The sequence below is a fragment of the Arachis ipaensis genome, chromosome B8 (genome assembly GCF_059453495.1).
Source record: "Arachis ipaensis isolate K30076 ecotype BB chromosome B8, ASM5945349v1, whole genome shotgun sequence".
Lineage (NCBI taxonomy): Eukaryota > Viridiplantae > Streptophyta > Magnoliopsida > Fabales > Fabaceae > Arachis > Arachis ipaensis.
The window spans coordinates 136508328-136580416 of NC_142443.1; the positions used below are offsets into that span (position 1 = coordinate 136508328).

At 32.2% G+C, this 72089-nt stretch overlaps 3 protein-coding genes and 1 pseudogene across 3 annotated transcripts; 1 reads left to right on the plus strand and 3 right to left on the minus strand.

Moving 5' to 3' along the window:
* Positions 1 to 3244: 3244 nt before the first annotated feature.
* Positions 3245 to 4527, minus strand: LOC107611686 (F-box/kelch-repeat protein At3g23880-like). The gene has a single exon (XM_016313588.2). It carries the CDS (start codon positions 4525 to 4527, stop codon positions 3253 to 3255), a length of 1275 nt encoding a protein of 424 aa, XP_016169074.2. The 3' UTR covers positions 3245 to 3252.
* Positions 4528 to 18988: 14461 nt separating this feature from the next.
* LOC107611687 (uncharacterized) lies at positions 18989 to 21079 on the minus strand. Its single transcript, XM_016313589.2, has one exon. It carries the CDS (start codon positions 21077 to 21079, stop codon positions 18989 to 18991), a length of 2091 nt encoding a protein of 696 aa, XP_016169075.1.
* A 6368-nt stretch (positions 21080 to 27447) lies between these two features.
* LOC110269692 (uncharacterized) lies at positions 27448 to 49532 on the plus strand (annotated as a pseudogene).
* A 15734-nt stretch (positions 49533 to 65266) lies between these two features.
* Positions 65267 to 66544, minus strand: LOC107611688 (F-box/kelch-repeat protein At3g23880-like). The gene has a single exon (XM_016313590.2). It carries the CDS (start codon positions 66542 to 66544, stop codon positions 65267 to 65269), a length of 1278 nt encoding a protein of 425 aa, XP_016169076.2.
* Between the last annotated feature and the right edge of the window lie 5545 nt (positions 66545 to 72089).

Consider the following 72089-nt stretch of genomic DNA (forward strand, 5'->3'; position numbering starts at 1 on the left):
CGCTGTAATTTCTGCGGTCGAAAGTTTCTAAATCGAGCCATTGTTTTCAGATCTATTTTCTCCTTCGAGTTGCCGCTGGTATTCTTCCTCTTCTCCATATTTCACTTGTCTCTATTTCTCTGCTTCTTTAAAGTTTCAATTGAGCAACCAGCTTAAGGTAATCATTCAAATGTATTTATAGGCTACATAAATTGATTCTAGATAATTCTAAATCTTAAATATTTTTAGATATTAACTTAATATATTTTTAGATACTCATCTTAAATATTTCTAGTACTTAATTTATTTATTTAACTTCTAGATTCCATCATAATATTTAACTATTTATTTTTATAAAATAAGATAATGAGAATTCTTGATAATTCTACAAATATATAGCATAATCAATAAAAATTAACAATAAAAAAATAAAAAAAAGTCTCACTTAAGCCATGATAGGAATGGACATGAAGAGTGAAAATGCCCTGTAAGAGAACATTCTGAGTTTGAGCTTCTAGCACCTCCTTTACAACTAAAATGGTGGTGCAAACCAGATACCTTTGGATTCTGAAATGCTTATAATTCCGAAAATAATAAAATTAATGAAAAAATGCTTATAATTAATACTAATTAAAAAATAATATTTTATCTAAGATCAACTAAATAAAACATAATAAACAAATAACTCTATATTTTGTCCTTGGGATATTTGTAGAAGACATTCCAATTACTCTTGGCTTTTCTTTTATACTTCTCTGCAACATGTATCAGCAATTCAAAATTATAAATCAAAATTGTAAAACCGTTCATAACCATAATAAACAAAATCTATATGCTTTTTTTTCAATACAAAGATAGCGCTAGTATATATCATATATAATTAATAAGCTAATGTGGCTAGTCAATAAATGCAAGTGCTTTATTTTATTGCTTGCTTAGTTTTATTGCTTACCAAACCAAAAACATGAAGAGGATATCAGAGAAGAATTAAAATTAATTGATAATAATAATTAACAAAAGCTAGCTAGTTAGTTAGTGTTTTAATTTTTTTGAATTTCCAACCAATACTACTAGATTTCTCATTACTACTACTTTTCAATAAAGTAACACTTTCCTCCTCTGTACTCCACAAATATATAAACCTATGTGTTGTTTGTTGTGTTGATGAATAGGCAAAGGCACTTTTATTATTACTTGAATCCCTGCATGCACAAAATAACACAAATAAAGTAAGACTAATTACATATTAAAAATAATTATAGAGATGCTATTTATTATTATTAACTATCTTGAACTTTTGTAGTTGTAAGGATGAGTAACAAAACCCTCTTTAAGTGGTTCACATTCAATTTTAGTTTAAATAGTGAGAATGATTTTGTTATAGTAAAATTTTTTAGAAGGTGAAAAAATTCACTTAATATATAAGTGGTTAAATATTATTAGGACTAAAATCATGAAAATTGATAATAAATTGTAAGTTATTAATATTGTAACAGTATTGAAGATATCTTATAAGATTAAATAAGAGGAGGAACTGAACAATTCCTGCCACTCTTTTTTTGTTGCAAACTTGCAATGTTCACCACACATGGCAATGATTAGATGTTTATGGCAACCAGATTGAGAGCGTTTTTCTTCATTCATCTTTTTTTTTTTCGATAATCTTCGGGGAGAAAAATAGAGACATAAGATGCATGTGTTTAAAGATTGGCAACTAAGCACTCCGAAACACAATAAGCACAAAACAGAATAACAAAATACAAAACAACTGAATAATTTAGATATGTTCTTCAACCCCCTAATTAACTCTAATAATGTAGACCAGATCTGAAAAAGCATAGGAAAATAAGTGAATAAATTGGATGAAGGAATAGCATAAAAATAAAAGCTGCTTTTCTACAACTTTAATGCAGTATCTGAACAGACCTCTGTATAATGCTTCGAAATCTCATGAGACATTCGCAACTTGAAGATTCCATATTTGCATGTCATTGTTTCCCATGAATGAATGGTCATTAATTATTCTGGCACACGGACCCTTCTCTAAAGTCTAAACAGCCTTGTCACCAATTTTGTATATGTTACTCATACTGAGTTTAATAAGCGAACTTAATAAATGTTGGCCGGACATGAATGGAAAAAAATAGACAAGTTTAAAAGGATGAAGACATAATACATTAATCTATTCCTTTCTTTTTATTCCAAACAACAATAATCTTGAATACAATCAGTCATAAACAATTTAACATAATGGAGTGTTTTTATTCTAAAGCCTAAGAATCTTGAATGCATGAGCATAACATTACTTAATCGATCACCACAAGTAGTACAGTGAAGATAGTCATCTAAATTCATATCAGGGAGGGAAAAATGACCATAAATCTCTCTACTCAAATCAAAATAAGCAACCACATGATAAACACTCCAATTAATAGTGCATACTCTGCTACTACCAAAAATTTCCCCTTCCCCTGTTAACAGGCAAGAGGAAACGGTGTTCCAACTTCCAAGACAGAGACAAAACACAAGATAATCTGGTTTAGCTTCGTTTTAGCAAGATAAGTTCATTGAACTAATAATAATATTTGTACCTAAAGAGAACCTAATATTAAATCATCATTATACCCGCATTATGATTTGATTTGCACTTAATCATCACTTAATTTTCGTGGATAAATAAATAACCGATTAAACCAAGTGAATAAGAACAACTGAACAACATTCAAGTATAGCGGTTGTTCCAAAAAGGCATTACACATTGCTTATATATTTACACATTGCCACAAACAAGAAAAACAGAATCACTAGTGATAGAGAACAGACCATATATCATTTTACTGCTTTGCTATTACCAACAAATATTTTCTGATAGTTTGGATTTGTTGTCAGAAATCACCAAGGTACTACTTTATACTAATTTTTACCTATGATACTTATGGAACTATTCTATTTCACCTTAAATTAACAATCTGAAGCCAGTAAATGATGGTCATTTCTTCAAATCCATCATGGGCATTCCTATTTCTCCACGAAACAGTGGTATATTAATTTAAAATTATTACGATCGATGATTTGTAAAGAGGAATAATGATACCAAGAGCAAGTACAATTTCTCATCAGTGCACAAAGTGTTGGAAGAATGATTTAACTAGAAAAGGAAAAAGATCAAACGAATTATCTTAAAGCAGTAAATTCCAATTGAAACATAAATATAGTACTGAGATAAATAAATTTGATAACATTAATAACAAAGTTGGTAGTGCGAGAAAGGCTTCACCGAGAGAAACTAAAACTGGGTTTGGCTATGTAGAAGTACAGCGGCATTTTGGATGAGTTGCGTTGAAGACCATTTGGTGAAACTAAGCTTTGATGATAGATAAAAGCCATCTTACAATCTACTTCTCCAGAAATATCATTCACAGTAAAATTTATGTTGCCATCGTTTAAGTTGCAGAGAACTATTGTGAAAAATGGAGAAATGGCCAAAAGCACATCACTTTCTGAGATGTAGAGAGGTTGTAAAGTAAGAGCTCTATTTAAATAACGCACTCGCGGATGAAAGGGAATCGTTACCAATTTATTCCAAGATTGTGCTTCTCCGTATTCCTTCATCTGCCACACAATCCAGCTTTGTGTTTTCATATGCTCATAACAAACGGAAAGACAGTTTCTCAAGACACATAAGTTGGCGCAGGTGGATAGTTCATCTAACTCCCTATCGGGTAGGGGAAAATGACCATAAGTCTCTATACCCATGTCAAAATAAACAATCACATTATAAGCATCCCAATTAATAGTGCATGCTTTGCTACTATTAAAAAATACCCCTATCTTATTATCCACCTTATTCCAAGGTTGTTGTTTTGGGGCACTGAGTAGGCTAGATGGGATATCATCAATTCTTCTCCAAGACGAAGTTGGTCCAAATGTATAAATTCTGGCACTAGATTCAACACCATATGGCATTTTCTTCCTTATTATCGTTGCATAAAATTTGTAGGTGTCACTGAGATGGTCGTAACCAAAGCCAGAAAAGCAGGCTTCACCGCTGATTTCCGGCGATTCAAATATGAATCCGGTACAGGGGTTCCACAAGATGGCGTGCATGTCGTGGTTAGCATAACTACCAAAGAAGCATAACAATCCATGGCAAGAACCAACGATTCTGTAGTAGCCTCCCTCACTGAAGCGAGCGGCTTTAGTAGGTTCAGAAGGATTGTCCAACATTGACTGCACGGAGAAAAATTTGATCTCTCTATTCCAACCATTGTGAGGGTAATGAGCAATCCGCAGCGGAGTCAAGCTTGGATCACATGAGCATGAACGATGAAGGTGGTTGCGGGTGAAGTCAGGGGAGGAAATTAGGTTTCTCCATGACCTGCACACCCTCCTTAGGTAAACAAGCCTCCTTGCCGGAAGCCTCAGCAAGATTTCCATTATCAACTCTTCCGAAAGGTCTGCCAGCTGCCGCGTTCTTGCCGCGGGGCAATTGACCAGTTCCAGCCCTCTCGACGCATTCCTCTTGGCATCATTATTCTCGATCTGCATGTCTTTGTCCATCTATTCCACGGTTCTGTTCTATTCTATTCTATTTATATTTAGGGTTTTCATGTTTCAATATCATCATTAACATCTCCATGGATCTTTGGCCCGCCTTCAATCCAATATCAAAATCACAAACGGCCGATCCAATTCAATCTAATCAAATCTAAACTAAAATAATTTGTTGATCAAAATCACAAGTTTTTATATTCATGCAATACTAAAGAATAAGATCAAATCATTTATGTTTATATATCGAATTTTATGATACCAATATACTTAATAGACAATAAATATATAATTACACAAAACATCAAAAGTGGACAAATTTATTGGAAGAATGGTAACATATTATGTATTGTTTATTTTTTCTTAATCTAGTATTAAATGTATTAACTCTAAAATAGTTATTAATTAATTTTAGTAATTTACTTTTTTCAATAAATCAAACATATATACTCAATGTGACCATAAATAATCTAGTAATACTTAGACTCACCAACAATTTTTTATATGTTATTTTACTGTCAATTAAGAATATATCAAAATAAGCTCAATAATAAATTATTAGAGAATTCTAATGCACAAAATTCTCTAATAAATAATAAATAATTTAAACCCACTAAAAAATAACTCAACACTTTTCTTTGATACCTGCAAAACATATACCTGAAATAATATTATATCAATGTTAGTATACAGTTTTACAATCATCGACCGTATTTACTATACGTGGCTCCTTCTTAAAAGTTATTCTACATACGTGTGCAGTCGAAAGATAAATTACTGGACTTTATTTTATTTTTCTGAATTACTATAATTATGCATTATTCATTAAATGCTACTTGTAATATAATTGTAATATTGTAATATAATTATAATAAAAATATTTTTCTAAAATAAATTTAGAAAAGAGAATAGTGCTTTCATTTTGGAGGGAAATTAAAATAAATTCATGAGGAATTGACACTTCACTTTTATTAGTTGATAATGTATTAAATATTAATTTTATATAATTATAATAAAGATATTTTCCTAAATTAGTATAATCATGCATTATTCGTTAAATGTTAATTGTAATATAATTATAATAAAGATATTTTTCTAAAATAAATTTAGAAGAGAAAATAGTGATTTCATTTTAGAGGAAAAATGAATTCATGAGAAATTGACACCTCACTTTTATTAGTTGGAGGAAAAATCCAGTTTTAGTATATTTCTCGTTATTATATATTTTTCTCTAATCATATATCCACTGTTTTCTTTCATTCGTTTAAGCATTTTGAATCTGGGTTTAACTTGTTGTAGTTCTCACTTCTCAGTCATTCTATTAGATGTAGTTAATAACTATTGAAATTCTTTGATTAACATAGGAGAAAAATATATTATTATATGATAGAATTAATATGAGTATATTTTGTTATTAAATACACAAAGTTAATGTAAAATAAAATTACACATAAAAAAAAAGTAAAGAAAATAAAATTAAAATAGCAAAAACGATAAAAAGATTATTTTTACAATTTTGTTTTGTCATTTTTATGTATAGAAGATTAGACAATAATAAACTTTTGACTAAATTAATTTTGTATTTGTTGTATTCAAATTAAATAAGTAATAAGTTATATTATTTTAATTCATTCCTTAAATTTATATATCATAAAAATCAAATTAATATACATAATTTTAAATTGTGTGATACTTAAATATCTAATCAAATCAATTAGTTGATATAATTAATGCATCATAATGAATTGTATTTAATGAGTTAAACAAAATAAATTAAGAAACACTCTCAGAAACATGCTACGCTGACTCTATCATTAAATTTAAAAAATTAATTTTTATATAATAGAATCGATAATATAATAGACGGCGAGAAAGAGAAAGATAAACATTTTAGATATTAGGTTGTTTCATTTGGATGTTGTAATGTGGGTATCACGTTATTTTACTTATTCTACCCTATGGACCTTTTTGCAACTTTATTTCAATATCAATAGAATTTCACTACCTTTTAGTAATAAATTAAAATCCAAAATAAAATTGAAAAAAAAAGTAAATAATATAAAATTAATGATTGAAATTTTATTTTATTTTTTGTTATTATAACAGGTATTTTTATTTAATATACCAATATCGTACAAAATTAATCGTAAAAAAAGTATAAAATATAAATAAATATACTGAATTAAGAGATAAAATTATATTTGTTATCTCATTTTACTACAACAATATAGATTTTTTTGAGGGTTATAATGTGTAAAAGAAAATTAAAATTTGTCAAAAAAATAAAATTTGACACTATTTTAACTATGAAAATATGTTAATAAAAATTTTGTCAAAAATAGTATTTTTAACATATAAGTGATTGTGAAAAAAAATTAAATGTTATTTTGATAAATATTGGCTGTCAAAAATAATTTGTTAGAAAATTTTGAGAACATATTTTCTGTGATACTTATTAATTGTCAAAAATACTATTTATTTTGACACTTATTGACTATAAAATATTTTCAACAAAAAATTTTAACAAAGAATGAAATGAGATCTTGAAACTAAAGAATAAATTGAGATTTTGAAGATAAAGAATGAGTAGTATAATCCTAAACTGAAAGCAGTGTGATGTCAAAATTAACAGAGCCCAAAGAAGAAGAAAAATAGTGGAGTAAATTAAAAACAAATAAGTATCAAAATTGAGGAGTAATTTTCTACGGTCAAATTATTCATCAAGAAAATATAGAAAATTTGACATTTGTGATATTTGTCAAAAATATATATTAATTTTGACATTTAATTATGGTGTTAAAAAATAAAATGTTAAAATAATTCTATTTTCTTGTAGTGTTTTTACTTTTAGCAGCACAATAGAATATCATGTACTCAACATAATTTAAGATGTAAATTATAATTAATTATACTTTTTATTTTAAAATATTTAAAATTAATCTTAATATAAATAAAAATAATTCAATATATTAAATAAATTAATAGAATAATATAAGTTAACTATTTTTTTATTAATTTTGTTGTTTTTTTCTGACTACCTTTAAAATTACGACTTTTTTTTTTTAAATTTGACCGTGAAATAAAATTAGAGTTGTTGGTCTACACCATTAAAAAAAAAATAACACTATGCAATTATATTTGTACATATAACATGTTCCTAAATTTTTATATGCTAAACTTAAGATTTTGTATTTTTTTGTTTATGCCATAAATAAGTATTATTTACAATAATTCGTATTAATTTAAAAGTTTAAAAATTTTTGTACGTATTAATTTTATATTTAATATTAAAACATGAAAATTTACTACGTTATTTTACTATTAATGTATGTAGTATTACATTATAAAATATAAAAATTAAAATGATTATTATATAGCTTAGATGGATTGAACTAAATATAAAAATATAAAACAGAATTGTATTATTAAATTTTAGTAATTTTAATTAGTTAATAATATAAAATAAGATAGAAGTGACTATTTATAATTGAATAGTTTTGGTTTATTAGACTAAAAAAATAAAAAAATACTCTAAATAAAAAGCCAAATTAATTTTAATATTAAATTCATTAATACAATTTTAATTTTATATAATAGTTAGATAATAAATTAGTAAAAGCAAATGGAAGGATGACTTTAATTAGTATTTGATAAAATATTCATTTAGAATAATTAAAAAAAGTAAAAGTATGATATTATTAAAAATAATACATTTTTATGTTTAAAATATATTTAAATAAAATATTTGTAAAATATAAAATTTAGAATTACATAGCTTCATGAATATTAATCATTAATCAATTATGAACTACCATAAAATTATAATACAATTTATTGACGAAAAATAATCAACAATTAATATTAATAAATATAAAAATCATCCAAATATGAGTGGTTAATTATCATTTATTATTAATAATATTTTGTTCATAACTAAAACTAAAAATATAATTATTCATATTTAGATTTTAGAAGAATAAACGTATAAGTAACAAATAATCTATTTTATCATGCATATTATAAATTAATGAATTAAACTAACTGATATAATGAATTATAATTAATTAAGTGGTATAAATTATAATAAATTATATGATATTTAAAAAAATAAAATGAATAAGAAAAAAATAAAAAGAAATAGAAGAGATAAAAGACTACAATAAAATAAATTAAGTGTGAGAGTTTTATTTTTTTTTTTTACAAATTTTATATCACACCCGTTTCAATAATAATAAACAAAAATACATCAACTTGATATTTAAGAGAAAATGATGAGATAAAATCATAACACAGTTCTAAAACAAAAGCTTAAATTAAACCATAATATCATTACACAACACAAATTGAAAGTAATTTCACACTATAATATACCACACAAACAGGTAAATGACTTAAGCTTAATTACAGAATTTTTTTTATTTATGCATACATGATAACACCATAGTCTATAAATGCTTCATGGATAACATATCATATATTGCTCTGAATGATGAGCACGGGAGTTGAAGAGTGTGTGGTGATTTGTGTCCACGATAGTTGACTTCTTGCAACGACGCCTCATAGAAATAAAATAAATTGTTGTAAAAGCTACCTAATAAAAGAGTAATTGGTAAATGAATGATATTTTCTTCTAGCATATATGGTCTTTTATAGTGGTAAAATAAAAATGGAAGGAATAAAATTTTATATTTTTATATTCGGAATAGAATTTGATATTTATCGTAATAAAATTAAATAACTAATCAGTTATAATTCATATATTTAAATAAATAAAATAAATTAAATAAAAATATTTTTAAGAATTAATCAAATAAGTTAGTTGATACAAATAATTAGTATAATTGATTTTATTTGATTTATTGAATTCAAAAAAATAAATTAGGAAATAATTGATTGAATTAATTAGTTGATATAATTAATTTATTATAATTGATTGGATTTAATAAATTAAAAAAATAATAGGAAAACATATGAGACAATAATTTTTTAACTAAATTAATCTGTATTTATTGCATTTAATTATTATAAGTAATAAATCATCTATGCTATTATGTACCTTATAAATTAATGAATTAAAATAATTGATACAATAAATTATATTTATTTGATTGATATGAATTATAATAAATTGTGTGATATTTAAATATCTAATCAAATCAATTAGTTTATATAATTAATTTACTGTAATAAATTGTATTAATGAATTATAAAAAATAAATTAAGAAACACGCTTAAAAGTAGTGATGGATCCAGAAATTTTAAATAGTGGAGGTAAACATATAGCATATAAAGTTAATAAAAAATATTTATAAATATATCAAAATATATAAAAAATAAATAATATAAAAATATTAAATATTAAATATTAAATAATTTTTATGTAATCATTATCAATATTAATATATTGATAAATAATAATATGCACTACAAGAAACCAGGCAGTTTGCGGCGGACATTTAGCAGCGGTTTCTAAAAATTGCTGCTAAATAAAATTTGGTAGCGGTTAGCACGACAGATGTGGATGTGGCTACTAAAAACGTAACATTTTGCAGCGGTTTTGCTTTAACCGCTGCTAAATGTTGCTGGTAAAATGTGTTTGATGAGCTTTTTGCAGCGGTTCTCTCTCAACCGCTGCAATATATTTTTAAGTTGAAATTGCTTCTTTAAACATTGCCTTCTTATGTCTATTCAAGTTTCCGCTAGTATTTATTTTTGATAAACATGTTTCAAACACTTTAACTTAAATCAGTAAAAAAATTTTCAATTTTGTGTTACATAAAAAATAATTGATTAATTAAAAAAATATTATAAATCAATAACAATAAACAAATTTACGAATCAGGTTTTGTCTTGTACTATCAGCGCATTTTGAGTTTGTATTCAATCATAAATGGTAACAAAGAAATCAAGTGAAAATCCGAATTCATAAATTCAAAACAAAGTTCAATAGTGTATAAAAATCAGAATTACTAAAGTAGACAAAGAAATATTGACTCAAAATTTCTCATCAACATCGTATTGACCTGGCCAGAAAAACTCTGTCAAAAATCCACTACAGTGACGTGATAAAGGATCTGATAAGTCATCTCCAAACCATGGCAACTTGTTCAGATCGAAACCCCTTTTTGCAGCATGTACGTCATCTCCTCTATGCTGGGTGTTTAAAGTTTGATTGTCTTTTTCTGTGACCTTATCAAGCTCAACATTACTGGAGATGTCATATCCACCGGAGGAGATAGCATCTAAATCGTCTTCTGAATCACTGTCTGCCCCATCTAGAGCGTCATCAACTATTTCGCCTGAATATTCAGCTGACATTGAAAATATGAACATGCAAACAACAAGATAAATCTACTTAAAAGACAATGATAACAGCAAGGTCATTAGCTAGTAATTAAGAAAATAAATACTTTAAAAGGGTTCGCACTCTTTAAACCTAAACAAAATCAAAATTCAGGATTACCATCTCCTTCGTTGGTAGTTTGGACGGATTTCTTGGAAAGAAGTTCTGTAATAGAACGTTCTATATACTTTAGTTCCTCTTTTGAAGCAATATCCAACTCAACAACATGCGTGTTTCGATAGCGCGTCTACATCATAATAAAATTAATCAGTTCATGGTCTTTTTTATAATCACATCGTGTCTCTGTGATTCACTTGCTATGCTAGAAAAACTTTGAATCTGAACACTTTTTTATTGTTTGCTGTTTAATGACCTTTTACTTTTTAATTTTCTAGTTTACAAAATTTTTTATTGTTTGTTGTTTAATGACTTGAGTTTTTAATTTTTAGTTTACAGACATTGATGTACTGAAGACAAATTTCTCTTATGATGTTTGTTTCATGTGTAAATATTTTTCAACTATTTTGTGTTTTTTAATTTCATTAGTTTTTTGTTGTTTTAATAAATTAAAGCAGGTTATGAAGTGGAAGAACGTAACAGGAATTAAAATAACAATTATATATGATAATTTGGATTTAAACAAAAAAAACCACAATAATACATTTAGTAGCGGTTAAAAGTCCGCTGTTATATTAGAACAACTGATTTTCAGAAAATGGAATTTTGCAGTGGTTAGTAACCGCTGCCATCTCCAAGTACCTTAGTTTACTGTTTAGTAGCGGTTATAACCGCCGCGAAAACATTTCGCGGCAAAATACCATCTTGTAGCGGTTATTCCAACGGTTACTATTAACCGCTGCTAACCGTTTAGCAGCACGCTATCGTCTAGCGAATTTACAACCGCTGCTATCTCTTCTGTAGCAGTTAAAAATCGCTGCTAACCGGCCAAATAACCGCTGCTATCTGCCGATTCTCTTGTAGTGATGGTTATTAATTTATCTTTCTGTAAATAATAATAATAATAATAATAATAAATGAAATTAATCAAAATATAAATAGGTTATCTTCAAATCAATAATAAAAGTGAAATATATTTTTTTATGAATTATATACAATAAATGATATTTTAAATAAATGATATTTTTTTATGTTATATTTTTTTCAATAAATGATATCACGGGTAATTATCATTAACATATAAACGAGATCTACATGTAAACGGTCTCTCTGTAGACATGATACATGACAGAGCACAATGGCGTCGTTTGATTCATGTAGCCGACCCCACTTAGTGGGACAAGGCTTTGTTGTTGTATTATTATTACTATTATTATTATTATTACTATTATTATTATTAAAATAATTAAAAATATTTTTAATTGATAATTGATAAGTAGTTTAATAATGCATTAATTAAATATTAATTTGATATAATTATAATAAAGATATGTTTCTAAATTAGTATAACTATGTATTATTCATTAAATATTAATTATAAAATAATTATAATAAAGATATTTTTTATAAAATAATTTAGAATAGAGAATAGGAAAGTTCATTTTGGAGGGAAAACGGAGTCACGAGAGATCGACATCTCACCTTCATTAGTTAGGGAAAAATCCAGTTTTAGTACATTAAATAGATATGTATAACTGTTACTAGCATAGTGATCATGACTATCATATTTGTATTATGATCAATTCTTTAATGTTTTTTATTTGATACTTAACTTTTGTAACTTATAAATTTTAAATATTTAAAAATTTATTAAATTTCTTTTTTTAACAGTTAGACACCAATTTCTATTAGATACCATAACATACATTTTCATTAAGAAAAGAAATTTTAATTTTAATTTTTTTAAAATTTAATTTGAATTATAATAATTTGATTAAAAAAAGTAACATGTTATGTATTATTTTTTTTTTTAAATTTAGTGTTAATTGGATTAACTCTAAAATAATTATTAATCGATTTGAATAATCTACTTTTTTCAATAAATCATACATATATACTCAATGTGATCATAAATAATATAGTAATAGTTAAATTCACCAATAAATATATTAGTTATTATCAAACTATAAAACAAATTAAATATAAAGGCTATTAGCACTTATAAATCTATAAAATCGCACTATCTTTGTTTGCGTGCAAGGGTTTACTTATCAAATAAACTTAAAATATGAACAAAAAATATTTATAAATTGGACCTAGCATCACTTGAAAGAATAATAAAAAATAATCAACTTACCTTATCATTCATGAGAACCATTTCTATGTAAGTCATCTTGTTCTTGTCAAATTTGGATGAGACTTTCCATAATCTTATATATTAATTTTGTTAAATAATTCTATATATATATATATATATATATTATGGTAGTTTTTCTTAATATATATACGTATACATAATAAATAAATAATTCTATACATATACATAAATAAAAGAATATATGAATTATATTTGATTAAACTCTATATTACCGGTTATTAAAAATATTAAAATATATGAACAAAAAATATTTATAAAATGGACCTAACATCACTTGAAAGAATCATGGAAAATAATCAATTTACCTTACTATCTATGAGAACCATTTTTATGTAAGTCGTCTTGTTCTTGTCAAACTTGGATAGAACTTTCCATAACCTTATATATTAATTTTGTTAAATAATTCTCTACATATATATATATATATATATATATATATATATTACGGTAATTTTTTAAATATATATACATATACATAAATAATTCTATACATATACATAAATAAAAAAATATGTGAATTATATTTTGTTAAACTCTGTTACCGGTTATTAAAAACATCTAAATCACATATATTAATTATTTTTTTGTTATAATTATTTCGTTTTGTATATATGATTATTTTTTATTCTACAATCATGCAATAATTTTTTATTTTTTATATCTATATATATTCCTCAATTCCGACTCCATTCATACGCATATTAACAGTTTTTTTTTCTAATAGTGATGTTTTAATTTTTCGTTTTTCTTTTTTTCACGTATCTTTATTTTTTTTTAATAGTGATTTTTAATATTTTTTCTTTTTTTAAATATAATTTTCTTAATAATTATATTACTAATCTGAAATATAAAATGAGAAAGAAAATAAACTTAAAAATCAGAAAAAAATTTATATTAAAAAATATAAAAATAATATATTCAAAAAGAATAGTCGTAATATATAAATTGAGTCAACAATTTAAATTTCTCTAAAACTAATTTAATCAAATACCAATATTAGAAATAAATTACTTAAATAATATTTAATCTATTCTAGTCCTTAGACACGTATAGATTAGAGTCATTCTCGTAACGACAATGAACTGAAACAACGTCGTAAGTTCGAACATTTAGAATTCGTGCAAATTCAGACCATTCCTTTGTTCTTTGAAAACCTTCTGTATCCCTGATAGAGTTGAATCGAAATTCCTTTCATGGAAAAAGAGTTACGGAGATGGCCTGGCTTTGACGTGTTAGAGACCAAAATTCGGAAGTCACTATTTATATTTGAGTGTCACACCCATTAAACCCGAAAGACTAAATAAAATAGTATCTCTGGTTTTATTCTCATTTAATTCTAAATCAAAAGTAATAATGACTTATTTAATTTAGCATTTATGATAATAAATGAGATGACCATTATATAAGTCATTTAATGTAAAATAGCTTAATTTATGATTATAATTATTATATGTATTGCTCATAAATAGATTAGAAAATAATAATTTCGTAACAAAATAATGATTCAATTTAAATTACAATTAATTGATTGATAGAAATTATAATAAATTGTATGATATTTAAAAAATTAACCAAATCAATTAGTTGATATAATTAATTTATTATAATAAAATAAATTTAATGAGTTAAAAGAAATAAATCAAAAAAACACCATCAGAAATATGTTACGACAGTTTTATCATTAAGTGTAGAAATTTAATTTTTACATAATAGAATAGATATTTACAGATTATTATATTAAACACAAACTAAAAAAATACACTAAACAAAATAAAAGCATCAATGGTAAAATAGTTTGATAAACCCTTCCAGTACCATTATCATATAATTATCATATTATTATTATTATTATTATTATTATTATTATTATTAAAATAATTAAAAATATTTTCGATTGATAATTGATAAGTAGTTTAATAATGCATTAAATATTGATTTTATATAGTATAATTATACATTATTACTTAAATGCTAATTATAGTATAATTATAATAAAGATATTTTTATAAAATAAACTTAGAAGAGAAAATAATGCATATATTTTGGCGGGAAAATGGAGTCATGAGGAATCGACACCTCATTTTCATTAGTTGGAAAAAAAACCCTATTTTAATATATTAAGTAGACAAAAGTTAAGAGAAACAATTTTAGTATATATTGTTATGGTATCTAATAGAAATTGGTGTCTAATTGTTAAAAAAAGAAATTTAATAAATTTTTAAATATTTAAAATTTATAAGTTAGACAAAAGTTAAGTATCAAATAAAAAACATTAAAGAATTGGTCATAATACAAATATGATAGTCATGATCACTATGCTAGTAACAGTTATACATATCTACTTAATATACTAAAATTGGGTTTTTTCCGAACTAATGAAGGTGAAGTGTCGATCTCTCGTGACTCCGTTTTCCCTCCAAAATGAACTTTCCTATTCTCTATTCTAAATTATTTTATAAAAAATATCTTTATTATAATTATTTTATAATTAATATTTAATGAATAATACACAATTATACTAATTTAGAAACATATCTTTATTATAATTATATCAAATCAATATTTAATGCATTATTAAACTACTTATCAATTATCAATTAAAAATACTTTTAATTATTTTATTAATAATAATAATAATAATAATAATAATAATAATAATAATAATAATAATAATAATAATAATAATAATAATAATAATAATAATAATTATTACCCGTGATATCATTTATTGAAAAAAATATAACATAAAAAAATATCATTTATTTAAAATATCATTTATTGTATATAATTCACAAAAAAAAATATATTTTACTTTTATTATTGATTAGAAGATAATCTATTTATATTTTGATTAATTTCATTTATTATTATTATATTTAATTTACAGAAAGATAAATTAATAACCATATTATTATTTATCAATATATTAATATTGATAATGATTACATAAAAAATTATTTAATATTTAATATTTTCATATTATTTATTTTTTATATATTTTGATATATTTATAAAAATTTTTTATTATTTTTATATGCTATATGTTTACCTCCACTATTTAAAATTTCAGGATCCATCACTATTTTTAAGCATGTTTCTTAATTTACTTTTTATAATTCATTGAATATAATTTTTTTTTTTGGTGACTAAACAAGGAAAGAAACAAAGCAAAAACTATTCTAAATCCGAGCGGATGATTCGTTGGAGATCAACACCAGGCTCAGACCAAATAACATGATTAGAGTTACTCTTGGCACCATATTTAGCCATCTAATCCGCAACTCTATTTGCTTCTCGGGACACCCATTCAACGTGAACAAGCCAAGGACGAGATAAAAGCTCCTGAATCTTGTGAACCAAATCTGTTACTTCAGATGGATACCTACTTGTAAGCTCATGCATGATGGGCAGAATGTCAAGGCAATCTGTTTCACATATAATATCCCTCAAACCGCAATCCCAAGCTAAAACCAACCCCCTCCAAGCAGCAAATAATTCACATCTGATTATAGACCAAGGGGGAATGCTTCCAGAGCAGCCCGAGATCCAATCTCCCTTAGAATCTCTAATAATACACCCAAATTCCGCTAAATTTGAATCCATATACAAGCTTGCATCACAATTAACTTTAAAACTATTGCCTACCGGTGGTTCCCAACACAGGCAATTTCGGAGAGACCTAAAAGCATTGCTTCGATTACTGTAAACCTGTAAGTCCTTGGCGGTAATTCTGGCCAAGGCAACAACCTTATGGTCTGTCCAAGGGTTGTCAGTGTTGAATATGTCATTGCACCTATGTCTCCATACCCACCAAAGCCCTGCACCAAAGGACGCCTCATTGTTAGCCAAGGCCTTCCGAAACCACTCTTCAAGAGCAGTACTAGCCGTCGAGTCCAGGATACTAGGATCCAACATATACCAGATTGCCTTTGATCGTTCACAGTCTCTAAGGCAATGCTCCATAGTCTCCTGCGCCTTGTTACATCTCTTACACATATCTGAAGAAGCTAAATGCCGCTTGAATCGAAAGGTCTCAGTTGGTAGAGCATCATGTAAGCTAAGCCACATAGTAAATTTGAACTTCTCTGGAATGTTTGTGTTCCACAACCAGTTCCAATTACTGTTGGCATTCCAATTTAATGTTTTCTTTAATAACCATCTGTAACCCTCCCTTGCACTATACTTTTTTGTTGCTGCAGGCCACCACTCCCACTGTGGCTCCAACTCAGTCAAACTAGGATATCTCAGACCACAAATAAACTGCTTAATCTCATGCGGAATAGGCGTGGTAAGACTATCAACCTCCCAAGACACCCCTTTCCACAAGTCAGCCACCATGAAATCTGATTCAGAAATATGTACATAAGGAACAAGGTTGCAAAGCTTACCAAAAGGAGTCCACTCATCATACCAAACTGATTTGTGGACATCTCCAATATTCCAATGAAGCCCTTCCTTGAGATGCTCATAGGCACTAACAATGTTCTTCCAGGTGGCCGATGAAGAATTTCTACTGTTTCCGTTCATACCAGATTGATTCCTGAGATATTTATGCTTCAGAACCTGCACCCATAACTTCTATTATTAGATATTTAAATATCATACGATTTATTATAATTCATATCAATCAAATAATTATAATTTATTATATCAATTATTTTAATTCATAGATGATTTGTTACTTATAATGATTAAATACAATAAATATAGATTAATTTAGTTAAAAAAATTATTGTCTCATATGTTTTTCTATTATTTTTTTAATTTATTAAATCCAATCAATTATAATAAATTAATTATATCAACTAATTAATTCAATCAATTATTTCCTAATTTATTTTTTTGAATTCAATAAATCAAATAAAATCAATTATACTAAATTTGTATCAACTAACTGATTTGATTAATTCTAAAAATATTTTTATTTAATTTATTTTATTTATTTAAATACATAAATTATAACTGATTAGTTATTTAATTTTATTACGATAAATATCAAATTCTATTTTGAATATAAAAATATAAAATTTTATTCCTTCCATTTTTATTTTACCACTATAAAAGACCATATATGCTAGAAGAAAATATCATTCATTTACCAATTACTCTTTCATTAGGTAGCTTTTACAACAATTCATTTTCTTCCTATGAGGCGTCGTTGCAAGAAGTCAACTATCGTGGACACAAACCACCACACACTCTTCAACTCCCGTGCTCATCATTCAGAGCAATATATGATATGTTATCCATGAAGCATTTATAGACCATGGTGTTATCATGTATGCATAAATAAAAAAAATTTCGTAATTAAGTTTAAGTCATTTACCTGTTTGTATGGTATATTATAATGTGAAATTACTTTCAATTTGTGTTGTGCAATGATATTATGGTCAGGGGCGGAGCTAGGCTAACTATTTAGGGGGGTGGTGTTATATTTTATATTACTATTTCTATTGATAAAATTTAAAAAAATAAATATATAATCTCAATCAAAGTAAGACAATAATATATAAAAAGTACCACTTACAATTTTGTATCATGAAAAGGCTATTCGACGTTTTTTCTATTTTTAAAATCATCTATAATTGAATTTGTGTCGAAAATAGCTGCTAATTCTTTTTCTATATAGATGACCAAATTGTCTGCAAGAAATTCATCAGCCATCTTACTTCGGAGTCTTGTCTTAATAATTTTCATTGCTGAAAAAGCTCTTTCTGTTGTTGCTGTAGATACTGATAGAGTCAAAACAAGATGTATTAATCTATCAACCATGTGATAAGTTCTTGATTTTACCGTTTCTTGCAACTTGTTGCACAATTCAGAAAGTGTACCAATGCCTTTCAAATGATTTGGTATATCTCATGCTGATAATGTTGCAACTGAGATTTCAAAATATTTAGCTCATTAGAAGGAAAGTCAAGGGGATAAAACTTCTCTGCTAACTTGGTAATTTCTTCAATATTAAATGATTTGAAATTGTCCTTAGGATCCAAAGCACAACTCAAAGTCAAAAGCTCTATTGTTTGCTCATTAAATCTACTATTCAACTCTTGTATTTGAGAGTCAATTGTTGCCAAGAATACATCTATTCGATAATGATGCTCAACTGTCACACTTGGTTGACGAGATTGACCTCTTCCAAAAACATATTGTGCACTCATATTAGGGACTTCAATTTCATATTTTTCACAAAAATCTTTAACATTTGCAAGAAAATTGCACCATCCACCATCTCTTAATTGTTGAAGAAGTAACTTTGATGTAGAAACAATATGCATTGCATTAAGAATATCTTGAGATTGTTGTTGCAGTGCTTGGCAAAGAACACTAGTGATTCCCATAATCTCTTTCATCAAGTGCAAAGTGAAAACAAATTCAAATGACAATAATATTTTAACACCATAAGCCTCACCTCTTTGTGCATAAGTTGTCCCGTCTTCAATAATATTATTGAGAACAATATTGGTAGCAGTAAACATTTTTATCAAACTGCAAATAGAATTAAAGTGAGAGCTCCATCGAGTATGCCCAGCTCTTTGTAAAGTGCTTATTTGATTCGCACCTTTGCCTGTTTCTAATTCATTTTGAGCAACCAAGTTTGCATTTTCAATTGCTTGATCTTCTTGTAATTGATCATGTCTTTTTGAAGAAGCACTAACAATAGTGACAATAGAGTTTAATTGAGTAAAAAATTCATGAATTTGAAGTACCTCTCTTGAAGCTGCCACCAATGCTAATTGTAACCTATGAGCAAAATAATGCACATAGTATGCTTGTGGAGAATCTTTAAGAAACAAAACTTGCAAACCATTCCACTCACCCTGCATGTTGCTAGCACCATCATACCCTTGACCCCTAATATTTTCAACTTGGAAATTATAATGAGAAAGGACAGAAATCAATTCTTTCTTTAAAGTTGTTGTACAAGTTTCAGTGACATGCACAAGATCAAAGAATCTCTCTTTAACAAAACCATCTAGAGTAACAAATCTCAAAACAATGGCCATTTGCTCTTTTTTAGATTCATCTCTAGCTTCATCAACAATAATACAAAATTTGGCATCTCCAATCTCTTCTCTAATTGAATTTCTCACCTTAGTAGCAAGAATATATAGAATCTCTTTTTGGACATCATTTGAAGTATACTTAGCATTTTTTGGAGCATTTTCCAAAATATTTTTTTTCACTCTTTCATTGTAAGATCCCAAAAATTTCAACATTTCCAAAAAGTTACCTCTGTTGCTTGAACTTTGGCTTTCATCATGTCCTCTGTATGCACAACCTTGAAATGTCAACCATCTAATGCAATCTATAGATGCTCCTAGTTGAATTCGATTCTTTTCAATCTCTTCTGATGTTTTCTTATGAAGAAGTCTGTCAATATGTTGTGATTGTTTCATCAAATCATCACATGATTTCAGCGCCTTATGATGGAATGAGTTAGGACCTTTGCCAATGTGATTCAAAAGAGCACATTCTTTTTCACTATTTACTTTCTTCCAATTCCTGAAACCATTCTCAATAAAAGCATTTGAACCCGTATTGATTGAAGGTTCCTTAGCAAAAAGAAAGCACGAAAAATAATATATAGCATCATCTTCTATAGAATATTCTAACCAAGATGGGAACAATTTAAACCATGAAGCTTGAAAGCGACGATGACTTTTATCACCAGAAAATGGATAATTATCAAGAATTGGTTGATTTAGCCCAACTTTAATATAAGCTCGACGGATTTTATCTCTTTTATTTGGTGGAAACTTCCAAATCATTGGTCGCATTCCAGGATCTCTTTCCAAACGAAAAACATCCAGTTGATTTGGAAGAAGTCGTGGACGCTTTGAGCTATTCAATGTAGTAATAGTAGAAGCATCTTCATTCTCTTGATCTTTTCTTTTAAAAAATGTATCAATAGTTTTGAACTTACTCATAATTCAAATGGCCAAATAAGTTCCTATAATTAAAAATATATTTAAGAAAAAGTGTAAATTACAGTCTAAATCTTTATAAAATATAAAAATTATATTTTAATTTAAAATAAAATATTAAAATTCAGAACAATAATACTAACATCCTAGTATAAATAATATAAAATTGTAATTAAATAGTTAACTAATAAAAAAACTAAATATACAAACTAACATATAATAACATAAATTTAATTAACAAATAATAATAAATTAACTAATTAAGTAAATAACTAAATATATAAAAAAGAATAAAAATTAAATCTTTTTTGAGAAAGAGGAGTGAAAAATAACTTGTTGAACTACTATCTTTTTTTTAATCTGCAAAAAACAAAAAAAAAAGAGTAAAAGAGGTAAAACCGTAAAAGATAAGAAGATTAAAGAGACAAAGAAGAAAAAGAATAAGAAAAGTTGTTACCTTAAATTTTGGAAAGCCAAGGCGGGAAGGAAGAGAGGGAGAGACTGGTTGTACGCTGGGAAATAAAAAAAGGGGATGGGGAAACTGATTGTATGCTGGGAAATAAAAAAAGGGATAGGGGCTAGGAAATAAAAAAAGGGATTGGAAATAGGCTATTGGGCTGGGTTTTTGTAGGAATTAAAAGAGGGGGGTTGGGAAAGTTATGGAACAAAAAGAGAAAAGGGAGCTGGGAAATAAAGAAAGGGGACCAGACTAATTTTTTTTTAAATAAAAACTAAAATTTTTGGGGCATTGCCCCCTTTAGTTATATGTACCTGCGCCCCTAATTATGGTTTAATTTAAGCTTTTATTTTAGAACTGTGTTATGATTTTATCTCATTATTTTCTCTTAGATATCAAGTTGATGTATTTTTATTTATTATTATTAAAACGGATGTGATATAAAATTTGTAAAAAAAAAAATAAAACTCTCACACTCAATTTATTTTATTGTAGTCTTTTATCTCTTCTATCTCTTTTTATTTTCTTCTTATTCATTTTATTTTTTTAAAATATCATATAATTTATTATAATTTATACCAATTAATTAATTATAATTCGTTATATCAGTTAGTTTAATTCATTAATTTATAATATGCATGATAAAATAGATTATTTGTTACTTATACGTTTATTCTTCTAAAATCTAAATCTGAATAATTATATTTTTAGTTTTAGTTATGAACAAAATATCTACTTAATATACTAAAATTAGGTTTTCTCCCAACTAATGAAGGTGAGGTATCGATCTCTCGTGACTCCGTTTTTCCTCCAAAATGAACTTTCCTATTCGCTATTCTAAATTATTTTATAAAAAATATCTTTATTATAATTATATTATAATTAATATTTAATGAATAATACATAATTATACTAATTTAGAAACCTATCTTTATTATAATTATATCAAATCAATATTTAATGCATTATTAAACTACTTATCAATTATCAATTAAAAATATTTTTAATTATTTTAATAATAATAATAATAATAATAATAATAATAATAATAATAATAATAATAATAATAATAATAATATATGATAATGATAATTACTCGTGATATCATTTATTGAAAAAAATATAACATAAAAAAATATCATTTATTTAAAATATCATATATTGTATATAATTCATAAAAAAATATATTTCACTTTTATTATTGATTAGAAGATAACATATTTATATTTTGATTAATTTTATTTATTATTATTATTATTGTATTTAATTTACAGAAGATAAATTAATAACCATATTATTATTTATCAATATATTAATATTGATAATGATTACATAAAAATTATTTAATATTTAATATTTTTATATTATTTATTTTTTATATATTTTGATATATTTATAAAAAAAATTTATTATTTTTATATGCTATATGTTTACCTCTACTATTTAAAATTTCTGGATCCGTCACTACTTTTGAGCGTGTTTCTTAATTTATTTTTTATAATTCATTGAATATAATTTATTATAGTAAATTAATTATATCAACTAATTTATTTGATTAGATATTTAAATATCACACGATTTATTATAATTCATATTGTAAGACCCAGAACTTTTGAAAAGTCTTATTATCATCAAGTCTCAAATCCTATAGTTATTTATAGCCTTAATTTCAGAAATTATTTTATTAAAGATAATTAAGGCAAGTTTTGATTTATTGAATTTGAGATGAGTTATGATTATTATTTAATTTTATAATTATTGATTATTTTCTATATTTAAAGTATAAAGTTGATAGTTATGAATAATAAGAATTTTATATGATTTGAACTAAGTAATTAATATTTTAAATATTAATACTGCTATTTTAGAAAATGAAGAAATTAAGTATATTATTTCTAATTATTTGGTTGGGACATTTTATTGAAAATAATTTGTAAAATTGATGAGCAAATAGTATTTCTATACATTAATTTTGTTGGATTAAAATTTATTCCTAATTATTATGTTACCCCTACTTTTATTTGAAATTACAAAAGTACCCCTAACCCTAAGTTTCAAAAATGAAGCCCTAGCCCCCAAGACCCAAGCAGCCGCAGCTGCTACCCTCTCTACTCTAAACACACACACACACCCAGCCACCAGAAGAGGGAAAGAACGAAACAAAAAGGGAAGTGGGGTGAGGGACACATGGAGAAGGAAGGAAGGAAGAGAGGAGGGAGGAGCGTCGCCGGCGCGTCGGGCTTCACCACCGCCGTCGCGTCGTCGTCGTCAGACCTGCGAGTTGTTACCGCGCCGCTGTCGTCCAGGGAGCCACCACCTCGGTTCGTCGCCGCCATTCGTCCTCAACCTCATCGCGTTCTTGTTCGGCCGCCACTGCTTCCATGTCCTCCAACGGCGCTACTGTTGTCACCGATAAAGCCGCCGCGAAGAGGAGGAGAGGGCGCTGCTTCACACCTCGCCGCCGTCGCTGTTCTGAAAGGGGTTGTAGTCGCCGTCGAGCATGATGAGTGAAGGAGAGGGAGAACTCGCGTCTGAGGCTGGGAGGATGTGTAGTTTCGCCGCTGCTGGGGAAGAGAACACGTCTGGGAAAGGGAACCAGGGGAAACGGCGCACGAAGGGTGCTGTGACGGGAAAGGAATCCACCTGCGTCACTGCTGGAGAGAGGCAGATCGGAACGAGTAAGGAAGAGGAGGGTTGTGTCCACCACCATCTGAGCTCGCCGCTGCGGGTGCCGCTGCTGGGCAAGGGAGCTGCGTCTCTGTGGCACTAACCGCCGGGAGTGGTTCTGTGACTTCCGGGACCACCGCCGGAGCCTCTGGCTACTTCTGCCGTCGCCGGAAAACTCTACCGGTAAGGGCTTTGAATTTGGTTTTCATTCGTTTAAGATTCCGGAAGCTTTATCGCCTCTGTATGTGGGTTTCAGTTACCAACGCCGGAGTCCGGTCGCCGCTGTCGCTTGAGGTGGCTGACGGGTTGCCGCCGAACCGGTTCAAGAGACTGTCGCTATTCGGTTCAGCCGTTCCTTCTTCGGTAAGTAAGTATGTTTCAGAAAGCCTCGCGTTAGTATTTCGTTGTGTTTGGTTAATGAATATGAGTTTTGGTAACGTGGGGTCGAGTCCTGATTATTATATGTTGCGAATAGTGTTGATATGATTATTGCGAAAGTGGCTGGAAGCTGAGGTTTTGGTTGCCGTCAATTCAGGTTGAGGCAGAAAGGACTTGATGAGGCATTTGGGTTATAGATTTGCGTTTTGAGGTAGGGGCGCCTTCCAAAAACTATATTCTTATATATTGGAATTATTACATATGGATACTGATGTGAGAGAATGTGTATTTAGTGATTGTATCGGCCTTATGTATGGCTTGATTTGCATTGGTTGATTATGAACGTCTGTTGGTTGAATTGTTGTGTGGTTTTGTGAAACGAAATGCTTTTCAAGTTGATTCTTTTAAAGCTTTGAGATCGAGTTTAATCCGTTGAGAATTGAATTGAGTTAATTTTATTGAGAATGTGAAAAATAGAATCCACTCTTGAATTTAGCCTGGCTTGCTTTAAATGATTTGGTTTTTTATGAATGATTGTTACTGAACCGTTTCTTTGAAACTTTAGAAATGAGTTTATTCGGCTGATAATGATTTGATTTTTGAAACGGTTTTCTTGAAATATGGTATTGAGATTAACTGTTGGATTTTGGCTTGCCTTTGAATTGATTTTGGATTCTGGGCTGTTGTAAAAAGATTGTGGAATGGTTTTGTTGGGACCCGGACCGGGTGGCAAAGTCCAAGTTTTAGGGGAGATGCTGCCGAAATTTCTATAAAATCTGAGTCTTTATTGAAATGTTGTTTGGGAAAAATGATGAGCTGAAGGCTTCTACTATTTTAGTTGAAATATTAAGAAAAGGATGATTCATGCTTTTGAAATGAATTATTAAAGAGGGAATTGTGATTTAGTCTTGCTTTTTAAGAAAGGTATTGTATCTTTTTCAGGAGAACGTTATTTAGATGAAACTTATGTTTTAAAGCTGTTTTAAATGTGACAAGGGCAATGCCTTTGAATTTGACTTGAGGGTTTCAATTAGAGGAGTTTCAATGATGTTAAAAGAACATAAATGTCTATTGACAAGTTTCATTTTGAAATGTTTTGGGAAAGGTTTTAAGTACTCTTTGAACTCTGAATTCTTGCAAGACTAAAACAATTTTGAACAGTTGAAACGTTCTAGAATTTATCATGGGGTTGAAGTTGGTTTTGCCTAAGTAAAGGAAACGGCTTGAAAGAAGTAAATGATTACGTGACTCGGTTTGGCTTAGATCCTATTTTATTACTGAAATCGGAAAGCCAAGGTTTTAATGATTTTAAATGAATTTGGCGAAATGATTTATGCTATTCTCCCCTAAGGACTTGGGACCTTGCCGAAAAACTTTGTTATAAAATCCCATGGTTGGATGGATGATTTTGAATGTTTCAAGATGAATCTTTAACTTTCCATGGTTATGGAAGTTTTGAAAAGAGGATGCCAAGAGTGGCATGGTTTTAAAAGGGGAATTTACCTTGAGTAAAAGTGGCTTATGAGCCTGAGATGATTTGAGAAATGAGATCTTTAAAGCCAATGCTGAAAAGAGTTGAAACTTGATTTCAAAGTGAAATGATTTGGGAAAAAGTGATTTATGGCTTAAATGCCGATTTTATAAATTGATGATGTTGAATGTGGAAGTGCTATTTTGTTATGAGCCAGAATGGCTATGTATGATTATAAATATTGGTTGGTTCTGGATTGAACCGTGAGCCAGAATGGCTGTGTATGATATGAATATTGGCTGGTTCTTGACTGAACCGTGAGCCGGATGGCTGAGATGGATGTTGATTCATGGATGAGATTGAATGCATGTATATGCTGAATCATTGATAAATGTGAATGTTGCACTTCCACTATCGGAGATAAGAGTTTCCCTGGGAGAAAGCAGTGGCTAGCCACCACGTGCTCCAGGTTGAGACTTGTTCATACCTTGGGTCGAGCTATCTGACCCGGGATGATTGGCGACAAAGCGACTGACCTCTTCAGGTCAGACTATCCGACCTCTTCTTCTAAAGAGCTCGGCCAATCGACAGGAAAGCCCAATAAAGGGCCCAAATAGAGGAACACGACCCAAATCCACAGGCAGTCCGAGCCTACAGAGATAAGGGCGGTTCCCTTGAAGATAAGCTGACCTCACCCAAAGATAAGATAAGAACAAGATAACTAACTTATCTTATCTAAAAAGGTCACTCCACACTACTATAAATACACTGGAGCACCCAGGTATAACTCATACTCTGATTCTACATAAAACCTGCTTAATACCCGTGCTAACTTAAGCATCGGAGTCTCTTGCAGGTACCCCCCACCCTCCGGTGGCCAAGGATCAGCAGTGCAGCAAGTCCAACAAGTCGGACACAACAGCTCCGGCCGCCACTAGCCAGCCGGACACGTCATCTCCGACCAGTACAGAAGATCTCATCCGAGATCGACCTCTAGTTTCAGGTAACCCTTGGAACATTGGCGCCGTTGCCAGGGAACCTGGAAGTCATCCCAACACCATGGCGGACGGCCATGACAACGACCACGATTCAGATCTAGAAAACAAAACGCCGCACAAGAACGCGGACACTACATTGAAGGATGCTCCGTAATCCAACGGAGACAAAAACTCATCAAATCCGGGAGCAATAGAAGCACTTCAAGATCGCTTAAAGCAACTTGAGAAAGAAACCCAACAACAACGAGAGATCGGAAAGGATCTGCAAAGAGAGGTACGGTGACGTCGAGAATTGGAAGAAAAACTACAGCAATTAGAAGCCGATCTCAAATCAAAAGCTCCTCGGACCGCTCCTGAGGAAAATTCACACAAAGAACAAGATCCATTCACCAGGGAAATCATGAAAACCAAAATTCCAAAAGACTTTAAGCTCCCGGATATGATTTTGTATGATGGCACCACAGATCCCAACCATCATCTCAGCAATTTTAGAAGCAGAATGTACCTCACCGACGCCTCAGATGCCGTTCGCTGCAAAGCTTTTCCAACAACTCTCACGAAAACAGCAATCAGATGGTTCGACAACCTACCTCCAAAGTCCATCTCAAACTTTGATGACCTGGCCAAAAAGTTCCTGGCCAGATTCTCCATCCATAAAGATAAGGGCAAGCACGCCCCCAGTTTACTAGGGATCAAGCAAGGAGATCGGGAGAGCCTCCGCAACTACATGGAGAGATTCAACAAAACATGCATGGACATACAAAGCTTACCAACAGAGGCCGCCATCATGGGACTCATCAATGGCCTACGAGAGGGACCTTTTAGCCAATCTATATCAAAGAAGTACCCTACCTCCTTAGACGAAGTACAAGAACGAGCAGAAAAATATATCAACATGGAAGAAAACGCTCGGTTGGGAGAAGCCTCAAAATCTGGGACCCCCTACCAAGATAAAGACAAGGAATCCAAAAGAAAAGAAGATCGACAAGGGGAGAAAATCAAAAAATACCATAATTACACTCCTCTCAGGGCATCCCTGGTCGACGTATATAAAGAAGTCTGCCATACAGAGAAAATTCCCCCAACGCGGCCACTCAAAGGCAAAAGAGGAGGAGGAAACCGGAAGGAATACTGTGAATACCATCGAGTCCGAGGGCACTCCACCAACGAGTGCTTCGACTTAAAAAATATCATAGAAAAATTGGTGAGAGAAGGAAAATTAGATCGATTTCTGGCCACCTGAGATGATGACCAAAGAAAGAGACGAAGGGACGAAGATGCCGGACGAACTGAACGATCACCTCAGACACCAGAGAGACACGTCCACATGATACACGGCGGATTCGCAGGAGGTGGGATCTCCAAATCATCTTGCAAAAGATATCTCAAAGAAGTATATCATGTCGAGGAAAAGGAAGAAGCACCCGATATCCCTGTGATAACATTCACTAAAGAGGACGCATCCGGCATCATCCTGGGACACGACGATCCCATGGTCATCACTATCATACTGGCAAACGCCAATCTACATCGCACATTAATAGACCAAGGAAGCTCCGCCGACATCTTATTCAAAACTGCCTTCGACAAGCTTGGCTTAGAAGAAAGGGAGCTTAAGGCATACCCAAACAGCTTGTTCGGGCTGGGAGATACCCCAGTACAACCACTGGGATACGTATCGCTACACACAACCTTCGGAAAAGGGAACCAATCTAGGACCCTCAAAATAGACTACATTGTGGTCGACGTAAGTTCAGCCTACAATGCTCTAATAGGTCGGACAACACTCAATCAACTCGGCGCAATAGTCTCGACTCCACATCTATGCATGAAATTCCCAACTACAGAGGGGATAGCCACGATAAAAGTAGATCAAAAGATGGCATGCCGATGTTATAACGAAAGTCTAAACCTCAGAGGCAGAGGAGAAGAGTTTCATACAATTGAACTTGGCGGAGTTCAGCGACGAGAAGAACTCTGTCCGCAGCCAGAAGGTGAGATAGAGAAGATTCATATCGGAGACACCTCGGATAAAACAACTAATATCGGCACGATCCTAAGAGGAGACTTAAAAGAATTACTGATACAATTCTTACGAGATAATGTTGATCTCTTCGCATGGAAAGCCGCAGACATGCCAGGCATAGACCCTAAGCTAATGTGCCACAAGTTGGCGGTCTACCCAGGATCTCGGCCGGTGCAGCAGAGACGAAGAAAACTTGGGCCAGAGCGATCCCAAGCTGTGGAAGAACAAGTACAAGCACTACTGGAGGCAGGATTCATAAGAGAAGTCAAATACCCACTATGGCTAGCCAACGTCGTCTTGGTGAAAAAATCAAATGGGAAGTGGCGAATGTGCACCGATTACACCGATCTCAACAAAGCCTGCCCAAAAGATCCATACCCACTCCCAAGTATCGACGCTCTGGTAGATACTTCCTCTGGATATAGATACCTCTCGTTTATGGACGCATACTCGGGATACAACCAAATCCTCATGTATCCACCAGATCAAGAAAAGACCTCGTTCTTAACACCGAAAGCAAATTACTGCTACATCGTTATGCCTTTCGGTCTCAAGAACGCAGGAGCTACTTATCAAAGGCTAATGAATAAAGTCTTCTCAGATCACATCAGAAAAATCATGGAAGTCTATGTGGACGACATGTTGATAAAGACACAAAGCGAAGATACATTATTGTCCGACCTGGCTCAAGTGTTCGACACTATAAGGAAGCATGACATGCGACTCAATCCCGCAAAATGCACCTTTGCAGTAGAAGCAGGCAAATTCTTAGGGTTCATGCTCACACAAAGAGGAATTGAAGCAAACCCGGATAAATGTCAAGCCATACTCAACATGAAGAGCCCCATCTGTGTCAAAGAAGTACAGCAACTCAACGGGAGATTGGCCGCCCTATCCAAATTCTTAGCAGGAGCAGCGATAAGGTCTCTCCCCTTCTATGCCATTTTAAGGAAGGGAAAGCAGTTCGAATGGACGACAAAATGTGAACAAGCCTTCCAAGACTTCAAGGAATTCTTAGGACGGCCGCCTACCCTATCTCGACCACGAAAAGGAGAACCGCTCATATTGTATCTCGCAGTAGGAAACCGGGCAATAGCCTCAGCACTAGTCAGAGAAGACAAAAGTGGGCAACAACTTGTCTACTTCATAAGCAAAGCGCTACAGGGATCCGAGCTGAACTACCAGAAAATAGAAAAGTTTTGCCTACACCCTCATTCTAATATCTCGACGACTTCGCCCGTACTTCCAGGCTCACACCATTAAGGTCCGAACTAACCAGCCCATAAAAGGAATATTACAGAAAACAGATTTAGCAGGTAGAATTTTACAATGGGCAGTAGAGTTATCAGAGTTCGACCTCCAGTACGAACCTTGGACGGCCATCAAATCGCAGTATCTGGCCGACTTCATCGCAGAATTCACAGATGCCCTGGAAACCCCCACAGAATGGAATCTCTATATAGACGGTTCTTTAAATAAAACTGGAAGCGGCGCAGGCGTGATAATAGAAAGTAATCAAGGAACCCAAGTTGAGCTCTCCCTCAAGTTCGGGTTCTCGGCCTCAAACAACCAGGCGGAATATGAAGCATTATTAGCTGGTTTGAAGCTGGCTAAAGAGGTTGGAGCTTAGAAACTCAACATTTACAGTGATTCACAAGTAGTCACCTCACAGATAACAGGGAGCTATCAAGCCAAAGATCCTACCATGAAAAAGTATTTGGATAAAACCAAGGAACAGCTCAGACAGCTCGGGGAATATAAGATCTGCCACATACCCCACGAACAAAATGCCCGAGCTGATGCACTCTCGAAACTAGTCAGCACCAAACCAGGGGGCAACAATAGAAGCCTCATACAGGAAATGCTACAGAACCCGTCAATCTCGGAAGAGGAAAAAGTCCTAGCCATAACAAGTCAGGACCAAGGATGGATGACCCCCATAATCAACTACCTCAAAGCAGGAACACTCCCCACAGAAGAAAAGGAGGCAAAGAGGTTAAAAAGAGAGGCACAATACTACACCATCATAAACAACATCCTATACAAAAGAGGAATCTCAATACCATTGCTAAAATGCATGCCAACCTCCAACACAAGGGAAGTGTTAGAAGAAGTACACGGCAGCATTTGTGGCAATCATCTCGGAGCACGAGCTCTCACCAAAAAGGTACTCCGAGCGGGATTTTATTGGCCGACTCTACAGAAGGAAGCTACAGAATTTGTAAAGACATGCCCACCATGTCAGAAACATGCCAACTTTTACATCGCCCCGCCAGAAGAGCTCATCAGTGTAATTTCACCCTGGCCGTTTGCAAGATGGGGACTCGATCTTCTCGGCCCCTTCCCCCAGGGGTCAGGACAAGTTAAATTTCTCATAGTAGGGGTAGACTATTTCACAAAGTGGATTGAGGCAGAACCCCTAGCCAACGCCACCGCTCAAAGAAGCCGGAAATTCTTATATAGAAACATTGTCACAAGGTTTGGGGTTCCATATTCAATAACCACAGACAATGGCACTCAATTCACAGATGCAGGCTTCAGAAAACTAGTAGCCGACTTGAATATAAAGCACCAGTACACCTCCGTTGAACACCCACAAGCCAATGGACAGGCCGAAGCTGCCAACAAAGTCATATTGGCCAGGTTAAAATGGAGATTACAATATGCAAAGGGAGCTTGGGTAGATGAGCTTCCACAGGTCCTATGGACATATCGAACGACGCCACATTCCACCACGAAGGAATCCCCCTTCCGGTTAGCATATGGAATAGAAGCAATGATTCCAGTAGAGATCGAGGAAGGATCGCCTAGAGTGGTTCATTACAATGAGGGAGCAGACTCCCAACTTCAGAGGGAAGAGCTTGACCTACTACCTGAAATCCAAGAAAGAGCTCGGATCAGGGAAGAAGCACTAATGCGTCCAATGGCTTCCAGATATAATCAAAGGGTAGTGCCGAGAAGTTTCATGGAGAATGATCTCATCCTAATCCGAAATGATATCGGAACAACTCTACCAGGAGAAGGAAAGCTGGCAGCAAACTGGAAAGGACCCTATCGAGTCGTGGAAGTACTTGGGAAGGGCTACTACAGACTGTCTGAACTCGATGGACGAGAGCTTCCCAGATCATGGCACGCCTGCAACCTAAGAAGGTACTACAGTTAGAAAAGGTAAAAGATCTCATTATTGGATGCACTCTTTTTCCTGAAAAGATTTTTTAACGAGGCACCAAGTTGAGACTCAGACGCGATCCGACTTAAAGGGATGAAAAATTCCCACATGTATATATTTGCACTTTCCTTTGAATAAAATATATTTTTTAGATATTCTACAAGATCTCAAGACACATTAATCTTAAGCATTCATCGTCCGATTATAAAGCAACAGATCGGCGGAAAGTGAAAAACAATTTCACTGCACGATCACGATAAAGATAAACCGTCCGATAAAGGTGAAAATGCGATTCACCCAAAAGACGATCTAGAGATGACAACCACTTTCTACAAATCGGCAAAGATGAACACAGAATAATGTAAGAAGTTATCAAAAGTGATCCAAAAAAGAACCTGACGAGGTCTTATGGATTGCTAAAATAATAACTTAAAGACTGGCCGACGTTAAGAAGTCGGACCAAGTCAACCCAAGTTATAAATAAACCCTGGAAAGAGGTCTGGCCAACCCTATTAAAGAGGATTACTTTAACTTAGAAGGGCCCGACATGACAAAGTCAGCCCAAAATGAAAAAGTTATAAAAGTAGTCCCTAAAAGAGACCTGACAAAGGTCCAAAAAAGAGGACTACAAAAATAACTTAGAAAGAAGACGACGCAAAGAAGTCGGCCTCCTACAAACAAGTTATAAAAGTAATCCCTGAAAGAGACCTGACAAAGGTCCAAAAAAGAGGATTACAAAATAACTTAGAAGAGATCGACCTAACGAAGTCGATCTCTTACAAAAGAAAGTTATAAAAGTAATCCCTGAAAGAGACCTGACAAAGGTCCAAAAAAGAGGATTACAAAATAACTTAGAAGAGATCGACCTAACGAAGTCGATCTCCTACAAAAGAAAGTTATAAAAGTAATCACTGAAAGAGACCCGACAAAGGTCCAAAAAAGAGGATTACTAGAAATAACTTAAAAACGAAAGCTACAGCTTGGACCGACAGGAGAAGTCGGACCAATGAAAGCTACAGCTTGGACCGACAAGAGAAGTCGGACCAACAAAACTACCACAGACAAGTCGAAAGAAGGCCGAAAAGACCTCTCAAACAAATTATGCAAAAGATCGACATGATAGCATCGGTCAACTACAAATAAACTTGGAAAAGGACAACATAAGAGAAGCCGGTCATGGATTGACACTTAAAAACAGCTCAAAAAGGCTGAACAACAAGGCCTCAACATTCTCAAAGCGCATAAAGAAGTGCAAGCAAGCATGATATAAAATACCAAGCTTCAGGGTCAGACCCAAAAAAGCTTAGAAGCTACTCGTTGCGTTTGTTTTAATGGGTTGCTAAAAGCAACCAAAAAGAGTGTCATCAAAGGATACCAACCACAAAGTAAAAAGTTAAAAGCCCACAAGCCGGGCCAACTACACAGATATCTAAAAACTAAAGATCAGAAGACTTTTTAATAGCACCAGTCTGAGGAGAAGGAGGGCGAGCCTGGAGAGGAACAGCATCCACAGTACCATCATCCCGGTTTAAGATCTGGCAGTTAGGATCAGAAACAGGAGGGCCAACCTCAACAGGAGGAACAGTAGGAATTGACACCTTGGCAGAAGGAACCGGGAGAGGTTCAACATCATCATCATCCTCATCATCAGGGACAACCTTACCATCCCTGACGACATTCTCCAGGCTGAAGAGAGTGAGGTCAGCCTCGGGAGCAATAATTCGAACCTGCTCCTTCAGGTTCTCGTAAGCAGCAGTCACACTGCCGACGAGATGACCCTGGAGCTCAGAGTAATCAGCTCGGGCATTCTCCAACTCCTCCCTCAGGCGCACCACCTCCCGATAAGATGTCACATAACTGTCCTTATGTCTCATAGCCGTATCCTCGGCCAGCCTCACCGAAGCCGCCAGAGAGAGGGAACTCGCCTTCTCATTCTCCAGATCCTTCTCCAACTTGGCTACCTTTACCTCAAGCTCCTCCTTTAGGCCCTTCATCCGGTCGAACTCCTGTTTAGCCTCCTCCATAAATTCCTTAGTGGCATGGAGAGGAAGATTCTGAGCAGTTCGGTACAAGGCAGCCCCCATGTATGCCATTTTAACACTGTTTTGGGTCATAAAATCCAGATGGCGAAGGATTGACACATCATCCATGGGGAGGGTACTGTAGGGACCGATCTGCTGGTCTACAAATTCGATTGCATTAAAATCAGGGGCGTCAAGGTTGAAGACCTCAGTTGTTTTTTGTTTCTTATTGGGATGAGCACCAGAAGTAGCAGCTGAAGACTGTGGAGGCTCAGCCAGACGAACCCGAGGAGTCGGGATCACTTTCCTTGGCCCAGGAGAACTCGGCACGGGCGGCTTCACTTGCACTAGGGAAGATCCCTCCCCGGCCGCCTTGGCCGAGATGTTCTGAGCAGCAGCAGCCTTCTTCGCCTTCTTGTAGGCCTTCATGGAATCATTATTTTTCGACATCTCTGAAAAAACAGAATCAACCATAACGACAAGTTACAACACAGGAAAAGAAAAGCTCAGAAAGCAAGTATAAAAATAAATCAGACAGTACCCAAAGCAGTTCGAACCAAAGACGGATCACTCAAGAACCTTTTTGTATCCAGATGGGGTGGTTTCCCCCACAAATCCTCAAGAACAACCACAAAAGCCCGCTCAACCTCATTAAGCATCTCCCATGTATAACGTGGCACTCTCACATTCTTTTGCCACTCTAGAGGAAAAGCAGGCTCATCATTTTCATCAAGAAAAAAGGGGCGGACCCCCTCAACAGCACGGACGCGGAAGAAATAGTTCTTAAAATCTTTAAAAGACTCATCATACATGGCAAAAACTTTATGCCCCTGGGCCGACCTGAAAGAAACCCAAGAAGCTTTCTTTTTGGAGGAACCTCCGGGCTTGGCCGAGACAAAAAGATAAAGGAAAAGAGTTTTAGAAGATGCTATGCCTAACTCTTGGCAAAGCAGTTGAAATATTTTGATAAAACCCCAGGAATTCAGATGAAGCTGGGATGGAGCAATGTTACATGACCACAACAGGTCGGTTTCAAAAGCAGTAAAAGAAAAAGTAACGTCTAACTGGCTGAAGAAGTATTTATAAGCATAAAAGAAGGGACGCTCCCCCTCGAGGAAAGTAGAAAAGCAAGCCCTCTCATCGAAATCAGGAGCTACGAGTTCATAATCCCTCTCCCGGGCACTGCTACTACAAATCCTATGACGCTTCCTCAGTTCTACACAAAATTCAGCATCCACGACAGAGACACACATTAGGACAAGGGAATCCAGCCAATCAGACATCCCCTCAGGAACTTTGGAAGACACCTCTACAATATTATTGCGAGAAGACATGACGTCGACTAATCCTACAAATAAGAAAAGAAGATTGGATTACTAAAAATCATCTCGGACGAGGGGCAAAACAACTCGACAAAAATAACACAGGCAAACACATAGGAAAGGAAAACCCCAAGACTCAAAACCAAAGTCCTGGGGCATCCTTTGGAGGCAGAAACAAGGCAAGGTTTCAGAAAATTCCTACAGCTTACGAAGGTCTCAAATAAACGCAAAGGAAGCAAAAAACACAAAAAGCCACTATCTTTCTACAATTTCACCAAACAAAAGGGCATAGCAAAAAAGCCGAAAGCAGAAAAATCGTCAAAGATACAACCTTTTTTCAGAAACAAAAATCATCATTTCAAATACAATCATCAAAAGCACAAGCGGAAGCGACGGCAACATGCAAAATTCTAAAGGCATCAAGCAGCAGAGAAAGTCAAAGAAATCACACAAAAAGACGAAGAAATCTCAGAATACACAACAATCGGGCACAGTAAAACAGAAAAATCCAAACTTTCTCCAAATCAAGACTTTCTCTAAATCAGACAAAGAAAATGACGCAGAAGAAAGGGAAGGAGAAAACCAACCTGGAACAAAAGAGAAGCTGCAAAAGCTGAAGACGGGAAAATGGAATCAACCAAGAGAATCGCCAAATGACGCTATCACGCAAGGAAAGGCAGAACGATGCGGATGAAAACAGAAAGTGAGAGAGTAAAAGAAGAAGTTACGAAGGAGAGAAACTGTTTTTTTATCGAAAGATTCAAAATAAAAACCAAGGGAAACGGGCAATTAAAACCAATTAATGAAGGTATTTAAAGCCTCGCATATTCCCAAAGTCAAAATATTAATGCAAAAGCGCACGCTTTCAGAAGAAGCGAAAGAAGAAACGTTCCATATTCAAAAAGACTCTACAAAGAAAGGAATCGACAAAATGCTTGAACTCAGTTTCACCAAAGAAGGACCGAAGTCAAAGGACTCGACCTCAAAGAAGAAGACCGAGCTCAAGCAGGGGCACTGTTCATACCCTGGGTCGAGCTATCCGACCCGGGATGATTGGCGACAAATCGACCGACCTCTTCAGGTCAGACTATCCGACCTCTTCTTCTAAAGAGCTCGGCCAATCAACAGGAAAGCCCAATAAAGGGCCCAAATAGAAGAACACGACCCAAATCCACAGGCAGTCCGAGCCTACAGAGATAAGAGCGATTCCCTTGAAGATAAGCTGACCTCACCCAAAGATAAGATAAGAACAAGATAACTAACTTATCTTATCTAAAAAGGTCACTCCACACTACTATAAATACACTGGAGTACCCAGGTATAACTCATACTCTGATTCTACATAAAACCTGCTTAATACCCATGCTAACTTAAGCATCGGAGTCTCTTGCAGGTACCCCCACCCTCCGGTGGCCAAGGATCAGCAGTGCAGCAAGTCCAACAAGTCGGACACAACAGCTCCGGCTGCCACTAGCCAGCCGGACACATCATCTCCGACCAGTACAGAAGATCTCATCCGAGATCAACCTCCAGTTTCAGGTAACCCTCGGAACAAGACTCGAAACTCTTTTGACCCTATGTCGTCAGGGTGGCCGGGCACTGTGAAAGCCCGGATGAGCTCACCCCATAAATATTCACCAGTGAGGGTGATGGATATGGATCATGATTATGATCAAGTTTATATTGAGTATAACTCGAGTTGGGGAGACACGACAGAGGGACAGTCCAATGGTTAGCTACCAGGACTTGTCGGGTTGGCTCTATAACCGACAGATGATATCATCAGCCACTAGGAACAGGCATGCATCATATGCATTTATGTGACATTGTTTGGGTGTGCATATTGTACTTAGTTTGCCTTTGTGACTATTTGAGATTATCTGCTACTTGCTTTACTTGCTGTAACTGTTTGTTTGTGCTTGAACCTCCTATCTGTGTTTGCAACTGGGACTCTGTTGGATTGTGGTGATTGGTTGTTATTGGATTGTTTGGGCCTAGGGCCGTGGTTGAAATGAGATGGACCGATGGTTGGTTTCGGTTTTGTGTTTCCGATTTGGAATAGTATGAAAGGCTATTTTTGGTTTAGCATAGATGAACCTTTTGAAAGGCTTTCGAAATATTGTTTTAAATGAACAGATTCCTCTTTCAGAAAAAGATTTCAGATTTTCTCTTTTACTGTAAACCGTTATTTTTGAAAAGAGGCATAAGTCAGTTATTAACCACTGGTACGGTTTATCTTCACGTATCTTATTACAGTAATTCCCAAAAACCCTCTACTGAGAACCTTTTCGAGGATGATGTTCTCACCCCCCTACATTTTTTCCCTTCCAGGATATGGATGCAGAAGTCACGAAGAGTTTATTTGTTTTGTTAAAATGCTCTGTATTGCTTTGGATTATTACTTGTTGTACCATCGCCTTTATCTTGATATATTCTGTAAGAGGGATAGGAATTGTATTGGTTAATTCTTGTAATGTTATATATATATATATATATATATATATATATATATATATATATATATATATATATATATATATATATATATATATATATATATATATATATATATATATATATATATGGATGTACTCTTTATGAGTTTTTGTAAGTTGTATGGTACCTATGGATGTACGTTATCGAACAAAAGTATTTTTGGAGCGGTTTTGCGGTTTAAAGTTTTAAACAGGCTCATATTTTAGTATTAAATAATATAAAAGTCGTCGTAATGTCTGAGCTATCAGAGTCGCGCAGCCGGAAGCGTGAGCTTTGGTAGTTAGGGTGTTACACATATCAATCAAATAATTGTAATTTATTATATCAATTATTTTAAGTCATTAATTTATAAGGTACATAATAGCATAGATGATTTGTTTTTTATAATGATTAAATACAATAAATACAGATTAATTTAGTTAAAAAAATTATTGTCTCATATGTTTTCCTATTTATTTTTCTAATTTATTAAATCCAATCAATTATAATAAATTAATTATATCAACTAATTATTTTAATCAATTATTTCCTAATTTATTTTTTTGAATTCAATAAATCAAATAAAATCAATTATACTAATTATTTGTATCAACTAACTAATTTGATTAATTCTTAAAAATATTTTTATTTTATTTATTTAAATACATGAATTATAACTGATTAGTTATTTAATTTTATTACGATAAATATCAAATTCTATTTCGAATATAAAAATATAAAATTTTATTCCTACAATTTTTATTTTACCACTATAAAAGACCATATATGCTAGAAGAAAATATCATTCATTTACCAATTACTCTTTCATTAGGTAGCTTTTACAACAAGTCTTTTTTTCCCTATGAGGCGTCGTCGCAAGAAGTCAACTATCGTGGACACAAACCACCACATACTCTTCAACTCCCGTGCTCATCATTCAGAGCAATATATGATATGTTATCCATGAAATATTTATAGACCATGGTGTTCTCATGTATGCATAAATAAAAAAAAATTTGTAATTAAGCTTAAGTCATTTACCTGTTTGTGTGGTATATTATAGTGTGAAATTACTTTCAATTTGTGTTGTGCAATGATATTATAGTTTAATTTAAGCTTTTGTTTTAGAACTGTGTTATGATTTTATCTCATCATTTTCTCTTAGATATCAAGTTGATGTATTTTTATTTATTATTATTGAAATGGATATGATATAAAATTTGTAAAAAAAAAAAAATAAAACTCTCACACTTAATTTATTTTATTGTAGTTGTAAGACCCAGAACCTTTGAAAAGTCTTTTTATGATCAAGTCTCAAATCATATAATTATTTATAGCCTTAATTTTAGAAATTATTTTATTAAAGATAATTAAGGCAAGTTTTGATTTATTGAATTTGAGATAAGTTATGATTATTATCAAATTTTATAATTATTGAATTATTTTCTATATTTAAACCACAAAGTTGGTGGTTGTGAAATAATAAGAATTTTATATGATTTTGGACTAAATAATTAATATTTTAGAATATTGATACTACTGTTTTGAGAAAATAAAGAATTTAATTATATTATTTCTAATTATTTGATTTGGACAATTTATTGAAAATAATTTGTGAAATTGATGAGCAAATAGTATTTTCTATATATAAATAGTGTTGGATTTAATTTGGGTTTCAATTACTATATTGTCCACAATTTTATCGAAAATTACCATAATGTCCTTAACTCTAAGTTTCAAAATGAAACCTAGCTCCCTCAAACCCAAGCAGCCGCAGCTGCTGCCCCTCTCTACCCTAAACACAAACACTCAGCCATATGAAGAATGAAGGAAACAGAATTTGAGAGAGAAGAGGCAGAGAATTTGGGATCGGAAACACGACCCACACCCATGAAACATTGTTGGCCGAACGGAGGAGAGGGGAGGTGAGGAAGCGCGGCACCGGCAGGCATCACTGCCGCCGCGCCGTCGTGTTGCATCAGGGAGGGCGAGTGAGCGAGCAAACAGACACGAGAGGGAGAGGATCGCGCCGCCACGGTCGTCCAGGAGAAGCGCCGTAGAAGCTGCTGCGCAGCCCAGAATCCGCGTTCAACTCGCCGCCGTTTGGCCCAGCCACGAGCTGCTGTCGGAATCGTGCGAGGAGGAGTGCGACGCACCGCGCGAAGCTGGCCTCCGTGTGCTGTCGCCATCGCCTCGAACTGCTGCCGCCAGCCCTGTGCCGCCACTGCTGGAGATCCGCCCGATCTGGTCTGAAGGAAAGGAAGAGGTTCAGGCCGCCGTTGCTACTTGCGTTGTGAGCTTTTGCACCAGCCACCACCGCAGGTGTTGCTGTCGGAGAAGGAAGCTGCATCTCTGTGATTCTAGCCGCCGGGAGTGGTTCTGTGACTTCCAGAATCGCCGCCGGAGCTCCGGGCTGAGCTTCTGCCACTTGAGACCCTGCTGCTGTCGCCGGAAAAGTTTGCCGGTAAGGATTTTAGTTGAGGTTTCTGTCTTTTTGGATTTTGAGAAGGTTTAACGCTGCGTGGTTTTTATAGTTGATCCACTGAAGCTTCTGGCCGCCGCCGGAGCTGTTGCCGGGCCGGTTCGAAATCGCAGCTGCCCCATTGTGTTATTCGGTAAGAAATTATATTTCGAAAAGCCTCGAATTAGTATTCGTTTGTGTTTGGTTAATGAATGATTTTTGGGTAACGTGGGGGTCGAGTCTTGATTATTATATGTTGCAATTAGTGTTGCTATGGTTATTGCGAAAGTGGCTGGGAGCTGAGGTTTTGGTTGCCGTCAGTTCGGGTTGAGGCGGAAAGGACTCTATGAGACGTTTGGATTATGGAATTTGCGTTTTGAGGTAGGGGCGCTTTCCAAAAACTATATTCTTATATATTGGAATTATTACATATGGATACTGATGTGAGAGAATGTGTATTTGGTGATTGTATCGGCCTTATGTATGGCTTGATTTGCATTGGTTGATTATGAACGTCTGTTGGTTGAATTGTTGTGTGGTTTTGTGAAACGAAATGCTTTTCAAGTTGATTCTTTTAAAGCTTTGAGATCGAGTTTAATCCGTTGAGAATTAAATTGAGTTAATTTTATTGAGAATGTGAAAAATAGAATCCACTCTTGAATTCAGCCTGGCTTGCTTTAAATGATCTGGTTTTTGATGAATGATTGTTACTGAACCGTTTCTTTGAAACTTTAGAAATGAGTTTATTCGGCTGATAATGATTTGATTTTTGAAACAGTTTTCTTGAAATATGGTATTGATATTAACTGTTGGATTTTGGCTTGCCTTTGAATTGATTTTGGATTCTGGGCTGTTGGAAAAGATTGTGGAATGGTTTTGTTGGGACCCGGACCGGGTGGCAAAGTCCAAGTTTTAGGGGAGATGCTGCCGAAATTTCTATAAAATCCGAGTCTTTATTGAAATGTTGTCTGGGAAAAATGATGAGCTGAAGGCTTCTACTATTTTAGTTGAAATATCAAGAAAAGGATGATTCATGCTTTTGAAATGAATTATTAAAGAGGGAATTGTGATTTAGTCTTGCTTCTTAAGAAAGGCATTGTATCTTTTTCATGAGAAAGTTATTTAGATGAAACTTATGTTTTAAAGCTGTTTTAAATGTGACAAGGGCAATGCCTTTGAATTTGACTTGAAGGTTTCAATTAGAGGAGTTTTAATGATGTTGAAAGAACCTAAATGTCTATTGACAAGTTTCATTTTGAAATGTTTTGGGAAAGGTTTTAAGTACTCTTTGAACTCTGAATTCTTGCAAGACTAAAACAATTTTGAACAGTTGAAACGTTCTAGAATTTATCATGGGGGTTGAAGTTGGTTTTGCCTAAGTAAAGGAAACGGCTTGAAAGAAGTAAATGATTACGTGACTCGGTTTAGCTTAGATCCTATTTTATTACTCAAATAAAAAAGCCAAGGTTTTAATGATTTTAAATGAATTTGGCGAAATGAGTTATGCTATTCTCCCCTAAGGACTTGGGACCTTGCCGAGAAATTTTGTTATAAAATCCCATTGTTGGATGGATGATTTTGAATGTTTCAAAATGAATCTTTAACTTTCCATGGTTATGGAAGTTTTGAAAAGAGGATGCCGAGAGTGGCATGGTTTTAAAAGGGGAATTTACCTTGAGTAAAAGTGGCTTATGAGCCCGAGATGATTTGAGAAATGAGATCTTTAAAGCCAAGGTTGAAAAGAGTTGAAACTTGTTTTCAAAGTGAAATGATTTGGGAAAAAGTGATTTATGGCTTAAATGCCGATTTTATGAATTGATGATGTTGAATGTGGAAGTGCTGTTTTGTTGTGAGCCGGAATGGCTGTGTATGATTATAAATATTGGTTGGTTCTAGATTGAACCGTGAGCCGAAATGGCTGTGTATGATATGAATATTGGCTGGTTTTGGACTGAACCGTGAGCCGGATGGCTGAGATGGATGTTGATCCATGGATGAGATTGAATGCATGTATATGCTGAATCATTGATAAATGTGAATGTTGCACTTCCACTATCGGAGATAAGAGTTTCCTTGGGAGAAAGCAGTGGCTAGCCACCACGTGCTCCAGGTTGAGACTCGAAGCTCTTTTGACCCTATGTCGTTAGGGTGGCCGGGCACTGTGAAAGCCCCGGATGAGCTCACCCCCATAAATATTCACCAGTGTGGGTGATGGATATGGATCATGATTATGATCAAGTTTATATTGAGTATAACTCGAGTTGGGGAGACACGATAGAGGGACAGTCCAATGGTTAGCTACCAGGACTTGTCAGGTTGGCTCTATAACCGACAGATGATATCATCAACCACTAGGACAGGCATGCATCATATGCATCTACGTGACATTGTTTGCGTGTGCATATTGTACTTGGTTTGCCTATGTGATTACTTGAGATTAACTGCTGCTTGTTCTACTTGCTGTAACTGTTTGCTTGTTCTTGAACTTCCTATCTGTGTTTGCAACTGGGACTCTGTTGGATTGTGGTGATTGGTTGTTGTATAGATTTTTTGGGCCTAGGGCCGTGGTTGAATTGAGATGGACCGATGGTTGGTTTCGGTTTTGTGGTTATGGTTTGGGAATGTATGAAAGGCTAATTTGGTTCAGCATGGATAAACCTTTTGAAAGGCTTTTGAATATTGTTTTAAATGAACAGTCTCCTCTTTCAGAAAAGGATTTCAGATTTCTCTTTTACTGTAAACCTTTGTTTTTGAAAAGAGGCAGAAGACGGTTATTAATCACTGGTATGGTTTATCTTCACGTATCCTATTACAGTAATTCCCAAAAACCCTCTACTGAGAACCCTTTCGAGGATGATGTTCTCACCCCCCTATATTTTTCCCCTTTCAGGATATGGACGCAGAAGTCACGAAGAGTTTATTTAGTTGTTGTTGAGATGCTCTGTATTGCTTTAGATTATTTATTGTACCCTCTCCTGTATCTTGATATATTCTGTAAGAGGGTTAGGGATTGTATTGGTTAATGCTTGTAATATGATATATATATCTATGTATATATATGGATGTATCCTTTATGAGTTTTTGTAAGTTGTATGGTATCTATGGATATATGTTATCGAACGAAAGTATTTTGGGAGCGGTATTGCGGTCTAAAGTTTTAAACAGGCTCATATATTAGTATAAAATAGTATAAGTGTTGTCGTAATGTCCGAGCTATCAGAGTTGCGCAGCCGGAAGCGTGAGCTTTGGTAGTTAGGGTGTTACATTATGGAATCAGAACGGTCTTTCCTGTAGAGCCTGAGGAATGGACCGACTATGCTTTAGTTGCATACTCTGAGTGTCTGTCATGCAATAGTCTTGTCGAATGGCAAGAATTAGAGCTTTATGCACATGACAATCTATTGATTAACGCCGTTAGTCTTGCATTGCATAATTCTTGGTATTAAGTTTGGCCGGCTTAATACTAGTGAATTATGTATATGAGAGCACTAATAGGTTATCATAGATGATATACGAGTTTTGAGTAAAGCGAATCGCGGGTTTTGGGAACGTTAGAAACTATTTCTCGAGGCTATTCAGTTGTGTCTTGAATTCTGTTCGAGTCGACCTGTTCCTTCATGTCCTAACTTGAAGTTCTTGTTTGCTAATCCTCTTGAAAAGTAGTTTGATTTTTTTCAACTCTATTCCTCTATTCATATGCCTTCTTGATTGATCTTAAGTGGATATGCTTGTTTGAAATCATTGTTGCATCTATCTTCCTCTATTTGAGTTCTTCTTGATTCCTGTATTCTTTGATATGGCTTTGAACTGGTCCTAATGCACTGTGCATTCTAACTCCTGATTTCGAGTACATTCTTAGAGAAATTGTTGATTCAGTTTTTCTCTTATTTGATAGTGATCACAGCCAATTTTGAGATTTTTATGAAAATTACTGTTGAATAGATGTATTCTTATCTATATGTGAAATTTTGAAGATTTCTTACACAGTTTAACAACTACTCATTTTAATACCTCGCCTGTACTTTTACTGGTTTACGGGACTGCACTTACTTTAAAAGTAAATTGACTTTCTAGTAATTCTACTATAGCTCCAGTGCACATCTTCATTTGATTATGTATTTGGGTATTTTTCAGAATTTCGGAAAGAAATGGATTTTTCGCTTTTATTCCGGTTGAGTTTCGTTTGATAAGCTCCACTTAACTTATTTTGAATTGAGTCTAGTTTAGCATACTACATGGTTTATGCCATTATTGTTCTTTTGAAAATGTTGGATTCATAGCTTTCTTCTTATGAACGGACTCGCTCCTTCTTAAGCTTTTCACCTCTATGAATGTCATACGCAATTCTATTTTTAATTATACATCTACCTTTTGGGAGCACTATAATCAATCTCAGCTTTCCTTTCTCTGGTGAATCTCATTCTTATATGAGTCAGTTTGATTCGTTTCAAAATAGTGCATCGTTTATCCTCTCATTGTCTTTACAAGAGTTTTTAGTCAAAGATTTATCCTTGGAAATTTACTAATGATTGAGTTATCTTTTCCTATGACTTTTGTATTCTTTTGAATCAATTGAAGCTTGTTGATGTCTCCTGCCTAGTGGATCTTGTTTGAGCTATCTTGGTTTAAGATCCTTTCTTGCATGGCTTGACTCATTTTTAGTACATCTTAAACTTCTTGAATGTTCTTCTGAGATGGTGATTTCAAGAACACTTTTGGAGTCTTGTTTTGAACTTTTAAAAGAAGTTTTGAATTCTCTTTGGAAGAATACTAATTTATTTTCTGTTATTTGATTGAGATTGAAACCATTGCTCAATTTTGACGAAGTTAATTTAAAGTTGGCATACGTTGTTTTAAATGAAGTTTTGGAAAGCTTCATTGTTTAGTGGAAATCGGTTTGTTTGTGACGCACCACTTATTTCCTTTACCAAATTGTAAGCAAATTTTTACTTCGGAGTTTCTTTTCTAAAAAGAGTTTAACTTTCTCTTTCGTACTTGCTATAAATATTATACACGCTTGTTTGAATATGAAACTTTGAGAATTTTGGACAAGCATTTGATTACTTCCGAGTTTTTATGAACTTCTTTTGGTTAGGCTGAACACCTAATTATCTTTCTAAAATATTTGAGAAAATATTTTAGCTCTTAGCCAAACTTGTGTGCATTTTGTTTTTAAAACTCTACATGATCTACTTCAACATGAAATTGTATTGAAGTAAAGCCACATTTATGCTTTTGCTACTCTCTTGAAAAATGTTTGTGTAAATCATGTTGCTTGTATGCGAAGTTTGTATTCGTAGGTTTTGATGAATGACAAACCAACAAACGACATGAAAGACAAACCAACAAACAACTTGAATGAACAAGCATATTGAAAAATCAACCAACATTCAACATTGAGGAATGAAGAGTTGAAAGCAACACAACAACAACAAGAAACTCAAGTCCACAACATTTGAAGACAAGTATAGTGTCTTAGGACTTAGGTAACTTCTTGTTAAGAACCAATTGCTAAATCTCTCAACACACACTCACAAAATGTTTTGATGCACATCTTGCAATTCGATGCTAGCCAAATGGTTTAAAAACTTGTTTTCAAAGGTACAAAAGCATAGGAATTGACTCCAACAAGTTTGAGATCAATCCTAAGTATTTTGAAGTGATTTTAAGCCATTCTTTAAGGTTTGCATCGATGCACACTCATCTTGCATCGATGCAAAGCATGCAACGACTTGTTGCATCGATGCAAAGATGTTTGCATCGATGCAACCTAGCTGAAAATTCAAATTTCAGCTTCAAAGACACATTTGCATCGATGCAAAGTGTTATGCATCAATGCAAATGATTCAAAAACATAAAAAACGGCTAGTTTTGACAAAACGGCTCCATCCCATTAACTCCCCAACGTTTCTAAGGTTTGGGAAGTCTATAAATAGATGGATTGAAGCCTTATTTCACACATGTGAGTATTTGCAAACTATCTTGTTCATATTCTTTCATTCTACACATTTTTAAGGTGTTATAATACACAATTTGAGAGAGCAATATCAATTGGTTCAATAGTGCTAAAATTGTAATCATACACTCTTCTAGAGAGTACTCATTTCGTCTCAACAATTCTTTGAGAATTGTTTTCTTGTACACTTTGTAAATTGGAGTGTGATCTCCAAGGTTGAGTCAAGAGTTATAAACACTATAGTCGGTGAGGATACCAAAGAAGTATACTAAGTACTCAAGGCAAATCTTAGAGAAGGAATCTCTAAGTGGAGTGGGTTAGTATACGAGTGGTGATCATATACCGTGAGGTGTTAGAAACTAAGGACTCGGATTGTAAAAGGTTTTGCGCGAGTACCTTGAAGCTTGGCAATAGTGGAACTTCTCAATAGCGATTGAGAAAGAAAGTGGACGTAGGACAAGGATTGTGCCGAACCACTCTAAATAGCGTTTGCATCTCTCCAAACTCATCTCTTCAATATTTTTGTCTTTTACCTTTGAGCAAATAAATTGTGATCGAAAAGTAGCTTCGTAAGTACTTAAGGAATAGCTTAAGTCCGATTGGTGAAAAGCTTGATCAATTTATTTGAGTTGGTGTCTATTGGAAAGTAAAAGCTCCTTATAAATGCTTAGCAATTGAGTTAAGCTCTTGGAAAAATACTAGTACAATAACACTTTTGTATATTGTCTTTAACTTTCGCAAAAAGATTCATTGTTGTTGCAATACTCAATTCACCCCCCCCCCCTCTTGAGTAATTGTGCATAGGTTCTACAGTTTGTTGCTCAACTTTTCTTCTAGACTGCAAAGTGATTTTTTCGTAAGTTTTTGACTTTTTCATGAACAATGTATTTGAAAGTATTTGTAATCGTGCTCTTGAGTTCTGTGAGCTTTGTCTTGGGTTTGATATTCTTTTCTGTAAACCTTCTACTTCTTCGACTCAACTTGAATTTGTTTCGAACTAAGGCGCTGGTTCTCTTCTTATTGGTCCTATTGAATTTCTTGGATCCAAGGGTTATCTTTGGAGTTGTCAATCGATTTATTTCTAGCAAACTTCTTTGCTTGGACATCCTTATTTATCTGGAATTGGATACATTCCCTCAAATCTATGAGTAGTACCCTTGATAATTGTTTCTCCGTTCTAGATCTTGTATCCTTCTGAGTAGACTCGAGAATTGTTTTGATATCACGTGCGACTTGTAGACGTAGTAACGCGATGCGTTCGTTCTTTAAGACGTGATATGTGTATACGGAAGTTGAAGCGGTAGGTGTACAACGTTAAGAGTTGTGGGTGTTCTGTTCCTTGCGAACGGGTTTGCAGTTGTTAGGCTTATGATTGGCTATGAGGTTGTAAAATGATTGGTGGAGTTGGGAAATTGAAGTTCTGAAGTGGGAGCGAGAATTGTCAGTGAACGTTATGCCGCTGTTTAAATACCAACATGCTTTGCAGCCTTTTACCACGCTAATTACCACTTTGCTTTGTGAACGCCTATCTTGATTTGCACTCTATTTTGGCACCTCAAGTTTTTGTAAAGCTTTGAGATCATATGACCTTGTGCATTGAGCCTATCTTGTAACGTTTGCTTTGCAATCACACTCCTACCTTTGTATCGTTATCCATATGCTATCCAAGTACTTGAAAAATCATATATATGTTTATATTTTGAGATATTTTTGCTTCTTCCTTAAATGTGTTCAAGGGTGAACTGTTATGAAATTTCTTTCGTTTTGTATCAATTTTCAAAGACGAAAATTTTTGTAAGGTGGGTAGAATATAAGACCCAGAACTTTTGAAAAGTCTTTTTATGATCAAGTCTCAAATCATATAATTATTTATAGCCTTAATTTTAGAAATTATTTTATTAAAGATAATTAAGGCAAGTTTTGATTTATTGAATTTGAGATAAGTTATGATTATTATCCAATTTTATAATTATTGAATTATTTTCTATATTTAAACCACAAAGTTGGTGGTTGAGAAATAATAAGGATTTTTATATGATTTTGGACTAAATAATTAATATTTTAGAATATTGATACTACTGTTTTGAGAAAATAAAGAATTTAATTATATTATTTCTAATTATTTGATTTGGACAATTTATTGAAAATAATTTGTGAAATTGATGAGCAAATAGTATTTTCTATATATAAATAGTGTTGGATTTAATTTGGGTTTCAATTACTATATTGTCCACAATTTTATCGGAAATTACCATAATGCCCTTAACCCTAAGTTTCAAAATGAAACCCTAGCTCTCTCAAACCCAAGCAGCCGCAGCTGCTGCCCCTCTCTACCCTAAACACAAACACTCAGCCATATGAAGAATGAAGGAAACAGAATTTGAGAGAGAAGAGGCAGAGAAGGGGGGATCGGAAACACGACCCACACCCATGAAACATTGTTGGCCGAACGGAGGAGAGGGGAGGTGAGGAAGCGCGGCACCGGCAGGCATCACTGCCGCCGCGCCGTCGTGTTGCATCAGGGAGGGCGAGTGAGCGAGCAAACAGACACGAGAGGGAGAGGATCGCGCCGCCACGGTCGTCCAGGAGAAGCGCCGTAGAAGCTGCTGCGCAGCCCAGAATCCGCGTTCAACTCGCCGCCGTTTGGCCCAGCCACGAGCTGCTGTCGGAATCGTGCGAGGAGGAGTGCGACGCACCGCGCGAAGCTGGCCTCCGTGTGCTGTCGCCGTCGCCTCGAACTGCCGCCGCCGTTCCTGTGCCGCCACTGCTGGAGATCCGCCCGATCTGGTCTGAAGGAAAGGAAGAGGTTCAGGCCGCCGTTGCTACTTGCGTTGTGAGCTTTTGCACCAGCCACCACCGCAGGTGTCGCTGTCGGAGAAGGGAGCTGCATCTCTGTGATTTTGGCCGCTGGGAGTGGTTCTGTGACTTCCGGAATTGCCGCCGGAGCTCCGGGCTGAGCTTCTGCCACTTGAGACCCTGCTGCTGTCGCCGGAAAAGTTTGCCGGTAAGGATTTTAGTTGAGGTTTCTGCCTTTTTGGATTTCGAGAAGGTTTAACGCTGCGTGGTTTTTATAGTTGATCCACCGAAGTTTCTGGCCGCCGCCGGAGCTGTTGCCGGGCTGGTTCAAAATCGCAGCTGCCCCATTATGTTATTCGGTAAGAAATTATGTTTCAAAAAGCCTCGCGTTAGTATTCGTTTGTGTTTGGTTAATGAATGAGTTTTGGGTAACGTGGGGGTCGAGTCCTGATTATTATATGTTGCAATTAGTGTTACTATGGTTATTGCGAAAGTGGCTGGGAGCTGAGGTTTTGGTTGCCGTCAGTTCGGGTTGAGGCGGAAAGGACTCTGTGAGACGTTTGGATTATGGAATTTGCATTTTGAGGTAGGGGCGCTTTCCAAAAACTATATTCTTATATATTGAAATTATTACATATGGATACTGATGTAAAAGAATGTGTATTTGGTGATTGTATCGGCCTTATGTATGGCTTGATTTGCCTTGGTTGATTATGAACGTCTGTTGGTTGAATTGTTGTGTGGTTTTGTGAAATGAAATGCTTTTCAAGTTGATTTTTTAAAGCTTTGAGATCGAGTTTAATCCGTTGAGAATTGAATTGAGTTAATTTTATTGAGAATGTGAAAAGTAGAATCCACTCTTGAATTCAGCCTGGCTTGCCTTAAATGATCTGGTTTTTGATGAATAATGTCACACCCTCACTATCAGAAATCACGCTTCCGGCTGCGTTACTCTGATAGCAAGGAGTATTACGACTACTTTACATACTAAATATTAGAATAGGAGCCTATAACTCGATACTGTATCGCTGATTTCTTTGAAAACTGGAAATAGATACTTTTTTTTTCAGAAAATTACAAGTAGGCATAGATTCATATACAAGACTCCTCATATAATAATTCAATATAATATACGTATAAAACATACAATTCCTATCTCTCTTACAAACTTGTAATAACAAAGACGAGGGAAGAAAATAATCTAATTAATACAACAACATATAAACCAAACGTAGTATAACTCTTCTTAATGCTTCTTCATCTGGTTCCTGAAAAAGGTAAAGCTGTAGGGGGGTGAGAACCTAACCACACGGTCTCACCACGGAGTTTCAAAGTTGTCATAAGAAGATATTCAATAAGAAAACTATTTTCAGATTCTATGATTATCATTGCCTTATGAACCCTTTTTAAAAATCCAATAGCTAATCGTTCAAAACCTTTTCAAAGAAACAATGTTTAATATTTTCATAAATCCAAAGTCTTTCCTTTCTCATAAGCAAATCTCAATCAGAAACCAACCATGCAATCAAACAACACAGTCATTCATTCAGCACCAAAGTCCATTCTCAAATGTAACACGCCAGGACAAACACAGGTAAGACAGACAAGGAAAGCACAAGTAGGAAGCAGTTACAGCAAATAGTTCAAGTAGCAGTTAAGAACAGTTTAGCAATTAGGCAAACCAAAACAAGTTCAAACCCAAGCAAAGCATACAAATGCATATGATGCATGCCTGTCCTATGGCTGATGAGGCTCATCTGTCGGTTATCCAGCCAACCCGACAAGTCTGAATTGTCCTTAGACTGTCCCCCGACGTGCATCCCCAAGAGTCTATGCATAGCTTTTTCTCAAATAATCAATATTGCTCAATGGGGGTAACATTCCCGGGAATTTATATAGTGCCCGGTCACACTTACGTCGTAGGGTTAACAGAGTATCGAGTTTTCAACCTGGTACACGTGGTGGCAAGCCACGGCACTTAATCCAGGGAACCTCGTATCTCAGATATTTCAAATTCATAAGCCACATAAATAATTCATTCACATTCATCAATATCATCATCATTCGTCAATCCATATCCCATTTCCAAATTCATTCAAAAATCATATTTCAAATCCATCCTCATCATTCTTTTTTTCCCTTAATCAACAATCTCAATCCAAAATATAATTCTTTCTTTTCTAAATAAATCAACTTTAAACATATAACGTTTAAGAACTAAATCTTTTTAAACAATTACTTCAAACAAAACTTCCAATTTTATAAAATTCTGGCAGCATCTCCTCTAAAACTCGGATTATGCCACCCTTTTCGGGTTCCATCCAAACATTTCTCAAACATTTTCTCAACTATTTCCAAATCTCAATCATCTTCCAAAATTCAACCAACCCCAATATCAATTTATTTTCAAAGCGAATAAATGCCAATAATAAATCTCTTTTTAAAACCAAACCAGCTCAAATACTAAATCATTTATAAAATTAGACTAACTCAAAATTAAACCGTTTCCGAAATCAATTCAATTTCATATTCCAAATCATTTCCAAAGCCGATTCGTTCACATTATCAAAAGTAGCTTCAAAATCAAGAAAGCCATTTTTCATAATAATCAACTAAACTTTTCAAACTAATTTCTTTTCAGCAATCACAAACTACTCAAGCAATCAAGTAGCCAATCATTCAGTCCAGCAAACAACCACATTTATAAGACAATTATAATCACAGACATATGTTTCTCACATTAATATCTATTCATAACAACTCTGTAATATAAAGTAGATTTTAGGAAAAACCCCTACCTCAATAAGTCGAAACTATAGACCAAACACGTCACCGGAACTCTTTTCCTCTCGGCCCGACATTGGTAACAATCGCAATCACAGCTCCATGGTGTCCGCACCCATAACAGCAACTTAAATTCACCAACGTGCAGCAACCGGACCTCGATCCTAAAGCATTAACGTCGGAGAGTCTTAACATATAATAGAACAGCGACGACTGACAGAGTTCGAAATTGAAATAAGGAATAGCTTACCATGCTAAAGAGGAGCGACTAAACCGAGCAGCCGCCATGACAACAATACTCGCTACAATTAACGGCTCAGAGCAAAGGTGGCAGTAGTGGAATGGTTGCTCCGACAGAGCAACTCGCGATAAACAATCCCTGGCACAAACAACCTCAGCAACAGCTCTTATAGTAACCAAGATTTTGACCGACAATAAGAGAAAACCAAAACAGGGCTAGGGTTTACCAAGAAGGTGGCGGCTCCAACGGCAGTTTCCGGCGACCAGAGGTACAGCGGTTGAAGCTTCATCGATGGTGACTTGACAGTGGCTTGAACGGCTTCTCCTCTGTGCGCGCTCTGTCTGGCTTGAACGGCTTCTCCTCTGTGCGCGCCCTGCTTGACGGCGACGAACTCAGAGGCGGCGGCGACAGGGACCCGCGGAGACAACCACGGACGCGAGGGCAGGGCTTCTCCTTCCTCGCGCACGCTCTCTGTTCTCAGACGACAGCACGGCGACCCAACAGTGGCGGCGGCGCTACAGTGGCGCGACAACTCCTCTCCCTGCACCGGCGATGATGGCGATTCGGGATGAGGGCGACGGCGGCGGCAACGGCGTCTGGAGGTGGCGGCGTGTTTCTCTGCTCCCTCAACTCCACACTCTCTCTCTTCCTCGGATCTCCCTCCTGACGGCACAGCGGCGGCGACGGTGGCAATGATGCCCACCGGCGCCGTCTCCCTCTCTTCCCCCTTCTGCTCTCCCTCTTTTCTTTCCCCGTTTTCTCCCTTTTCTTTCTGCCGTTTCTTTCTTTCTCTGTGCCTGCTGTGTATGTGTTTGGGGAAAAGGGGAATAGGGTGAGTGCTAATGAGTGGCGGTGAGTGTGGGTAAGGATTAGGGTAAAATTAAGGTTAGGGTTTGTGTATAAAATTGGGGATTTTGGGATTAATTTGGATTTGGTTAATTTTAATCAAATTAGGGTATAGAGTGTTAATTTAAAATCTAATTTAATCTTCAAAATTATTTTAAAATATTATTTGTTGTATTAAAATACTAATTGATTTGAAATCAAATTCTTTAGTTGAATTTATAAGATAATAAGATCTATTTTCTTTATTCCTAAAACTTAAAGTATTAAATCATAGAAATATCAATTATTTGAATTAAATCACATAAAAATTCTTGTCATTCCATAACTACTAATTTTATAATTTAAATATAGAAAATAATTCAATAATTATAAAATTAGGTAAAATTCTAATTAATTATCAAAACCTGATTTAATTTTTGATTTAATTAGCTTTAATAAAATAATTTCTGAAAATAGAATTTCTAATGAATAGATGAATTGAAATTAATTCATAATAAGATTTATTTAAAATTTCTGGGTCTTACAAATGATTGTTACTGAACCATTTCTTTGAAACTTTAGAAATGAGTTTATTCGGCTGATAATGATTTGATTTTTGAAACGGTTTTCTTGAAATATGGTATTGAGATTAACTGTTGGATTTTGGCTTGCCTTTGAATTGATTTTGGATTCTGGGCTGTTGGAAAAGATTGTGGAATGGTTTTGATTTAGGGGAGATGCTGCCGAAATTTCTATAAAATTCGAGTCTTTATTGAAATGTTGTCTGGGAAAAATGATGAGCTGAAGGCTTCTACTATTTTAGTTGAAATATCAAGAAAAGGATGATTCATGCTTTTGAAATGAATTATTAAAGAGGGAATTGTGATTTAGTCTTGCTTCTTAAGAAAGGCATTGTATCTTTTTCATGAGAAAGTTATTTAGATGAAACTTATGTTTTAAAGCTGTTTTAAATGTGACAAGGGCAATGCCTTTGAATTTGACTTGAGGGTTTCAATTAGAGGAGTTTCAATGATGTTGAAAGAACCTAAATGTCTATTGACAAGTTTCATTTTGAAATGTTTTGGGAAATGTTTTAAGTACTCTTTGAACTCTGAATTCTTGCAAGACTAAAACAATTTTGAACAGTTGAAACGTTCTAGAATTTATCATGGGGGTTGAAGTTGGTTTTGCCTAAGTAAAGGAAACGGCTTGAAAGAAGAAAATGATTACGTGACTCGGTTTAGCTTAGATCCTATTTTATTACTCAAATCAAAAAGCCAAGGTTTTAATGATTTTAAATGAATTTGGCGAAATGAGTTATGCTATTCTCCCCTAAGGACTTGGGACCTTGCCGAGAAATTTTGTTATAAAATCCCATTGTTGGATGGATGATTTTGAATGTTTCAAAATGAATCTTTAACTTTTCATGGTTATGGAAGTTTTGAAAAGAGGATGCCGAGAGTGGCATGGTTTTAAAAGGGGAATTTACCTTGAGTAAAAGTGGCTTATGAGCCCGAGATGATTTGAGAAATGAGATCTTTAAAGCCAAGGCTGAAAAGAGTTGAAACTTGATTTCAAAGTGAAATGATTTGGGAAAAAGTGATTTATGGCTTAAATGCCGATTTTATGAATTGATGATGTTGAATGTGGAAGTGCTGTTTTGTTGTGAGCCGGAATGGCTGTGTATGATTATAAATATTGGTTGGTTCTGGATTGAACCGTGAGCCGGAATGGCTGTATATGATATGAATATTGGCTGGTTCTGGACTGAACCGTGAGCCGGACGACTGAGATAGATGTTGATCCATGGATGAGATTGAATGCATGTATATGCTGAATCATTGATAATGTGAATGTTGCACTTCCACTATCGGAGATAAGAGTTTCCCTGGGAGAAAGCAGTGGCTAGCCACCACGTCCTCCAGGTTGAGACTCGAAGCTCTTTTGACCCTATGTCGTCAGGGTGGCCGGGCACTATGAAAGCCCCGGATGAGCTCACCCCCATAAATATTCACCAGTGAGGGTGATGGATATGGATCATGATTATGATCAAGTTTATATTGAGTATAACTCGAGTTGGGGAGACACGACAGAGGGACAGTCCAATGGTTAGCTACCAGGACTTGTCGGGTTGGCTCTATAACCGACAGATGATATCATCAACCACTAGGACAGGCATGCATCATATGCATCTATGTGACATTGTTTGCGTGTGCATATTGTACTTGGTTTGCCTATGTGATTACTTGAGATTAACTGCTGCTTATTCTACTTGCTGTAATTGTTTGCTTGTGCTTGAACTTCCTATCTGTGTTTGCAACTGGGACTCTGTTGGATTGTGGTGATTGATTGTTGGATGGATTGTTTAGGCCTAGGGCCGTGGTTGAATTGAGATGGACCGATGGTTGGTTTCGGTTTTGTGGTTATGGTTTGGGAATGTATGAAAGGCTAATTTGGTTCAGCATGGATAAACCTTTTGAAAGGCTTTTGAATATTGTTTTAAATGAACAGTCTCCTCTTTCAGAAAAGGATTTCAGATTTCTCTTTTACTGTAAACCTTTATTTTTGAAAAGAGGCATAAGACGGTTATTAATCACTGGTACGGTTTATCTCCACGTATCCTATTACAGTAATTCCCAAAAACCCTCTACTGAGAACCCTTTCGAGGATGATGTTCTCACCCCCCCTACATTTTTCCCCTTTCAGGATATGGGCGCAGAAGTCACGAAGAGTTTATTTAGTTGTTGTTGAGATGCTCTGTATTGCTTTAGATTATTTATTGTACCCTCGCCTGTATCTTGATATATTCTGTAAGAGGGTTAGGGATTGTATTGGTTAATGCTTGTAATATGATATATATATCTATGTATATATATGGATGTATCCTTTATAAGTTGTTGTAAGTTGTATGGTATCTATGGATGTATGTTATCGAACGAAAGTATTTTGGGAGCGGTATTGCGGTCTAAAGTTTTAAACAGGCTCATATATTAGTATAAAATAGTATAAGTGTCGTCGTAATGTCCGAGCTATCAGAGTTGCGCAGCCGGAAGCGTGAGCTTTGGTAGTTAGGGTGTTACAGTAGTCTTTTATCTCTTCTATTTCTTTTTATTTTCTTCTTATTCATTTTATTTTTTTAAATATCATATAATTTATACCACTTAATTAATTATAATTCATTATATCAGTTAGTTTAATTCATTAATTATAATATGCATGATAAAATAGATTATTTGTTACTTATACGTTTATTCTTCTAAAATCTAAATCTGAATAATTATATTTTTAGTTTTAGTTATGAACAAAATATTATTAATAATAAATGATAATTAACCACTCATATTTGGATGATTTTTATATTTATTAATATTAATTGTTGATTATTTTTCGTCAATAAATTGTATTATAATTTTATGTTAGTTCATAATTGATTAATGATTAATATTCATGAAGCTATGTTATTCTAAATTTTATATTTTACAAATATTTTATTTAAATATATTTTAAACATAAAAATGTATTATTTTTAATAATATCATACTTTTACTTTTTTTAATTATTCTAAATGAATATTTTATCAAATACTAATTAAAGTTATCCTTCCATTTGCTTTTACTAATTTATTATCTAACTATTATATAAAATTAAAATCGTATTAATGAATTTAATATTAAAGTTAATTCGACTTTTTATTTAGAGTATTTTTTTATTTTTTTTAGTCTAATAAACCAAAACTATTCAATTATAAATAGTCACTTCTATCTTATTTTATATTATTAACTAATTAAAATTACTAAAATTTAATAATACAATTCTGTTTTATATTTTTATATTTAGTTCAATCCATCTAAGCTATATAATAATCATTTTAATTTTTATATTTTATAATGTAATACTACATACATTAATAGTAAAATAACGTAGTAAATTTTCATGTTTTAATATTAAATATAAAATTAATACGTACAAAATTTTTTTAACTTTTAAATTAATACGAATTATTGTAAATAATACTTATTTATGGTATAAACAAAAAAATACAAAATCTTAAGTTTAGCATATAAAAATTTAGGAACATATTATATGTACAAATGTAATTGCATAGTATTATTTTTTTAATGGTGTAGACCAACAACTCTAATTTTATTTCACGGTCAAATTTTAAAAAAAAGTCATAATTTTAAAGGTAGTCAGAAAAAAATAACAAAATTAATAAAAAAAATAGTTAACTTATATTATTCTATTAATTTATTTAATATATTAAATTATTTTTATTTATTATTAATTTTAAATATTTTAAAATAAAAAGTATAATTAATTATAATTTGCATCTTAAATTATGTTGAGTACATGATATTCTATTGTGCTGCTAAAAGTAAAAATGAGATAACAAATATAATTTTATCTCTTAATTCAGTATATTTATTTATATTTTATATTTTTTTTACGATTAATTTTGTACGGTGTTGGTATATTAAATAAAAATACATATTATAATAAAAAAAATAAAATAAAATTTCAATCAATAATTTTATATTCTTTACTTTTTTTTCAATTTTATTTTGGATTTTAATTTATTACTAAAAGGTAGTAAAATTCTATTGATACTGAAATAAAGTTACAAAAAGGTCCATAGGGTAGAATAAGTAAAATAACGTGATACCCACATTACAACATCCAAATGAAACAACCTAAGATCTAAAATGTTTATCTTTCTCTTTCTCGCCATCTATTATATTATCGATTCTAAAATGATATATAAATTTAAGGAATAAATTAAAATAATATAACTTATTACTTATTTAATTTGAATACAACAAATACAAAATTAATTTAGTCAAAAGTTTATTATTGTCTAATCTTCTATACATAAAAATGACAAAACAGAATTTATTTTTCCTCCAAAATGAAAACACTATTCTCTCTTCTAAATTTATTTTAGAAAAATATCTTTATTATAATTATATTACAATATTACAATTATATTACAAGTAGCATTTAATGAATAATACATAATTATAGTAATTCAGAAAAATAAAATAAAGTCCAGTAATTTATCTTTCGACTGCACACGTATGTAGAATAACTTTTAAGAAGGAGCCACGTATAGTAAATACGGTCGATGATTGTAAAACTGTATACTAACATTGATATAATATTATTTCAAGTATATGTTTTGCAGGTATCAAAGAAAAGTGTTGAATTATTTTTTAGTGGGTTTAAATTATTTATTGTTTATTAGAGAATTTTGTGCATTAAAATTCTCTAATAGTTTATTATTGAGCTGATTTTGATATGTTCTTAATTGACAGTAAAACAACATATAAAAAATTGTTGGTGGGTCTAAGTATTACTAGATTATTTATGGTCACATTGAGTATATATGTTTGATTTATTGAAAAAAGTAAATTACTAAAACTAATTAATAACTATTTAAGAGTTAATACATTTAATACTAGATTAAGAAAAAATAAACAATACATAATATGTTACATTTTTATTAATCAAATTATTATAATTCAAATTAATCTTAACAAAAGAATTTAAAATTATAATTTCAACCTTATCACGTGCATGAAACGGCTATTACACTTGTTTATTTTTTAATATCACCTAAAACAATCTCAATTTTCTCTATCTAGAAAAAAGCCTTATTCTTACCATTTTATAATTGGTAATGTTTTTTTTATTCTCTATTTTCACGATTAACCAGAATATTAAATTGAGATTTAATTAGGTTGCCATCATTTGTAATTAATTATTAATGAAATTATTAGTTTCGAAATTTGAAACTAAAAATATTTTAAATTTTAAATTATTAACAAATGTTTAGGTTGCATGTTCTTGAATGCATTTTTTATTTATTTTATTTGATTCTATTAAATATGTTAATTAATTTGATTGATATAAATAATGTTAAATTATTTAATATTTTTTAGACCATATTAACTATGAATACTTAATTACATTAATTATTTTATTTTATGGGAATAAATAAATTAATTTTATTTTAATTTGTATTAATTTTTTGTCTTATATCTATTGATTACTGATTTTTAAAAGCGGTATAATTAATTATTTATTTAATTTGATTGAGATAAATATCAGATATTTAATATTTTTTTTATCAAATTAACTATAACTAATCATTTATATTAATTATTTAATTTGACTGGAATAAATAAATAATTTTTTTTAATTTGTATTAATTTTTGGTCTTATATATTTTGATTAATGATTTTTAAAAAAGGTATAATATTTACATTGCATATATTTTTTATTTATTTAACCTACTTTATTGAGTCAAGTAATTATAATTAATTTATTATATCAATTATTTAATTTAATTAGTTTAAATATATATTATTTGATTTAATTTATTGTCACGTTAATGCTTGATGAGTTATTATTTATCAAAGTTTTTTTTCATTTCATTCTTTGATCTTAAATATTTTAATTTTAAATTTTAAATTTTTATTCATTGTTTATATTTTTATTTTAATATCAAATCTAATGTTTCTATTAATATGTCCGTGCAATTTTATTGTTCAATAGTTATATTTTTCACCGTTAATTATGTAGTTGTGAATATTTCTTCACTTTACTAAAAAAAAAAAAAAAAAAACACAAATTCATTCATTTCTTTTTTTATTTTATCTATCCTTGTATTTTATAACTTATTCACTATAAAAAGTTATATATGCTAAAACATAATCTCATTTATTTTTATAAATTTTTCTTTCATTCTGTAATACTTTTTTTTCTATGATATATTATTTTTACTTTTTGATTTTTTTTATAAACTATTAAATATTATTATTTATTATTTTAATATATCTCTTCTATTTTTTATTTTATTCCCATTTATTTAAGTTTTTATCATTTTTTATTATAAATTTTATCATTTTTATCCCATACAAGTTAATTTACCACAACTCTTCACATATTAAGTCTTTTCAATATTTAAATTATATTTCTTACATAATTAATTTCTTTTCTAATTTAGGGAATTCAATGATAAAAAAACATAGATGAAAGCTATTGTGTATCTCCTTCGTTTTTTTAACTTATATCTTTTTTTGTACGGATCATGAGTAACTATATAAATAGTGCATAAAAAGTAAGTGGAAATTATATCCTATATTTTCTTAGTAAAATTTCTATTATCTAACTTGATGAAATAGGAACAAAATATTATAAATTACTTTGGAACAATAAATCTATCATCATTGTAGATAATTGTAAAATTTTGAAAAAAAAAAAAATAAGTATTCGATGGTTATTTTATTTACTCTAATATATTAATTTTTTTAGTCAAATATTACTTCAAATTTATGTTGACTAAAACATTTTAATATAAAATATATTTAAAAGGATACAACCATTTTTCATTAAAAGTTAGATAAATTCATATGCTTATTATAATAGCTAACGCTTTGGACTAAGGAAAAAAAATGGATTAAAGAATTAGGTAAACAAAAATTAGCATTTTGGAAGAGTTTGAAAGATGATGCACTTGAATATTGGATAAATTTTTATTATGTTTATTCCTATTATTTTATATTTCTCCATTTTTGGTTTGAGATTTTTCAATATTGTTTCTTTGTATCTTGGTATTTAAATAAAAATTGGTCTAATATATATTTGTTTTTTGGCTTAATAATTATTTTTTACAAAAAATAATACTAATTTAAATATAAGTTAATTTCAAATTAAAAATTTATGTTAATTATTATAAGTATTAATTTATTTAATTTAATTTATTTACACATTAATATGATTGATTGAAGATGAATGATAAATAAATTAAAAAATAATTAAAAAAATAAAATATTCGTAATTATTTTAAAATAGATAATGAAGTAAGTTTGAGGGTATCACTTTATTTAAATTGTTAATAACTATAAGAATAGAAAGTTAATAATTATGTTAAATGGCATTGAAATAAGTTTTATAATACTAAACATAATTTTTTATTGCGGATGGCGGCTCAGTAAGCCAAAATCCGCCATAATTTTATGACGAATGACGTTGCGAAAAATGATAGACTATAAAAAAATGCTTATATATGTACAACAAAATATGCAAAAAATTTAGTTTATATAAGCAATTTTTTAATCATAAGATATCCAATTAATGCAGAAAATATAATAGCAATTTAGCAGATAAACATAACATCAAATTCAAGTCATAACTCATCATAAGTTATAAGGAGGTCATAAAACATAAAAAATAGAACATAAACCATCTAAATTTAGAATCAGGAGCTTGTCTGGAAGTAGATATAGTAAACTGAAAGGAAAAAAATTAAAAGAAGAGAGGTTTATAACACTGATAAAGTGTATAAAAGGGAGAAAATAGGGAAAAGAGAAAAAAATAGGAGAAAAGAGAAGTTAAAACAGAATGTACGAACTAGAAAAAGAGGAAACTTTGGTTAACAGCGACAGCAAAGAGCGATTGTGATGATAAGTGGTGGCAACGATTAACAACGACGGATTAGAGAGAGAGAGAGAGAAATTTTTTACGGAAAGATGAGACAGCTTTTGAAGGAGGGAGTTTTTGAATAAAAGAGGCTGATTTTATGGCGTCCCGCCATGGCGCCACTGCTATTTCGTCCACCATAAAAATCATGTCACAACGACTACTACTGTATGGAGGTAAGGCCAAAATTCGCCACACAATAATATTATGGCGCCACCATAACCGCAATTTTAAAATATTAGTACTAAATTTATTCGGATTGTTAATATAGTCTTATAAATAGTAACTTTGTAAAAAGAAATTGTTAATAAAATTTTAATGTTCATATTTATGCTTATTTGATTCATGTATTTTGTTCTACTTTACACAAAAAATTAAGATTTTTAATTAATTATTTAAAAAAAATTGTGAAATGAGTTATATAGTATTTTAATTATATGTAATATTTTATATGTATATGTAATTGCCTCATAAATATATTAAAATTGAAATTTTAATCAATATTTTTTTAAATGCTAAAGATTATTACTAATTGTTTTTCTTAAATATTCAAAGAAAATGTATGAATGTTCAAGACAAAAGACAATAAGAATAATGTCTCATGCTACTTATACATATACTATCCTTATTCTAGCAACCTTCACAAATACAAAAATAGATTATCTCACTCTTTTTTTCAATTATTTTTTAAAGTGTGATATCTCATTATTATATATATTTTAAATGAGATTAATTAAAAAATGTCAAAAAAATATTAAATAATAAAATATTACAATTAATCAAACAATTAAAGAAAAAAATTAAAAAATCTATTTTTCATAAACATCAACAAGTTAATTATTATAATATTTAAAAAAGAATTTTGCAAAACTACTTTTTTAAAATAAAAAACATTAGATATGATTAAACTCTTAAAATAATTTGTATTATATTATTTTAATTATAAAAGTTAAAGATAAATAAAATTTTAATTTTTTATTTTAAAAATAATTAAATTTCTAACAAATAAAAAATATATATAAATCTCTAACCATTTAAAATAGCAGACCATCACATCCTACCTTCTTTTTCTTCTCAAAAAAGGGTGTAAATTGACATAAAAAAATAATGACGTGTCCATAACAGGACATATGTGGAAGAGTACCAAAAAGTATTACGTGTACATTAAAATTAATTATTAAAATAAAATATATGTTAAAAAATAAATAAATATTAAAAATAAATTAAATTATACATATATTTATACACAAATATATTAATAGTTAATTTTAGTGTAACATTTTTCAAAACTAAAAGGACATATATGGTCAAAGAAATTAAAGATAGGGGAAAGAAATTGGTCAAGGAACATTGAAAATGGATGTGCTGTGTGAAAAGAAGTTGAAGAAATTAAAGAAGAAAAAGAAGAATACACGTTACCATTTTCTCTTCCACATCAGTCCACACCGTTATGATTTTTATTTTTTAGAGTAGAATAGACGGAAGAACTTAATAATTTTGTATTTTAAATAGTCAGAGATTTATACATATTTTTTATTTGTCAAAGACTTAATTATCTTCGAAATAAAAAATAAAAAATTTATTTATCTTTTATTCTAAAATAATGGTTTTAGAAATATGAGATTTTTAGTTTTTCAATCCAAATTTTTTACATTTAACATTTTAACAATTGGCTTTATATAGGATGCTTATTAGTTAAATTCATTTAAAATTAAGAATATATAATCTATATTTACATACAAAATTTTATAATACATGTATTAGACAATAAATAAACATTTTGCTAATGGTTTTGGGAAGTATCTTAGTGTTTTGTTTGGGTATGATAGATTGACAAGAGCTACTAATAATAACAATATTGACAAGGTTAAGAGTTTGTTTGGTGAGTTTAGAAAAGATCTTTTTTTGAGTTATCTTTTTTTAAAAGATCTTATGGAAAAGTAAAAATAATTTTATGTTTGGGTATTTCATGCAAAAAGATCTTTTTATCTATCAATTATGTTTGGATATAACGATATAAAAATACTTTTTTGTTTATTTATTAGATGAAAAACATCTTTTTTTAAGAGAAAAAAATCTTTTAAAAAAAGATGTAAATTACAGCTTCTCAAAAAAAAAAATTTTTTTTTTGATTTTTCTAGTGCTTTTACTTTTACTATTAGAAATTTGCCAAACACGCTAAGTACATGTTTGGGCACCATTATTTTGTTAAAAAAAGATATTTTTTAATGAAAAAATATCCTTTTTTTTTAACGTGTTTGGCAAATTTCTAGTAGTAAAAGTAAAAGTACTAGTAAAATAAAAAAAAAGATCTTTTTTGAGAAGCTGTAATTTACATTTTTTTTAAAAGATCTTTTTTCCTTAAAAAAAAAAGATGTTTTTTATGTAATAAATAAACAAAAAAGTACTTTTATATTATTATACCTAAACATAATTGATTGATAAAAAGACCTTTTTACATGAGATATTCAAACATAAAATTACTTTTACTTCTCTATAAGATCTTTTAAAAAAAGATAAAAGATCTTTTTCTTAGAAACTCACCAAAACAAGCCCTAAAAAATAAAAAAAAAAAGATCTTTTTTAATTGAAAAAAGATAAATTTTTATCAAAATAATGACACCCAAACAAGCCTTAAGACTTGTCTTATTTCTATCCTAGTTAATCAAATGCAAGTTGATCTTTTGCCATCAATAGTGAACGACAAGGTGGATACGCTTGAGAGGCAAATTGTGTGGAGTGCGCAAACGATTTCTCGAAGGCTTTCTCTAGTATTATGGAAAGTGCTAATTTTTTCGGAAAAATTCAGTGGCTTAATTGTACGAGACACAAAGTTAATAGCTCTCATCAGAAAATAGTTTAGCAAATTCTTCACCATCTTAAGAAACTGAGAATCCAACTTGGTTTAGCTTCTTTTTAGAATGATAAGTTCATTGAGCTATTAATCATTTGTACCTAAAGAGAACCTAATATTAAATCATCATTGCACCCGCATTATGATTTGATTTGCATTTAATCATCACTTTATTTTCGTGGATAAATAAATATCCGATTAAACCAAGTGAATAAGAACTGAACAACATTATTCAAGTGTAACAGTTGTTCCAGAAAGGCATTACACATTGCTTATATATTTACACATTGTCATAAACAAGAAAAACAGAATCACTAGTGATAGGGAACAGAGCATATATCATTCTACTGTTATGCTATTAACAACAAATATTTCTGACATTAATTAAATTACTTTATCGATCACCACAAGTAGTACATACAGTAAAGATAGTTTGGATTTGTTATTAGAAATCATCAAGGTGCAACTTTATACTAGTTTTTACCTATGATACTTAAGGAACTATTCTTTTTCCCCTTCAATTAACAAACTGAAACCATTAAATGATGGTGATTTCTGAAAATCCATCTTGGGCATCCCTATTTCTCCACAAAACAGTGGTATATTGATGTAAAATTATTATGATCGATGGTTTGCAAGGAGAAATAATGATACCAAGAGCAAATACAATTTCTCATCAGTGCACAAAGTGTTCAAAGAATTATTTGACTAGAAAAAGGAAAAAGATCAAACGAATTATCTTAAAGCAGTAAATTCCAATTGAAACATAAGCATAGTAGTAGTGCGAGAAAGGCTTCACCAAGTGAAACTAAGATTGGGTTTTGGGTTTGGGTTTGATGAAGCTCAGCAGCATTTTGGATGAATTGCTTTGAAGACCATTTGGTGAAACTAAGCTTTCATGGTAGACATAAGCCCTCCTAGAACCTGAATATCCAAAAAGATAAAGACAGTACTCCATGTCATTAGAGGAGCTGTCAATCACGGAAAAATCTATGCTGCCATCGATTAAGTTGCACAAAACTAATTTGAAGGATCGAGACATAACCAAAAGCACATCACTTTCTGGGATGTAGAGAGGTTGTAAAGCATAATACAGTTGCGGATGAAAGGAGATTGTTGTCAATATAATCCAAGATTTAGCTTCTCCGTATTCCTTCATCTGCCACACAATCCAACGTTGTGTTTTTCTATGTTCATAACAAATAGAAAGGCAGTCTCTCAAGACATATAAGCGGGTGAAGTGAGTCAAGTAAAAACCATCTGAATTCCTATCAGGCAAGGTAAAACGACCATAAGTCTCTATACCCAAGTCAAAATAAACAACCACGTCATAAACGCACCAATTAATAGTGCATGCTTTGCTACTACTTAAAAATACCCCTTTCATATTATCAGCCATAAAAGGATCGTAAGCTGTTCGGGCACAAAGTAGGTTAGATGGTGTATCATCAATTCTTCTCCAAGACGAAGTTAGTCCAAATGTATAAATTCTGGCACTAGATTCAACACCAGATGGCACTTTCTTCCTTATCGTTGCATAAAATTTATAGGTGTCACTGAGATGGTCGTAACCAAAGCCAGAAAAGCAGGGTTTACCGCTGATTTGCGGTGATTGGAATATGAATCCGGTACAGGGGTTCCACAAGATGGCATGCATGTGGTCATCAGCATCGCTATCAAAGAAGCATAACAATCCATCGCAAGAACCAACAATCCTGTAGCCTCCCCTACTGAAGCGAGCGACTTTAGTAGGTTCCGAAGGATTCTCCGACACTGACTGCTCGAAGAAAGATTCGATACCACCATAGCAACCGTCGTAAGTGCAATAAGCAATCCGTGGCGGAGTCAGGCGTAAGCATGAACGACGAAGGTGGTTGCGGGTGAAGTCAGGGGTTGAAATGAGGTTTCTCCATGACCTGCACACGCTCTTTAGGGAAGCAAGCGTCCTTGTCGGAAGCCTCAGCAAGATTTCCATTATCATCTCCTCCGAAAGGTCTGCCAGCTGCCGCGTTCTTGCCCTGGAGCAACTGACCAGTTCCAGCCCTCTCCACGCATTCCTCTTGGCATCATTATTCTCGATCTGCATGTGTTTGTCCATCTATTCCACCGTTCTGTTCTATTCTATTCTATTTATATTTAGGGTTTTCGTGTTTCAATATCATCATTAACATCTCCATGGATCTTTGGCCCGCCTTCATTCCAAGATCAAAATCACAAACGGCCTATCCAATTCAATCTAATCAAATCTAAACTAAAATAATTTGTTGATCAAAATTACAAGTTTTTATCAGGATGCTATATGTAACCAAGTTGGCCCAACACCAAAAAAACCCAATACCATTAAATAAAACGTGAAATACACGCGCTCAACACACACGAAATCGTTCTTGCCCAACGCTTCTTCTTCTTCACGTTCCTCCTTCTCCTCCTTTTTCGTGTTCTTTCTTCTTCATGTGTTTTCTCCTTATCGTCATTCTTTTGTTGTTGTTGCTGCGGTATTTTTTTGTCTTTTCTTCCTTCTCTCTCTGGTGAAGAAGTAGTAGAAGGTGAGGAAGAAGAGTTTTGAATAGTACAAAATGAACCGAACACAGTACTCATGGTGAACCGAACATAGTACTCATTGTGAACCAAACACAATACAATTGTATAGTATTGAGTGAACGAAATATAATCCATTATATAAAATCAAATTCAAACAGCTTTCTGCAAAATGAACCAAACACAGTACTCATGGTGAAACAATTGTATAGTATTGAGTGAATGAAACATAATCCATTATATAAAATCAAATTCAAATAACTCTACCTACAATTTACATATTTTCAATTCAATTCAATTCAGTACACCTCCGTCCATTTAATTCAATTCAAATAGCAATTGCATTCCATTCAATTCTATTCAAAATTGAATAATCCAAACTTTGTCAGTTTGATTCGTTTCAGAAGAATAATCCAAATCGCTCTCCTATTTACCAAAAAATTATGAACCCCTAAACACTGAACTTTAAACCCTAAATCCTAAACACTAAAACCAGAACCTTGAACACTGAACTCTGAACCCATAAACCCTAAATCCCTAAAACCCTAAAACCTAAACCCTAAACCCTAAACCCTAAACCATGAACCCGAACCCGAACCCTAAACCCTGAACCCAAACCCTGAACACTGAACTCTGAACCCTGAATGCTAAACCCTAAACCCTAAACCATGAACCCGAACCCGAACCCTAAACCCTGAACCCAAACCCTGAACACTGAACTCTGAACCCTGAATGCTAAACCCTAAACCCTAAACCCTGAACCCTAAACCCTAGACTCCTAAACCATAAATCCTCAACCATGAACACAGTGAACCGAAATTAATACACGGGGCGAACCGAAAGTTTGAAACACACTGAACCCCTGTATACTGAACCCTGAACCCATAAACCCTAAAACCCTAAACCCTGAAACCCTATCGTCATTCTTTTGTTGTTGTTGCTGCTGTATTTTTTTGTCTTTTCCTCCTTCTCTCTCTGGTGAAGAAGCAGTAGAAGGTGATGAAGAAGAGTTTTGAATAGTGCAGAATGAACCAAACACAGTACTCATGGTGAACCGAACACAATACAATTGTATAGTACTGAGTGAACGAAACATAATCCATTATATAAAATCAAATTCAAACAGCTTTTTGCAGAATGAACCGAACACAGTACTCATGGTAAAACAATTATATAGTACTGAGTGAATGAAACATAATCCATTATATAAAATCAAATTCAAATAACTCTGCCTACAATTTGCATATTATCAATTCAATTCAATTCAATTCAATACACCTCCATCCATTTAATTCAATTCAAATTAGCAATTGCATTCCATTCAATTTGATTCAAAATTGAATAATCCAAACTTTGTCAGTTTGATTCGTTTCAAAAGAGTAATCCAAATCGCTCTCCTGATTTGAAGTCGATTCATTTATTGTTTCGATTCAGAAGTGCAGATCAAAGAAAAAAATGAAGAAGAATAGGAAGAAGATAAATGCAACTAGATCGAAATAAGAAAACGAGAAGATGAACGCGACCAGAGGAGAACGACAAAGGCAATATAGATCAATAAGGAAGAACACGAACAGAAGGAGGTTTACGTTGCAGCAGAAGGTTTACGTTGAGTAAAACTTTAGGTTGCAGCACGTTATATGTAGCGCATATATGACAAACGAGTAAGGGGTGGAGGACGCGCGTGTGGAGGAAATTACTTGGTTAATAACCATGTAAAAAATACATGGATGCAGAACTTTTCTGAGTTTTTATATTCATGCAATACTAGGGAATAAGATCAAATCATTTATGTTTATATATCGAATTTTATCATACCAATATACTTAATAGACAATAAATATGTAATTACACAAACATTAAAAGTGGACAAATTTATTGGCAGAATTGATTTTGAAAATTTATTCTTGATTTAACTTTAGAGTTCTTGGAGATTATTATTTATTTATTTTAACTAAGTCAACTAATTTTTTAACGGTAATATTAGGGAGAAAAAAAATTAATAAATACTAAATATATAAAGCAAGTTATAACTATTTTGGGCTAATTTTCTTTAATTATTAAATATTTTTATTTTATAAAATAAAATTTATAATAAATCAGATGGTTTTACAATTTAACTTATTATAGTTTTATATTTTACATATTTAATTTACTTTTTCAATATCACCTAAAACAATATCAATTTTCTTTATCATGAAAAGAAAGCCTTAGCTTCTTACCATTTTATATTTGTAATGTTTTTTTTTTATTCTCTATTTTCACGAAACTAAATTGAGACTTAATTAGGTTGTCAACATTTGTAATTAATTATTAATGAAATTAGTTTTGAAATTTGAAACTAAAAGGATTTCAAATTTTAAATTATTAACAAATGTTTAGGGTTTGAAAATTGAAAAGTCATAAATACGCATTTTATTTGATGGAATCCACCTGTAATTAAAACGAATCAATCAATCCTATATTCTTAAGATTGGGTTTCTTCGATTAATAGTATATATAGCTGATGTGTTGTATGTTCTTAAATGTATTTTTTAATTTATTTTATTTGATTTATTTAAATATGTTAATTAATTATTTAATTTGATTAAGATAAATATTAAATTATTTAATATTTTTTAGACTACATTAATTATAACTAATAAATTACATTAATTATTTGATTTAATTAAAATAAATAAATTGATTATTTTTAATTTTCTATCATTTTTTGTCTTTTATCTTTTGATTAATAATTTTTAAAAGTGTTATAATAATTATTTATTTGATTTATTGAGATAAATATTAAAAATATAATATTTTTTTGACTAAATTAACTATAATTAATCAATTATATTAATTATTTAATTTGACTGAAATAAATAAATTATTTTATTTTAATTTGTATTAATTTTTTTCGTCTTATGTATTTTGATAATAGTTTTTAAAAGTGTTATAGTTTTTGCTTGACATATTTATAAGATGTTTTTATTTATTTAACTTATTATTTTATTGAGCCAAATAAGTATAATTAATTTATTATTTTAATTATTTAATAATTATTTTTAATTTATTATCATATTAATGCTTGAGTTGTTGTTTTCCAAAAGTTAGTCTTCATTTCATTCTCGATCTTAAATATTTTTATTTTAAATTTCATATTTTTATTCATTATTTCTATTTTTATTTTAATATCAAATCTAATATTTTTAGTACTTTTATTTTTATTATTAAAAATTTATCAAATACACTAAAAAAAGTTTTTAATATAAGTTAAATATATCCAAACAAACTCTAAAATAAATATAGAAAACAATTGTGTTTTGTTTATATCTATGTTTTTCCTTCTAAGGTAACTTCATATTATACTCACAGTAGGTCTTCTAAAGTGTATTGACTTTTTGAGTAAACTTATTAATAGTCAAAATTGAGATACTTGTGAAACTTACACATATCCATGATAGAGTATAAATCAAATTAATATATATTAAGAATCGCAATATAATAGTTTCAAACTGAGAAAACATTCAAAAAGTGTTACTTAAAAATTTGATAGAGTTGCCTTTTATCTATAATAACACTTTGAAACCTAAAGCAATGCTTTTGGGTCGTTGTCTTAAGTCAGAAATAACGCTTTTTTGTTTTAACTTTTAAAAGCAATGCTTTTGAAAGCTACTCTTTGGAAGCGTTGCCTTTTCTTAAAAACAGACAACGATTCAGCCGCTAGCCAAAAAATGTTGCCTCTTCTTTTGATTTTGCAACCCCATTAAAGGGTTGACTATAGTTTTGAATATGCAACACATTGAAGTGTTGCCTATTAGTTTAAGTCTTCAACCTGTTAAGCGTTGGCTATTCTTCGAAGAGGTAAATACCAAATTAGTACCCGAAAGATTTTGGCGCTAACAAAATGATACATGACTTTTGCTATTGATAAAATAGTCTCTAAAAGATTTTAAAATTTGACAAGCGTGTCCCCGAACTCACCGGAGCACAACCCTGACATGGCCAAACCAAAAACATGAAGAGGACATCAGAGAAGAATGAAAATGAATTGATAATAATAATTAACAAAAAGTAGCTAGCTAGTTAGCTTTAATTTCTTTGAATTTGCAGCCAATACTACTTGATTCCTCACTACCACTGCTTTTCAATTAAGCAGCACTTTCCTCCTCTCTACTCACAAATATATAATTCGAATTAATTAAACTTCTAATAAATTAACTAACTTCCATATATGAGATATGAGGAATTTATATCTAAACCTACATGTTGTTTGTTGTGTTGATGAATAGGCAAAGATACTTCCATTATAACTCGAATCCCTGCATACACAAAATAATACAAATAAAGAAAGACTAATTACATATTAAAAATAATTACAGGGATGCTGTTTATTATTATTATTAATTACTTTGAGATCTTGTAAGGATGAGTGACAAAACTCTCTTTAGGTGGTCCATATTCAATTAACTTAAATAGTCCGAGAAAGACTTTGTTATAGTAAAATTTCTTAGAAGGTGAAAAAATTAACTTACTATATAAGTGATTAAATATTATTGGGTCTAAAATCATGAAAATTGATACTAAATCATAGGTTACTAATATTATTACTGAATTGAAGATATCTTATAAGATTAAATAAGAGGGGAAACCTGAATCAGCTCCTGCCACTCTTCTTTTGTTGCAATGTTCATCACACACATGACAATGATTACATGCTTATTGCAACCAGATTGAGAGCGTTTTTCTTCATTCATCTTTTTTCCATCATTCATCTTTTTTCGAAGTTCACCATCAATAACACTTCTTCGATAATCTTCGGAGGAAAACACAGAGACATAAGATGCATGTGTTCAAAGATTGACAACTAAGCACTCAGAAACACAAAGAAAACAACAAAACAACAATATACAAAACCTAAATACAAAAAGTACGGGAAAGATAATGAAAATAGTTTGTCAATGGTGACAGTACATTTTTATTAAATATATTTATGAAAAGAGTTCTTACACACACCACTAACATAAACTGAGACATGTTTTTCAACCCCCTAATTAACTCTAATAATTTAGATCAGGTCTAAAAAAGCATAGGAAAATAAGTGAATAAATTGGATG

Bases quoted from the DNA above. Each gene is read 5' to 3' on its own strand.
- LOC107611686 (XM_016313588.2), bottom strand. From the start codon at position 4,527: ATGCAGATCGAGAATAATGATGCCAAGAGGAATGCGTCGAGAGGGCTG.
- LOC107611687 (XM_016313589.2), bottom strand. From the start codon at position 21,079: ATGAGTAAGTTCAAAACTATTGATACATTTTTTAAAAGAAAAGATCAA.
- LOC107611688 (XM_016313590.2), bottom strand. From the start codon at position 66,544: ATGCAGATCGAGAATAATGATGCCAAGAGGAATGCGTGGAGAGGGCTG.